This window comes from Perca fluviatilis, chromosome 2 (genome assembly GCF_010015445.1).
Source record: "Perca fluviatilis chromosome 2, GENO_Pfluv_1.0, whole genome shotgun sequence".
NCBI lineage: Eukaryota > Metazoa > Chordata > Actinopteri > Perciformes > Percidae > Perca > Perca fluviatilis.
The window spans coordinates 6,320,116-6,387,186 of NC_053113.1; the positions used below are offsets into that span (position 1 = coordinate 6,320,116).

Here is a 67,071-nt window from a genome sequence, read left to right on the forward strand (position 1 = left end):
CTCGGTTCGAAGAAAAACACTGAAGGAATGGCAGCTCAGTGTGCTTCAACCCTTTGTTGAACAAAGAGCGCCATCTAGTGGGCTCAGAAATAAAGACAATACTAATAATATACCAATAATCAGTCAGGGGGGGCCCAGTGGATTTCGTCACAATACAGCACAGAAAGTCTGCTTGGAAATTTCGGAAATATTGGATATGATAGAACAACACAATGTCATTTTGCTAAATAAAACACATCACATTCATTATTAATTTCAATTGTTTTTATTGTTAACAAAATGTGTGTCCAAATACAATACATATTTTCTATGGGCTCTCATTGCAAACATTTGGATAGTTGTCATGGAAACAATAATAGGTCATGTGACAAGGACTGGGAAGATTTTTTTACAGAATTGTATAAGAATAAAGTGCAAAACAGTCACAATAAACTTTCCTTCCTCAAACTTCAACAAAGAAAACCTTGCTGTCCACAGTTTTCAGATAACAGGAAACAGAACTGAAATAAAGTGCATTAGACAGTTTATTTCTTACAGCAACAAGTGCTCTCCAGAGAGTTCAATACTTTTAAATTGGCCTTAAAATTTTAACAAAGTACACAGTTGCCATTAAATGTGTGTTTAAAGTAGATTCCATTAACCAAATGGAAAGGCAGCGATTGGCAGGACAGGCAGCAAAGTGACAGTACTCTGATCCAATGGAAATCACATTTGTCAGATTGACAGCACTCTATCCTCATGGATTGGGGGGGTGGGGGGCAACAGGGGGAGCCAATCATATTTCAGGTAGGGCGGCCCCGTCAGACACCACCTACCAAGAGTCTGGGTCTGCCGAGGTTTCTTCCTAAAAGGGAGTTTTTCCTTGCCACTGTCGCAATAGCCACTGCTAATGCTTGCTCTTGTGGGAATTACTGGAATTGTTGGGACTTTGTAAATTATAGAGTGTGGTCTAGACCTACTCTATCTGTAAAGTGTCTCGAGATAACGCTTGTTAAGATTTGATACTATAAATAAAATTTAATTTAATTAAAAATAGCCTTTTCTTTATCCATTTCTGGTCAAGCAGCTTTGTTTCTGCTAGTCATCCACAATGACACTGCTGCATGGCTTCCTAAAACCCCAAACTGCAGAGTGCCCCGAGGCCCAAATCACAGATTGTGCGTCCGTGAATCACACATGAAAAAAATTACACTCAGTTCATAGGGGAAACACTGGATGTTCATAGACCACACCTGTTGACTGACACAATTACACAATTTTCTGTTAAACAGAGTTTTTGTTTATTCAAAATATGTCTAACAACAGAGTGTAAAGTGTTGTACAGATTGTAGTCAGCCTTAGACGCTTAGACACCAATGCAGCATCATCGTCATATAGCATCATCGTCTGCTGCTCTGCTGTCTAAATATCGGCATCAGCCGTTAAAAAACGGTTGATTGCTAACAGTCGTTGACAGCTTGTGAGCTGATTTCTTGCCTTAATATTATGCAAATAAACTATACAAATATGAATATGAATGTGTGACGTGTTCATCAGGAGGGGCAAGGCCTCAGCTTTGTCGCTGTGTACCTGTCTGTGTGCAGTTTTTAGGCGTATAAGAGCTGCTGCTCGCTGACTCTGTTCTCCAGCAGCTCGGCAGAGTTTCAGCTGCTCGTTTGTCTCTGGTGTTGATGTGTCTGATCGCTTACTGTTTCTTAACTTGTCCTGTTGATGATGTTACATTTATTCAGGGGTCCAAAGTGGAAGACGACTCCAATCTGCAATAGGTAATATCTTTAATCTCCTTTTGTCTTGTATCATGTCAACATCACTGTGACTCAGTTTTTATGCTTCTGATTGGTTCACAGAGTGAAATGTTGAAGCGTATTTGATGTCTTTCCTTGTGGTTTGTTCAGCTGAACTGTTTAATTGTTTAATTTAATGAAAACTGAGTCCGAGTGTTTAGTCTGTTTCTCTAAAGCTTTGATCAAACTGATGACTCATGTTTCCTGATCAGTAGGTTTTCATGTTAACCCCACTGATGTTTTAAACAGTCTGTTTTCTTTACAGATGTGGAGAGACTCCGATTTAATGAACTATTGAACATGTTACAATAGTTTCCTTCCTTTGTTTAAATGAGCAGAAATCTTCTGTGTTTTGTTCTGCTGAGCTGATTCTTGTTTGATGAGTTTTCATCTGTTGATTTGATGCTTTTCTGTTTCTCATTCATATATCCAGCTGAAAGTTGTTATAATAAGAAATGTGCAGATTGAGTCACTTTAAGGTTTGAAATCAACTGGAACTGATCCTCACAAGAGTCTGAATTCATTTATATTTGAGTTTATCTGATGAAGAAAAAGCTCAAAGATCATGTTTGTGTTTGCCAGCTGATTTTAAATGAACATTTTTAAACAATCAGCATCAGAAAGAATTAATAACTGAGATTACATTGTTGTCTACTAAATGTCTGTTTTTCATTTTGAACCCCACTGATGTTTTAAACAGTCTGTTTTTTTACAGATGTGGAGAGACTCAGATTTAATGAACTATTGAACATGTTACAATAGTTTCCTTTGTTTAAATGAGCAGAAATCTTCTGTTTAGTTCTGCTGAGCTGACTCTAGTTTGATGAGTTTTCATCTGTTGACTTGATGGTTTTCTGTTTCTCACCAGAGAAACAATTTCATTTTAAATGAACATTTTTAAACAAACAGCATCAGAAAGAATTAATAACGCAGATTACATTGTTGTCTACTGAACCACTGTGTTGCAGTGCTGATGTTCTACTTGTTCAGTCATTTCTGATTCCAGCTCTACACTTTGAGGATTTGCTGCTCTTCTGTTTCATGTCGATACAAACTGAACCTGTTTGTGTCTCTGAACTGTTTAAAGAATCACTATGAACTAAAGATGGACATTTTTGGTGCTGCTTCAGACATTGTATTTGGTTTTGGATCCTAAAATGTGTTTGAAATTTGAAGGTGTACATTTATAGCAGGGCTGGCTTATATTAATCAATTAAAAAGTCCATCTTTGTTTAAGTGATCTGATATCTATTACTAACATCTTGGAATAAATCATTTAATATTTGCCTTTTTCCCATTAAAAAGTACTTTAACCTTTTTTTTTTGGGGGGGGGGGGGCAGTTCTTAATGTAGATATTAATCTGGTGCATTATCCAAATATCTGAGGGTTGCTTCTTGCTTAAACAATTGACAGTTCTGTGAGAATCTATTTTATGTCCAAGATATACTGGTATTGTAACTGAAATTCCCCTATTTAAATTTATACTGAAACAGAAATGTAATCAGGACCTTGTGAATAGGAATTGAAACAATTCGGGAAATCATTAATGCCCAATTTTGTTTGTTTTGTGATCAGCAGTTGTGATGCAGAATAACTCTGAGGTGGTGTTTGTGCTTCAGGGTCTGAATGACTCTCTGACAAACCGTCAGATGTACTTTGCCGTCGCCCTGATGTCATACCTCTTCACCATCTTCGTCAACTTGACGCTCATCATCACCGTCTGCCTGGAGAGAACGCTCCATGAGCCGATCTACATCTTCCTGTGCAACCTGTGTTTTAACGGTATCTGCGGAGCGTCGAGTTTCTACCCGAAGCTGCTTCACGGCCTTTTGGCCGACTCTAACGTCATCACGTATGCCGGCTGTTTGACTCAGATATTTGTGGTTTACTGTTACGTTTTCTGTGAGTTCACCGGTCTGACCGTCATGGCGTATGACCGCTACTTGGCCATCTGTAAGCCGCTGCAGTACCCAATGCTGATGCCGGTGCAGAGGGTGGCGCTGCTGCTGCTGCTCACCTGGTGCTTCTCGCTGTTGGAGGCGATTATTGGTATCACACTGACCGCCAGATTGCCACTGTGTAGGCGCCACATCAACAAGATCTTCTGCACCAACTGGGAGGTGGTGAAGCTGTCGTGCGCCAACACAAACGTCAGCAGTATATACAGCTTGGTGCTAATTTTTTCGCACTCTTCACAGACCGGACTCATCCTGGTGTCCTACATCTACTTGGTTCAAGCCTCGCTCAGGTTGGCGTCCAGCCGGAAGAAGTTTGTACAGACGTGTGTGCCACACCTGGCCACGCTGCTCATCTTTGCAAGCTCACTGATGTTCGATTCCATCTACGCTCGATATGGTGGCGGCACGCTACAGTTGCTGCAGAACCTGCTGGCCGCAGAGTTCCTGGTGGTCCCGCCCCTCATCAACCCCATCATCTACGGCATCAACCTGCATCAGATCAGGTCCAGGATCATCCACAACTTCTCCCACAAACGAGAGATCCATAAATAACATTAATGAAAAACTAAATTACATTGACCAATAGTCCACTTAATAAGAGAAACCTTAATATCAATGTTTAACCAGATACTATAATGTTGATTTAAAGGGGAACAAATGTATAGCATTTTCAGGTTAATACTTGGATTTTGTGCTTATACTAAAACACGTTTACATGCTTTAATGTTCAAAAAACACTTTCTTTCTCATACTGCCCATGGCTGCTCTACCTGGATTCCCCCTCTGAATGAGACGCTATTTAGGAGCGCCTGTCTCTTTAGCCCCCCCTCTCAAAAAAGCCCAGTCTGCTCTGATCAGCCAGTGTTTTTCTGCAACTCTTAGTCTCAGCAGCCTCCGCTGTTGTTGCATTCCTGAGCCTGACTGCAACGGAGCATATAGCAGAACTTTGTACCATGAAAAAACCCCAATAAAGGCTTCTTTCTTTCTTCCTGCACACAATTACAATCTACAATTTGAGGTCGGGAACTTCGTTCTGGAATTTATCCATTGTGGAGCAACTATGCTCGAACCAGAGCTGTTTGGACCAATCAAATTGTCAGGGTGGGCTTTATACGATGATGGACAGATGATCAACAGTAACGGAATCAACCACGTCACCAAAGAGCGCTTGGGTTGAATTTATTTAAAACAAAGACGGCTGCCGCTGGAGAATTGAGATGTGTAGATTTCTCCATTGTGTCTGTTATAGAAGATTTCGACAGCGCATTCATTTTAAAAGAGGAACAGAGAACCGCGATCAAGGCATTTGTCAATCAGAAAGATGTTTTTGCCATCCTTCCTAAGGGATTCGGCAAAAGTTTAATTTATCAGCTGGCACTGTATGGGGTGCAGTTTGTAAAGCGGCTCACGCTGAAAATAACAGCAACATTTTGTCACATTTAGCTTCAAACAATGTTTAAAAAACTGGTATGAATTTTTGAGGGTCACTTTTTTGCACATTAACAACAATATTTGTCAACTTAGAGATATTTTAAATAGTTAAATCCAAATATTAAATGTTACACCTAACTGTTAAATGTTAAATGTTAAATCCAAATGCTAAATCTAAATCTAAATGTTAAATTGAAATCTAAATCTAAATCTAATTGTTAAATCTAAATATTAATTCTAAATTTAAATGTTAAATCTAAATGTTTCGGGTGAAACTAAATATTTAACTAATAAGCAAAATCAAAATGCATATCGAAACATTTAGATTTAACATTTAAATTTAGATTCAACATTTAAATTTAGATTTACATATAACATTTAGATGTAACATTTAAATTTAGATTTAACATTTAGATTTAACAATTAGATTTAGATTTAGATTTAGATTTAGCATTTAGCTTTAGATTTAATATTTAGATTTGACATTTAGATTTAGATTTAACATTTAGGTGGAACATTTAATATTTGGATTTAACTATTTAAATTATCTCTAAGTTGACAAATATTGTTGTAAATGTGCAAAAAAAGTGACCCTCAAAAATTCATACCAGTTTTTTAAACACTGTTTGAAGCTAAATGTGACAAAATGCTGCTGTTATTTTCAGCGTAAGCCTCTTTACAAACGGCACCTCATAGCACCGATGGTCGCTAAGAAGATGGGGCACATCACACGTCACATACTCCGTTGCTCTGATTAGTTGTAGGTCTATAAGTTGCTCTGATTGGTTATAGGTATATCCAATGAGTGCAGACACATGTTCTTTCCTGGTTCAGTTGAAACTCGCCCCATAACCACAGCCCAATGGAGCAGTATCAGACTCATATTCTGACTAGAGTCTGAGTATGACGACGTCAGGCTATGATCCAGCAGTAAAGTGACCCGAAATTGGGGAGAAATTACCAACATTGGCCTCTAACATTACAGCGATCTCAGTTAGTATGCAGATACTTAATTTTTAGCAGTATGCTAACGTTAGATGGTAGTGGAACGAAGCAGCACTTTCTACCGTCAAAAATCACGGATGAAGGCTTCTGAACCGAACACTAACAATCGGTCGTTCAGCAGGAATACGAGACCCGAAATTGGGGAGAATTTAACAACATTGGCAGCCCAGCTGAGATTGTTTACTGCCAATGGCATGTAGCTACTTTAGTTAGCAGTGGACACTGATTGAATATAGCAGCACTTTCCAGAGTAAAACATCACTGATAAAGGCTTTTAAACCAAATACTACATAACCGGTAATGTTTCAGGAGTAATGTGACCCATAACTGGGGAGAATTTAACAACACTAACAGCCAAGATTACATATTATACTGCTGTTAGCATGTAGCAGTAGCTTAAAAAAAAAAAAAAACACTCCAGTCCTGCCTACCTGGAGCAGATGACCAATCATAGAAGACCAGCTTAGAGTTGCGCAACACTTAGCCGAGAGTAGAAAATCCTGTTGAAACAGCGTTCAGAGAAGTTGGTTATCTGAACATTTTAGCTCACGAACTTACCTGTTAACAGACGATACAAAATAAAAGAAATAGAGACAAAACAGGAAGTAATTTGTGGACATCTGTGTAAATAAAATAAAACAGTTTTAAACTTTTGTTTGTCTTCAGGAAGTCAATATATCTCATGTATACTGTATATCACTTATTTACTCTATACAATATTAGGTTTTATGCTTCATAACAACATGGAAAAACTTTTTTCATGACTCACTATATCAGATGAAAAAGTGCATACAATTACAAAATTGATTAAAACATCTGCTCAGTTGTAGTCAGCACATATGTAAATACTGTGGCTGTCAATCCATTAAAATATATAATTGTGATTAATAGCTAGTGATGGCCAAATGAATACCCCCATGACCAATAATCAGTCATGGGGGTCCAGGGGATTTCGTCAGAATACAGCACAGAAAATCTGCTTGGAAATATTGGATATGATAGAACAACACAATGTCATTTTGCTAAATAAAACACATCACATTTATTATTAATTTCAATTGTTTTTATTTTCAACAAAATGCGTGTCCAAATACAATACATATTTTCTATGGGCTTTTATGGCAAATATTTGGATAGTCGTCATGGAAACAATAATAGGTCATGTGACAAGGATTGGGAAGATTTTTTTACAGAACTGTATAAAAATAAATTGCAATACAGTCACAATAAACTTCAAAGAAAACCTTGCTGTCTACAGTTTTCAGATAACAGGAAACAGAACAGAAATAAAGTGCATTAGACCATATCTCCAGAGAGTTCAATACTTTTAAATCGGCCTTAAAATTTTAACAAAGTACACAGTTGCCATTAAATGTGTCTTTAAAGTAGATATCCATTAACCAAATGGAAAGGCAGCGATTGGCAGGACAGGCAGCAAAGTTACAGTACTCTGATCCAATGGAAATCACATTTGTCAGATTGACAGCACTCTATCCTCATGGATTGGGGGGTGGGGAGGGGCAACAGGGGGAGCCAATCATATTTCAGGTAGGGCGGTTGCCACCCACGTCCCCCCCTCTAGACTCACCCCTGGTATTGGGTAAGGGCCTCTGTTAATTTTACAGCCAAAAATCTCCGAAAAGCTGGCAATGATTGCTCATCTTCCTCCGCCTATACCTGATACACATTTACAAGTAAATGTCACATTGCTATAAGGTGGTATCGGGTGTGGTAGTGTCGGAGTAATTTTATGATTACAGCATGATATCATGCGCACGGCATCAGACCGATACCGGATACTGGCATTGGTATCGGTGTATCCCTAATTCAAACTCAACTTGCCATTAAAAATAAAAAATCAACACCAGACACCAAGCCATCCTGGAATAAGGTGGTTTGCGGCCAAAAGATTGCACCTAGCAGGGCTCCATTGCCTCCTGCCCTAAGCCTCTACAACCGTTTCAATGCTATGTCGGAGTCAGAACCGGTAGCGGCCAAGGTGGTTCGCCGGGCCCGCCCCGCTTCAAAGCCGACTGACTAGCCGTCGCCACAGAAGAGGACTTCTGCCTCGCAGCGTAAGCTTGTGAGGGATGCGGTAGCCAGACGGTCCGGTGGCCTACACTGCCCGGATCCGCCAAATGAAAACGTTCCTCAAAAACAACCTCCCCAACCGAACAAGCCACTTCTAATGTCATGTGACGGATCACCGTCGTCTGTGACAACAGGGCTGTGTGATACACCTTCTGAGAAGCCAACTCTGGTTATTGGGAGCTCTATACTGCGATATGTGAAGCCGGCGGCCCCAGCGGCTACGGTCATATGTGTCCCCGGGGCCAGAGCGGCCGATATAGAATCCAATCTAAAGCTGCTGGCTAAAAAGAACCGTAAATACAGTAAGATCATACTTCACGTAGGTGGTAATGATACCCGATTATGTAAAATGGAGATCACTAAAATTAATCTTGAGTCACTTTGTGCATATGCAAAGGCAATGTTGGACTCAGTAATTTTCTCTGGACCTCTGCCAAACCTGATCAGTGATCAAATGTACAGCCGCATGTCATCCTTCCACCGCTGGTTGTCGGGGTGGTGCCCAGCTAATGATGTGGGCTATGTGAATAACTGGGGGGCGTTCTGGCGAAAGCCTGGTCTGATTGAGAGAGACGGGATTCATCCCACCTGGGACGGAGCCGCTCTCGTATCAAAAAATCTGACCGAATATATTATCAGTCATAAATCATAACAACCCAAATTTGATATTAGCAATCAGAGGTGCAGTGATACGCGCCCCTCTGTGCTTCCGTTAGAGCAGTCGCCCACTCACAGTCTAATAACCCTTCTTTCCCCCGACTCAGATCGGTTAAATCAAAAGTAAACAAAAGAGGGGCTATACTTAACAACCTAATTTGAATTAAAACAATCTCTGCAACAACAGAACAAAATAGGAAAATTAGATGTGGACTATTAAATATTAGATCTCTGTCTTCTAAAGCAGTACTGGTAAACGATTTGATATCAGATAATCAAATTGATTTATTCTGTCTTACTGAAACATGGCTGGGCCATGAAGAATATGTTAGTCTAAATGAAGCCACTCCTCCCAGTCATATTAATACTCAAATTCCTCGGAGGGGGAGTTGCAGCCATCTTTGATTCAAGCCTGTTAATTAATCCTTAACCTACATTAAATTATAACTCGTTTGAAAGTCTTATTCTTAATCTTCAACATCCAAAATGGAAAACATTACAGCCAATTATATTCGTTGTTATTTACCGAGCTCCAGGTCCGTATTCTGAATTTTTATCGGAATTCTCAGAGTTTTTATCATGTGTAGTACTAAAATCAGACAAAGTACTTATTGTAGGTGATTTTAATATAGATGTGGACGTTGACAATGATAGCCTTAGTACTGCCTTCAACTCATTACTGGATTCAATCGGGTTCAGTCAGAGTGTGCATAGGGCGACGCACGGTTTTGGCCACACCCTCAACCTTGTGCTGGCATATGGTATTGAAATTCAGGATTTAATAATATTTCCGCAGAATCCGGTATTATAGCTAAATTTAAGGAAGATATTCCAACAGCATTTAACTCAATGTTGTGCCTTAATATAACAGAGGACCTTTATGTTAAATTTAGTCCATCCCAAATTGATATATTTGTAGACTGTGTTACGACCTGCCTACAGACGACTTTAGACTCTGTTGCTCCCCTCAAAAAGAAGATGATGAAGCAAAGGAAACTAGCACCTTGGTATAACTCCCAAACTCGCAAATTGAAACAAATCTCGCGAAACCTTGAAAATAAATGGCGTTCCACCAAACTGGAAGAATCTCATTTGGATTGGCAAGAAAGTCTCAAAACCTATAGGAAGGCCCTCAGAAATGCCAGATCAGACTACTACTCATCATTAATAGAAGAAAACAAGAACAACCCAAGGTTTCTTTTCAGCACTGTAGCCAGACTGACAGATATTCACAGCTCTAGTGAGTCATCTATTCCTAAAGCTCTGAGTAGTGACGACTTTATGAGCTTCTTTAATGATAAAATTATAACAATTAGAGATAAAATGCATCACCTTTTGCCCTCAACTTCTAACGGTTCAACTTTAAATGCAGGACCGCTAGAAAGAATGACAAGACCTGACATATGCTTAGACTGCTTTTATCCTATAGACCTTCAACAATTAATGTTAAAGGTATTCTCAGCTAAGCCCTCTACCTGTCTCTTAGACCCCATCCCAACGAGGCTACTCAAAGAAGCGTTACCCGTGGTTAACACTTCATTACTTGAAATGATCAATATGTCTCTATTAACAGGTTATTTGCCACCTTCCCCTCTTTCCCCCATCCCCATGTTGGAGTTCACTGACCAGATGAAGCAGCTGGTAAATGCTGGAACCAAGTATGCCCCCCTTCCTTCTCCCATCGTAAAACGCCAGGCACCTCTGCCCCCTCAAGGACGGCAGTTAACTCCTTCTCCCCAAACTGATAAGGATGCTTGTGTGCAAAATGCAGCAAGCGTTAACTGATATGGGCCGGGTCCAAGTACGCAATTATCTTATGGAAATTTTGCTTCTTTTGAATATGTGGCTCTTCAGCTAAGATCCTCCCCTCAAGCTATACTTCTAAATATCTACAGGCCACCTAAATACTGTGCATCCTTCTTTGACGATTTTACTGAACTGCTGTCTATAATCTGTATTAACTTTGACCGTGTAATTATTGCTGGTGATTTTAACATTCATGTTGACAACCCCCAGGACCGAGGGACCAAAGAACTGTGTTGTGTTTTTGAGAGCTATGGACTGACTCAGCATGTGACACAGCCCACGCACAATAAGGGGCACACTCTGGACTTGATTATCTCCAAGGGTCTGAACATTTCCAAGGTTGTGGTGACTGATGCTGCTCTCTCAGATAATTCCTGTGTTTTCTTTAACGGCACTATCTCTGTGCCCAAAGTGTTCAAACAAAGTTAATCAGAAAATGGTATATCACTGAAAACACCAGTGAATCATTCATTCAGCTTTTCTCCTCTATACCCACCCTCTCAGGGGCCTCAGTCACTGAGCTTGTAGATAATTTCAACTGTAAAATTACGAATGTTATTGATGCTATTGCTCCCACTAAGGTCAAAGCTGTCTCTGGTAAGAAAAGATCTCCATGGAGAAATTTTATAGTTGTGAGAACAGAAAAAGAGAGTGTCGAAAGCTGAACGCAGTTGGCGAAAATCGAATCTCCAGATCCATTATAACACTTATAAAGAGAGACTTCGCATTTATAATCTGGAACTAAGAAATGCAAAGGCGGTCCTTTTTCTCTGTAATTATTGCCAGAAACAATAATAATTCACGTGCTTTGTTTGCTACTGTTGATAGATTAACTAACCCTCCAGTACCAGTAGCATCTTAACTATTGTCTACCCAGGCTTGCAATGACTTTGCCTCCTTCTTCACAGACAAAATTCAGAAAATTAGACAAACCGTCAGTGCTTCCATATCAAGTACAGGATATGTGTTGTCACAGTGTGCACGCAAAAACAAATTCCAACATGACACAATTTCATACAATCAAACTTAAAACCCTGGAGGACATTATACAACATCTGAAAACCTCCTCCTGTTGCCTTGATATTCTACCAACGGGTGTTTTCAAAAATGTTTCTAATTGTTTGGCTTCAGATCTTCTACAGATTGTAAACACCCTGCTCTCAGGTATCTTCCCACAGGCCCTGAAAACTGCAGTCATCAAGCCACTCCTAAAAAAGAACAATCTAGACACGACACTAATGAGCAACTATAGGCCAATATCAAACCTTCCATTTTTAAGTAAAAATCATAGAAAAAGTGGTTTTTCAACAACTCAAACTTTTCTAATCGCTAAACAACAGTTTTGATGCCTTCCAGTCAGGTTTTCGACTACACCACAGCACTGAGACGGCTCTTGTTAAAGTCTTTAATGACATCCACTTAAACACAAATTTACATAACCTTATCGCCAGGGAACTATAGCCCAATACAACAATTAAATATGTGCATTGAACAGATTAATGATTGGATGTGCCAGAACTTTCTTAAATTAAATTAAATGAAGAAAAAACAGAGGTGGTTGTTTTTGGAGCACTCAGCTTCAAACGACAATGTTAAAAACAACAGACAAAGCCAGAAATCTTGGTGTAGTCATGGACTCAGACCTGAATTTTAAAAGCCACATTAACATAATTAAAAAATCAGCCTATTATCACCTTAAAAATATATCAAGAGTTAAAGGACTTATGTCTCAGCAGGATCTCGAAAAATGCTTTTATCTTCAGTAAACTTGACTACTGTAACGGTGTCTTTACAGGTCTCCCTAAAAAAGTCAATCAGACAGCTGCAGCTGATTCAGAACGCTGCTGCTCGAGTCCTCACTAAAACCAAGAAAGTGGATCACATCAATCCAGTACTGAAGTCTCTACACTGGCTTCCAGTGCCTCAAAGAATTGATTTCAAAATACTTTTACTGGTTTATAAATCACTAAACGGTTTAGGGCCAAAATACATTTCTGATCTGCTACTACGTAGACCCACCCAGACCTCTCAGGTCGTCTAGGACAGGTCTACTTGTTGTCCCCAGAGTCAGAACTAAACAGGGGGAAGCAGCGTTCAGTTTTTATGCTCCACATATTTGGAACAAACTCCCAGAAACCTGTAGGTCCGCTGCAACTCTCAGTTCTTTTAAATTTAAGCTAAAGACCTATCTTTTTGATGTTGCTTTTCTTTAAATAATCTATTTTATTAACTTATTTTTTTTCTTATACTGCACTATCAATTTTATTCTTGTCTTAATGTTTTTAATTTGTTTATTAATGTCTTTAAATTGTTTTTAATTGTCTTCTAACTGCTCTTTAATGTTTTATGTAAAGCACTTTGAATTGCCCTGTTGCTGAAATGTGCTATAGTTTATTTGAGGACTTTCAATCAGGATTTAGAAAACATCATAGCACAGAGACGGCACTGGTGAAAATTACTAACGACCTTCTAACTGCTGCAGACAAAGGACTTGTCTCCATACTTGTTTAACTAGATCTTAGTGCTGCATTTGACACAATTGACCATACAATCCTGTTTCAGAGATTGGAACACTTGGCATTAAAGGAATCGCACTAAGCTGGTTTAAGTCCTATTCCTCTGATGGATCTCAATTTGTTAATGTTAATGATAAATCCTCCAAGTACGCTAAAGTTAACCATGGCGTTCCACAAGGCTCAGTGCTTGGACCAATTCTATTCTCCTTATATATGCTCCTCTTGGTAATATTATTAGGAAACACTCAATTAACTTTCACTGTTATGCGGATGACACCCAATTATACTTGTCAATCAAACCAGATGAAACCAGTCAGTTAGCTAAACTTCAAGCATGCATTAAAGATATAAAATCCTGGATGACCTACAATTTTCTGATGTTAAACTCTAACAAAACTGAAGTTATTGTGCTGGGCCCTAAACACCACTGAACTTCATTATCTAAAGACATAGCTACTCTGGATGGTATTGCCCTGGCCTCCAGCACTACTGTCAGAAATCTAGGAGTTATTTTTTATCAGGATATATCCTTTAACGCCCATCTAAAACAAACATCAAGAACAGCCTTTTTTCATCTTCGTAACATTGCCAAAATTAGGAATATCCTGTCTCAAAACGATGCTGAAAAACTAGTCCATGCATTTGTTACTTCCAGGCTGGACTACTGTAATTCCCTACAGTCAGGTTGCTCAAATAAGTCCCTTAAGACTCTCCAGCTGATCCAGAATGCTGCAGTGCATATTCTGACGAGAACTAAGAAAAGAGATCATATTTCTCCTGTATTAGCCTCTCTGCATTGGCTTCCTGTAAAATCCAGGATTGAATTTAAAATCCTTCTCCTGACCTACAAAGCTCTAAATGGTCAAGCACCATCATTTCTAGAAGAGCTCCTAGTACCTTATTGTCCCACTAGAGCACTGCGCTCCCAGAATACAGAGATACTTGTGGTACCTAGAGTCTCTAAAAGTAGAATGGGAGCCAGAGCTTTCAGCTACCAGGCACCTCTCCTGTGGAACCAGCTCCCAGTTTGGGTTTGAGTGGCAGAAACCGTCACCACATTTAAAGTGCCCATATTATGAAAAAAACACTTTTTCTGGGATTTGGGGTGTTCTTTTGTGTCTCTGGTGCTTCCACACACATACAAACTTTGAAAATAATCCATCCATAATGCTAGCGTTAGCGGTAACATGAAAAATGAAAAACACTTTCTGGGATTTGGGGTATTCTTTTGTGTCTCTGGTGCTTCCACACACATACAAACTTTGAAAATAATCCATCCATAATGCTAGCGTTAGCCGGCTAACACTAACGCGTAGCATGCTATGTCGTTCTCAATAGCAAAGCACTGCTACAACACACACAAGTTCACCATAATCTACAAAAGAACTACTTACATGTGCGCCCTCATTTAGAAGTCTCCCAGCTAATCCTGCCTTGTAACTGACCAAAGTTGAAGAAACGGCTTTCTTTTACTGTCTCTAGAGCTAGCTAGCTGACATGCTCTACATCTGAGCTACTGCGCATGTGCGAGTGCAATCAAAGATAGTACAGAAGAAGAAGATGAAAAGAGGTCTCACTCTGTAGCTAAAACAGAAACCAGGTGAAAAGAGGATCTGCAGCAGTGAGAGAGAGCTGTGCAGTACAACAACAATATGGTGTTTTTTGAAAATTAAACCATGTAAACCTATTCTGGTACAACCTTAAAATACAGTTACTAAAAAGAACCTGAAAATGAGCATAATATGGGCGCTTTAAGAATGATCTTAAAACACTCCTCTTTGATAAAGCTTATAGCTAGGGAGTGAGGAGTTGCAGCGTCCGCCTAGCCTAGCCACCTGCTTCTCTTCATAGTCGTCAGATTAATAATGTAACAACAGTAGAGGGAGGCAGGCCAGTACAGCCCGATCCGGCAGGGGAGAGTTCCAAGCCCGAACAGGCTCCTCTCCTTAAACTGCCTGTCTCTCTTAGTTATGCTGTTATACTTCCAGACTGCCGGGGGACTTCCTTCCTTCCTTCCTTCCTTCCTTTCTTCCTTCCTTCCTTCCTTCCTTCCTTCCCTCCCTCCTTTGACTGCTCTCCTCTCCTCTTCTTCCTTTGACTGCTCTCTCCTCTCCCTTTCCATTTGTGTGCATCCCGTCCCTGAAATGCTTGTTACTAACCTAGCTCTGAGGAGTTTACTCCCCAGAGTCCTTGTGTTTTTATTTTTTCTCACCCAGTATATTTCCTTGGAGTACGTTGGCACCGAGATCTTGGTTGCAGCTGTCGCCGTGGTCCTGCTGCACTCCCTGCCAAGCTCTGCGGTGCCCTGCAGTGTCATGCTGCATCCGGCTGAACCCTGCTACTTCCTGCTATGTCCATGCATGCTCTGCTGTGCCACGCTACATCCTGCAACACCCTGCAGCGCCCTGATATGACATGAACTACTACTACTATTATTTGAGGTCAATGATCTTAAGCTACACTCTGCGATTCCCTGCAGTGCCCAGCCGCGTCCTGCTGCGACCGCCGCATCCACCCATGCTCTGCAGCGCCACGTTACATCCCTAACGCCCTGCTGTGTGTTCATACGCACAGAATACTCAGGATCCGGTATTGGAGACTGCACTACTCAGAATGACATGATGTGCCCAGCTATGACGCACACAAACGACTACCTTTGAAGTCACTGTTCCATTATCTTTATTATGACTATTATTGCCACTGTTCATCACACCCCAACCGGCCCCGTCAGACACCACCTACCAAGAGTCTGAGTGTGTCTGAGGTTTCTTCCTAAAAGGGAGTTTTTCCTCGCCACTGTCACAATAGCCACTGCTAATGCTTGCTCTTGGGGGAATTACTGGAATTGTTGGGGCTTTGTAAATTATAGAGTGTGGTCTAGACCTACTCTATCTGTAAAGTGTCTCAAGATAACGCTTGTTAAGATTTGATACTATAAATTTAATTTAATTTAATTAAAAGTAGCCTTTTCTTTATCCATTTCTGCTCAAGCAGCTTTGTTTCTGCTAGCCATCCACAATAACATTGCTGCATGGCTTCCTAAAACCCCAAACTACAGAGTGCCCCGAGGCCCAAATCACAGATTGTGTGTCCGTGAATCACACATAAAAAATTACACTCAGCTCCATCAGGGGACCCCAAACTCCTTTGCATTTATAAGATCATAATATTTTCTGGCCTTTACACTTATAGGGGAAACACTGGATGTTCATAGACCACACCTGTTGACATTTCTTACACAATTTTCTGTTAAACCGAGTTTTTTGTTTATTCAAAATATGTTTAACAACAGAGTGTAAAGTGTTGTACAGATTGTAGTCAGCCTTAGACGCTTGGACACCAGTGCATGGAATAATCGAAAAAGTACCAAAATGACACGTTTGGCATTTTTGTGTCAAAATTTTTATCATTCATCTGTTGCAAAAACAACAATATAGCATCATCATCATGGGCTGCTCTGCTGTCTAAATATCTGCATCAGCCATTAAAAACCCATAACGGTTGATTACTAACAGTTGTTGACAGCTTGTGAGCTGATTTCTTGCTTTAATATTATTCAATTAAACATCAATTGTTGAAAATATGAATGTGTACGTGTTCATCAGGAGGGCGAGGCCTCAGCTTTGTCGCTGTGTACCTGTCTGTGTGCAGTTTTAGGCGTATAAGAGCTGCTGCTTGCTGACCGTCCTGCGCCGCAGCTTCGGCAGAGTTTCAGCTGCTTGTTTGTCTCTGGTGTTGATGTGTCTGATCGCTTACTGTTTCTTAACAGGTTAACACTTAACCTGTTGATGATGGTACATTTATTCAGGTGGCCAATCTGCAGTAGGTAAAACCTTTAATCTCGTTTTGTCTTGTATCATGTCAACATCACTGTGACTAAGTTTTTATGCTTCTGATTAGTTCACAGAGTGAAATGTTGAAGCATATTTGATGTTTTTCCTTGTGTTTTGTTCAGCTGAACTGTTTAATTGTTTAATTTAATGAAAACTGTGTCCGAGGGTTTAGTCTGTTTCTCTAAAGCTTTGATCAAACTGATGACTCATGTTTCCTGATCAGTAGTTTTTCATGTTAACCCCACTGATGTTTTAAACAGTCTGTTTTCTTTACAGACTTGGAGAGTCAGATTTAATGAACTATTGAACATGTTACAATAGTTTCCTTCCTTTGTTTAAATGTGCAGAAACACAAAGAAATGTGTTTTGTTCTGCTGAGCTGATTCTAGTTTGATGAGTTTTCATCTGTTGATTTGATGCTTTTCCGTTTCTCACTCATACATCCAGCTGAAAGTTGTTATACTAAGAAATGTGCAGATTGAGTCACTTTAAGGTTTGAAATGAACTGGAACTGATCCTCATAAGAGTCTGAATTCATTTATATCTGAGTTTATCTGATGAAGAAAAAGCTCAAAGATCGTGTTTGTGTTTGTCAGCTGATTTTAAATGAACATTTTTAAACAAACAGCATCAGAATGAATTAATAACTGAGATTACATTGTTGTCTACTAAATGTCTGTTTTTCATTTTGAACCCCACTGATGTTTTAAACAGTCAGTTTTTCTTTACAGATGTGGAGAGACTCAGATTTAATGAATTATTGGACATGTTACAATAGTTTCCTTCCTTTGTTTAAATGAGCAGAACTCTTCTGTTTTGTGCTGCTGAGCTGATTCTTGTTTGATGAGTTTTCATCTGTTGACTTGATGCTTTTCTGTTTCCCACCAGAGAACCAATTGATCTTTAAATGAACATTTTTAAACAAACAGCATCAGAAAGAATTAATAACTCAGATTACATTGTTGTCTACTGAAAGTCTGTGTTGCAGTGCTGATGTTCTACTTGTTCAGTCATTTCTGATTCCAGCTCTACACTGTGAGGATTTGCTGCTCTTCTGTTTCATGTCAATACAAACTGAACCTGTTTGTGTCTCTGAACTGTTTAAAGAATCACTATGAACTAAAGATGGACATTTTTGGTGCTGCTTCAGACATTGTATTTGGTTTTGGATCCTAAAATATGTTTGAAATTTGAAGTTGTACAGTTTTAGTAGGGCTGGCTTATAATTCTCAGACTAAAGTCCATCTTTGTTTAAGTGATCTGATATCTATTACTAACATCTTGGAATAGATCTTTTAATATTTGCCTTTTCCCAGTAAAAAGTACTTTAAACTTTTGGGTGGGGGGGTCAGTTCTCAAAGTAAACATTAACCTGGTGCATTATCCAAATATCTGAGGGTTTCGTCTTGCTTAAACAATTTACAGTTCTGTGAGAATCTCTTATGTCCAAGATAAACTGGTATTGTAACTGAAATTCTCCTATCCTAATTTATATTGAAACAGAAATTTAACCATGTGAATAGGAATTGAAACAATTTGAGAACTCACTGGTGCTATCCAGCCCAATTTTGTGTTGTTCTGTGATCAGCAGTTGTGATGGAGAATAACTCTGAGGTGGTGTTTGTGCTTCAGGGTCTGAATGACTCTCTGATAAACCGTCAGATGTACTTTGCCGTCGCCCTGATGTCATATCTCTTCACCATCTTCCGTCCAACCTGACGCTCACCGTCACCGTCTGCCTGGAGAGAACGCTCCATGAGCCGATCTACATCTTCCTGTGCAGCCTATGTTTTAACGGTATCTGCGAGCGTCGAAGTTTCTACCCGGAAGCTGCTTCACAGCCTTTTGGCCGACTCTAACGTCATCACGTATGCCGGCTGTTTGACTCAGGTGTTTGTGGTTTACTGTTACGTTTTCTGTGATTTCACCAGTCTGCCCGTCATGGCGTATGACCGCTACTTGGCCATCTGTAAGCCGCTGCAGTACCCGGTGCTGATGTCGGTGCAGAGGGTGGCGCTGCTGCTGCTGCTCACCTGGTGCTTCTCACTGCTGGAGACGATTATCGGCATCATACTCACCGCCAGATTGCCGCTGTGTAGGCGCCACATCCACCAGATCTTCTGCACCAACTGGGAGGTGGTGAAGCTGTCGTGCTCTGACACAACCGGCATCAGTATCTACGGCTTGTTGATCATTGTTTCGCACTCTTTGCAGACTGGACTCATCCTGGTGTCCTACACCCACCTGGTCCGAGCCTCGCTCAGGTTGCGGCCAACCGCAAGAGTTCGTACAGACGTGTGTACCCGCACCCGGCCACGCTGCTCATCTTTGCAAGCTCACTGTTATCGATTCCATCTACTCCCGCTATGGCGGTGGCACGCTACAGGTGCTGCAGAACCTGCTGGCCGCAGAGTTCCTGGTTGTCCCGCCCCTCATCAACCCAATCATCTACGGCCATCAACCTGCATCAGATCAGGTCCAGGATCATCCTCCACTTCTCCTACAAACCAAGGATCTAACACCCTCATTACAGTTTTTCTCCATTGGTTTGGCTCATTTCTTGAAACAGAAATTACATTCTCAAAACTCTAAGAACAGTCTTACAGTTCAGCACAACCCTATAGCTCACTTGCAAATCTCATATCTCTCCCAAAACTGTTCACTCATGCTTCAAAACTAAATTCCTTTCCCATATAAAGAGTCAGTGCCATCAAAATGGCAAAGATCCTTCTCAATTGCTTTGGCTCATTTCTTGAAGCAGACCGGACGTTCTCAACACTCTTGGTGTTTTTGCCAAAATAACCTGGATGGTTCAGCACAACACCATGGTTCACCTGCAAAGCTCATATCTCTACCAAAACAGTTCATTCATGTGTCAAAACTAAATTTCTCTCTCATTTAAATAGTCAGTGCCCCAAAATGCTTCTTCCTTTTGGCATTGTGTAAGCACTGCAAGTCAAAATGTTTAGGATTAGGATAGATAATAGGATTTTAGGGTAAGAGTAGCCTCCAAGGTTTGACATCACACATTGCACTCATACTGCCAAGGAAATTGTAACCATTTTATTCACACACAAAGTAACTTCCATACATCAGAGTAAAAAGAAAATATATACAGCATAATATACTGTAATATAAACACAAAAATAAACAAGGGAAAATTATATGTAGCCTACAGTTCTGTAAATAAAGCTGGAGTTTCACAACTAACAGTTCTGCACTGGTCGCTGTCCTCACCCCTCCCTCTCCTGGCCACTGTCCTCACCCTCCTGGCCATCCACACGCTGCTGTCTGTCTGGCCACAGATTCTCGTCCACAATCACAGTGTATATTCTCCCTTGCCATGCAACGAGGGAAGAAACTGCGTGCATGTCGCAACCATCCTCTACACTGATCTCCTGTAATATCGTCCCACCGCGTCCATTGCATGGAGCAGGGACCTCTGATCTTGAGCCCAATGCTCATACACTCTCCACCTCCAAGCAGAGAAAAACTCATCAATAGGATTGAGGGAAAAGGAGAGTAAGGTAGTAGGAACACCATGACCATCCTTGGATGAGTGGTGAACCAGGCCCCTGATGAGCGGGCCACAGTGGAAATTCACATTGTCCCATACAATGACATATTGTGGTAATTGAGGCCCTACGAGACCTCTTATTTTCAGGGATCAAATCAAAATGAAGGCAGTCCAAGAAGATGAGGAGCTTCTGTGTATTGTATGGGCCAAGACTGGGGATGTGAGTGGCCACACCATTCTCAGAAATGGCAGCACACATAGTTATATTGATCCTTCGCTGTCCTGGGACATCCACCATGGCTGGTGGCCAATAATTACGGCCACGTCTTCGGCCCTTGGCCAGGTTGAAGCCAGCTTCATCCACAAACACGAGGATGTGAGGGGTCTCGTTTCCTTCCAATGCCGTTATTCTCTACAATAGAGTAAAAATGTACCCGTGCAAGGTCGTCGTCCAATCCTAGACACTGAATTAAAGGACAACACTCCATTCGTAATGTAATGTATACTTATGTATTCCTTACAGAATGAGTTACCAATATAGTTGTATTGTTGTTTTACTTACAGTAACTTTACCACAATTCTAATGCATCACTGCACAGTGACTGGAATACTACTGTAAACTGTATCATCAATACTGTAGTATAACTGTAATACTGTAGACAATATTTTTCTTGTCATGTTTAGTATCATAACATCCCATTGAGGTAAGATAGTACTGTAGGACACACACAATTAATAGGTAAATGAGTAAATAAATATATTTCTTGCTCTATGCAGAGTGTCCTGTCCTATACAACATATAATTCCATAATTGACTGACTACATACCCGTTTTCCCTGCGAAGGTTTGGATGATGGAGACTGTAGAGCGAGGCACATTAGGCTGCACTTTCGGCGACCTGCCTCCACCATTGTGAGGCCATGGTTGATGACATGATCTATAACTGTGGCCCGAATTTCATCTGGGACAGCATGGTGTCTTCGTGCTCCTCGGCCTCTTCCCCTATTCCACCACCATGCACCCTTACTTCTTCTTCTTCTTCTTCTTCTTCTCTTCTAGCAGGCAGTTGCCCTTGTTCGTTTACCGCCACGGGTGCCTCCATGTTCAGAAATTGTACTGGTCCTGCATGGTCAAGCTATATATATATATATATATATATATATAAAAACCAATGGAGAAAAAACTGTAATGAAAATCTAAATTACATTGACCAAAAGCCCACTTAATGAGAGAAACCTTAATATTAATGATTAACCAGATACTATAATGTTGATTTAAAAGGGGGAACTATAGCATTTTCAGGTTAATACTTGGATTTTGTGCTGTACTAAAACACGTTTTACATGCTTTTAATGTTCAGAAAACACTTTCTTTCTCATACTGCCCATGGCTGCTCTACCTGGATTCACCCTCTGAATGAGACGCTCTTTAGGAACGGCTGTCTTTTGAAGCCCCCTCTCAAAAAGCCCAGTTTGCTCTGATCGGCCAGCATGTTTCCGTAACTCTAAGTCTCAGCAGCTTCGCTGTTGTTGCATTACAGAGCCTGACTGCAGCGGAGCATATAGCAGGACTTTGTACCATGAAAAAATCACCAATATAGGCTTCTTAACCAAATACTACACAACCGGACATGTTCCAGCAGTAAAGTGACCCAAAATTGGGGAGAAATGACCAACATTGGCCGCTAAGATTAAAGCGATATCCAGTTAGTATGCAGCTACTTAATGTTTAGCAGTATGCTAACCTTAGATTGTAGTGGAACGAAGCGCACTTTCTACCCTCAAAAACACATATAAAGGCTCCTGAACCAAAACACTACACAATCGGACATGCTTCAGCAGGAATGCGACACCAAATTGGGTAAGAATTTAACAACATTGGCGGCCAGATGACATTGGGCCCCATTCACCAAACGTTCTTAAGAACAAATGTGTTCTTAAACCCCACATATGCAGTTTTCACGAAGATTCTGGCATTCACCAATGTTTTCTTATTTGGGATTTGTTCTTAGGTAAGAATTGATTCTCACGCACTCAAGAGTCCTCTTACACACAATTTAGAGCTAACATGTTTGCGAAACAAGTAGCTATACCGTTTTTGTCAGTTCTAATTTAAAATGCAACATTTCTCATCATTTTGTAACTAATTCGTTTCATTATTTTATACATAATTTTGTTTGTTTGTTTAAATAAATACCCACTACTGCTCATTTGTAAAGCACTTTGAATTGCCATTGAATTGTGCTAAGCCTATATAAATGCACTCACCTCAAGGATTATTAGGAACACCATACTAATACAGTGTATAACCCCTTTCGCCTTCAGAACTGCCTTAATTCTTCGTGGCATTGATTCAACAAGGAGCTGGAAACATTCTTTAGAAATGTTGGCCCATATTGATAGGATAGCATCCCCCACACCATTACACCACCACCAGCCTGCACAGTGGTAACAAGGCTTGACGGATCCATGTTCTCATTCAGTTTACGCAAAATTCTGACTCTACCATCTGAATGTCTCAACAGAAATCGAGACTCATCAGACCGGGCAACATCTTCAACTGTCAAATTTTGGTGAGCTGTGCAAATTGTAGCCTCATTTTTCCGCGCGCATACCTTGGTTGTAACAATGGTTATTTGAGTCAAAGTTGATCTTCTATCAGCTTGAATCAGTTGGCCCATTCTCCTCTGACCTCTAGCATCAACAAGGCATTTTTGCCCACAGGACTGTTGCATATGGAGGAAATATTTATTCATAATTCAAATTGAAAGTCCAAAGAGAAATTGAAAGTCCAAAGGGAAAACAAAGCAAGATCAAATTAAAAATATTTATTATTTTTAAATTTTCCATTTGGCTTTGGAATTTAATATTTGGCTTTTGAATTTCAATTTATCATTGGCTTTTGATTTTCATTTAATATTTGGCTTTTGAATTTCAATTTAACATTGGATTTTAATTTTCATTTAATATTTGGCTTTTGAATTTCAATTTAACATTGGATTTTAATTTTTTAAGAAAAAGGAGAGGTCACAGTCGGACGATGACTATCCAGTTGAGAAACACACGTAAGCAGAGCTACCCACACCCATGTTTCTACTGTTGCTTAATTAAATATAACATCAAAAGAGAGAGAAGTTGTCTGACTCGTGTTTTAAACAGACACACCTGGGGCGAAGTTGGGAACCAGAATCAGCTTTAAATCCAGTCCTAATCTAGTCCTCACTAACACGGGCCCAATTATAGTAACTACATGAAAACTTCATGGTTGTTGCATGAAATGTCGTTTGTGTTTAGCTTACATCATCATTTTCTATCATGTGAAACAAGACCCAGCCTAGTGGTGAATCTGCAGACAGATGCTTAACAGTGTGCTCCTCAGTAGTAAGCTCCCCCTGCTGCTCATAAGGTGCCTCTGCACCCCTTTCGTTTCAGACCCTCCCACCAGCCTTTGGGCCACGCCTCCTCATTTACATTGACATGTGTCAAGTCCAAATGAAAAGGCAATGTTAAATGAAAATTAAAATCCAATGTTAAATTGAAATTCAAAAGCCAAATATTAAATGAAAATTAAAATCCAATGTTAAATTGAAATTCAAAAGCCAAATATTAAATGAAAATTAAAAGCCAATGATAAATTGAAATTCAAAAGCCAAATATTAAATTCAAAAGCCAAAGCCAAATGGAAAATTTAAAAAATTAATAATATTTTTAATTTGATCTCGCTTTGTTTTCCCTTTGGACTTTCAATTTCTCTTTGGACTTTCAATTTGAATTATGAATAAATATTTCCTCCATAGCTGCATACTGGGTGTTTTTACTTTTTCAGACCATTCTTTGTAAACCCTAGAAATGGTTGTGTGTGTGAATCCCAGTAACTGAGCAGATTGTGAAATACTCAGACCAGCCCGTCTGGCACCAACAACCATGCCACGCTCAAAGTTGCTTAGATCACCTTTCTTTCCCATTCTGACATTCAGTTTGGAGTTCAGGAGATTGTCTTGACCAGGACCACGCCCCTAAATGCATTGAAGCAACTGCCATGTGATTGGTTGATTAGATAATTACATTAACGAGACATTTAACAGGTTGTCCTAATAATCCTTTAGGTTAGTGTAAACTTGCCTTGCATTGGCTTCAATTCACATCAATTATGTTAAAGAGGAACCCTGCCATCCAATAATAAGTGATTGATCATGATATTTATATGGTAAGAGTATCTTCTGTGTTTTGAAATAAAAAACATTTGCCTCAGATTTCAGATCAAACCATTTCTTTTTCTACTTTATCGCGTTCACGCCATCGGTTTTATTTGCTGCTTAGTATGCACTGCTGACGCTACTAAATATGTCTCGTTTTTCGTTAACTTCTTGCAGCAGTACCTCCACTTCAGAATTACTAAAGTTTTTTTTTCTTTTGGAGTCGAGCCCTCCACCGTCTTTACCACGTACCATTTTTTCTAAGTGTGCACATGACACGGCCCTGCCATCTCATGCCCTTTTATGGGAATTAACGGGCTGTTTACCTATGCTAAATAGGTGCAACGGGCACAAGCTTTCAATTTATGAAGACATTGGGATTCATCATTCTAAGAACACACCTGCGACCAATTCCACTGTTTAAGACGATGTCATGAATCAGACGTAGACTTTTCTTAGGAACTTTCTTAAGAACATATTTAAGAGAAAACTTAAGATATTGGTGAATGAGGCCCATTGTTTACTGCCGATAGCATGTAGCTATCTATAATTAGCAGTGGACACCGATAGAATATAGCTGTTATGGATGGTTGGAGAATTGCAGACCCGAAATGCAGAGGCAGAAAACTGAGGATAGTTTGATGTGAAGATTTATTACAAACACAAAAAAAAATCCAGGGTACAAATCAGCAGGAATCCAAAATAGCAAAAATGCAAGAAACAACACAAGGGGTAAAAACTGAGGTAGTCCAAAAATGCAAAAAGGGAAAACGAGCTGGATAACAAAACCAGAGCACAGAGACCACAGGGAGAACTAACACAAAACTCAGAGACCGGAGACGAAAAACCAGGACCACTAAGACCAACACACAGGACTACAAACTGGCGACAAGACACACAATGATCTGACACTGGACAAGGGGAACACCAAGACTAAATACAGAGGGTAACGAGGAAACACAACACAGGTGACACAAGGCTGGGAAACACAGGAAGTAAAACAAGACAAGACAAGACAAGACAGAAAACCAGACCGTCAAAATAAAACAGGAAACAGAGCAAAAACACAAAACAGAAAAAACAGATTACCAAAATAAGACAAAACACACCAAACCCATAACAATAGCAGCACTTTCCAGAGTAAAACATCACAGATAAAGGCTTTTAAACCAAATACTACATAACCGGTAATGTTTCAGGAGTAATGTGACCCAGAATTGGGTAGAATTTAACAACACTGTCATCCAAGATGACATATTTTACTGCTGTTAGCATGCAGCTACATGCAACAATGTTAACACTGCAGTAGCTTAAAAAAAAACAACACCCCAGTGGAGGAGACAACCAATCATAGAAGACCAGCTTAGAGTTGCGTAAGACTTTGCTGAGAGTAGAAAATCCTGTTGAAACAGCATTCAGAGCAGTTGGTTATCTGAACGTTTTAGCTCATGGGTATTTCTCTAAAATACATTAACTCATTATTTGAAGGAGGGACAAACAAAAGTCAACCGTGGAAGGGCGAAGCGAGTACAAAGAAACAGGAGCGCCGGAACAGACGACAGCGGGAATCGGGAACTGAGGAAAGTGGGACTTGGGGACAGGAGTGTTGCAGGCAGCTAGTCTTCCGGTCCACGGCAACGAGGTCTCCAGTCCACTGCACGTCAGCTGGGGTTCTGGAAGGCTGGTCCGCTGAGGCTTGGGGCGCCGGACAACGGCAAAATACAACAGAAGACAGGCCGGAGCATTACACAAAAGACTGATGAATGAAAATAACCCAAGAACAGACACAGAAAGAGACAGAGACTAAATACAGAAGTACATGAGGGTTAACAAGGGGCAGGTGACACAAGGGCTGGTGAACAGGTGAAAGACATCAGGGCGGAGCAGACAATCACCAAGGCGGGACAACCAAAAGACAGGAAATAAAACAAGACAGATGCCCTGTCCCAATACCCGCACTACGCCCTAAGGTCTTCCTCGAAGTGGACATTTGTTGAAAGTGCACTTAGGGGAGTAAGTGCGCAAGGGCTCGAAGCTGTGAAGAGCAAAAATGGGACAGTTTTGCACACGTCACTATATACGTCACTTCTACGTCACTTCTGTTTACAGGAGAGAAAACATGGCGCTGGCCGCAGTTGCGGTATTCGCAGTACTCCTGCTAAAATTGATTAGAACTCACCACCAGCTTCACATGCTGCTTCCTGTCAGACAGGAAGTCAGTGATCCACCTACAGGTGGAGTCAGGCACACCAAGCTGGGAGAGCTTCTCCTGAAGCAGAGCCGGGATGATGGTGTTGAAGGCAGAGCTGAAGTCCACAAACAGGATCCTGGCATAGGTTCCTGCAGAGTCCAGGTGCTGGAGGATGTAGTGGAGGGCCAAATTGACTGCATCGTCTACAGACCTATTGGCTCTATAGGCAAATTGCAGGGGGTCCAGGAGGGGTCGGTGATGGCTTTGAGGTGAGAAAGCACAAGGCGCTCAAAGGACTTCATAACCACAGAGGCCAGGGCGACGGGTATGAAGTCCTGTGGTCCTTGGCTTCTTGGGAACAGGAATGATGGTTGAAACAATAATAGGTCATGTGACAAGGACTGGGAAGATATTGTTTTACAGAACTGCATAAAAATGAAGTGCAATACAGTCACAATAAACTTTCCTCAAACTTCAACAAAGAAAACCTTACTGCCCACAGATTTCAGATAACAGGAAACAGAACAGAAATAAATGAGCATAAAAATGCATTAGACAGTTTATTTCTTACAGCAACAAGTGCTTACAGAGAGTTCAATATATTTTAAAGTGACAGTATCTCCAATGTAAATCATTTTTGTCAGATTGACAGCACTCTAGCACCATGTATTTTGGGGAACCAGGGAGAAGCCAATATATTTCAGGTGGGGCGGTGGCACCCAGGTCCCCCCTCTAGACTCACCCCGCTGGTATTGGGTAAGGGCCTCTGTTAATTTTACAGCCAAAAATATCCAAAAGGCTGGCAATGATTGCTCCTCTGCCGCTTATACCTGATACATGGAGAAGTAAATATAGTTGATATAAGGTGGTATCGGGTGTGGTAGTGTCGGGTGAATTTTATGATTACAGCATGATATCATGCGCGACGGCATTGAACCGATACCCGATACTGGCATTGGTATGCGTTGTTGAAACTCAACTTGCCATTCAACAGAGCCTTTTCTTTGTCCATTTCCATATCCGTTTCTGTTAGCCATCCACAATGACACGCTGCATGGCTTCCTAAAATCCCAAACTACAGAGTGCCCCGAGGACCCAAATCACAGATTGTGCGTCCATGAATCACATATGAAAAAAATTACACTCAGCTCCATCAAGGAAACCCAAACCCAAATTTTAAAAGATCAAAACATGTTCTGGCCTTTACACTTATAGGGGAAACACTGCATGTTCATAGACCACACCTGTTGACCGACATTTCTCACACAATTTTCTGTTAAACACTGAATTCTGTGTCCAAATTTTTATTATTATTAAATTGTTGAATTTCATCTGTTGCAAAAAACAACATAGCATCATCATCGGCTGCTCTGCTGTCTAAATATCGGCATCAATGGTTGATTACTAACAGTCGTTGACAGCTTGTGAGCTGATTTCTTGCTTTAAAGGGGTGATAGAATGCAAAACTGATTTTACCCTGTCATAGTTGAATAACGACAGTTTGGTGGGTAAATAGGACATACATAGAAGCTCAAAATCCCATTGACACCTCTTTACTATGAAAATCTCATATTTTGAAACTGCCGCTGAAAACGGGCGAATCTCAACAAAGCTGGAAGTTGACGTCAACCCTCCCAAAACCGGATCCTTTGTCAGCCCATGGGTGTATTACCCTTGTGTTGTCCCTTGGGTCCCAGTGACCGAAGGACAACACAAGGGTTAAGGAGAACGGTCACGCTCAACATTTACATAGGCTACACAACTGACCTGATTCAGAAGAATCTAGCTAGGTCACACAGATCTCTGCTATTTCATTACAAAATTCACTTCTGAAACTTTTTTATGCGAGAAATCAACTATGTAAGGCTGAAATATGGGCCACTTTACGAAAATGGATGGCTAATTGCAAATTTTGTCCGACCTGTGTTGTTGCCTCGCCGCCCGGCCTGCCTTCCTTCACAGACCCCGGCCTGCTACTTAGGGTACTTGGAGCTCCGTCGCGACTGGCAGCCCACAGCACTCCATACCCGCAAAGTCACCATCTCTTGGGCTAATGACAACCAAATGGCCCTGCCCTGACAGAGCTCCAGGGCCGCCAACTCCCCCTCTTCCTGCTAGCTAAATGCCCGGTGTATGTGAGTGAGAGTGCGGTCAGCGAGCTTGTTACACCAGCAATCTCTTACCACAGGTTTCAGTTAATCTTTTAATGTGTGTAATTATAATGTGTTGAGTTATTTAAACAAACGATTGGGGAAATAAACGCGCTCTGCGAGTCTCATTGATAGAGCCTGTGGCTGGATGTAGCTCTATCAATGAGAGCTAGCTAGCTCCTCTTAGAATTCCTCTGAAATTCAGAAATATTCATTAACTTGAAATCAGACACCGTTGTTAGCTTTATGAGATATTTAGCTAGATGTCGTATACGTGGCGTGACGAAATTCAAACTGTAAATATACTCGAAATTATGCCGAAAATGAAGCTAACTATCCGTGATTTGTAGCTACAAACGGGTTACATCCAGCTGCAGGCTCTATCAAAGGGACTCGCGGACAAGCGCGTTTATTTCCCAATCGTTTGTTTAAATAACTCAACACATAATAATTACACACATTAAAAGATTAACTGGAACTGTGGTAAGAGATTGCTGGTGTAACAAGCTCGCTGACCGCCTCACTCACTAACACGGGCCATTTAGCTAGCAAGAAGGGGAGTTGCAGGCGAAAAAACTGTGACTTTGCGCGGATATGGAGTGCTGTGGGCTGCATATTTGAGCTTTATATAGTTGTTTTCTCGACAAAAAGTCTCAAAATAGCTCGATAAACAATGTATAACTTTGCAGTGTCTAAAAACCTGCTGTCGAGTCTCCCATGTGTTTCTATGTAGTTTGCTCTAACCAATCAGCACGTAGCTCATTCTGAATATTCATGAGCATACCATATTTGGAAGAAAAGCTCTTATTCCAAATAGAGCCAAATTCACAGGGTAGTTAAGGGCCTAATAAAATAGCATTTGGGCAATTTTCAGCCTAACCAATGTTACATACCCCATTAGGAGACCTTAAGGAACAGTGTAAAATACCCTATATAATCATTCTATCACCCCTTTAATATTATTCAATTAAACATCCATTGTTGAAAATATTACTGTGTGACGTGTTCATCAGGAGGGGCGAGGCCTCAGCTTTGTCGCTGTGTACCTGTCTGTGTGCAGTTTTTAGGCGTATAAGAGCTGCTGCTCGCTGACTCTGTTCTCCAGCAGCTCGGCAGAGTTTCAGCTGCTCGTTTGTCTCTGGTGTTGATGTGTCTGATCGCTTACTGTTTCTTAACTTGTCCTGTTGATGATGTTACATTTATTCAGGGGTCCAAAGTGAAAGACGAGTCCAATCTGCAGTAGGTAATATCTTTTATCTTCTTTTGTCTTGTATCATGTCAACATCACTGTGACTCAGTTTTTATGCTTCTGATTGGTTCACAGAGTGAAATGTTGAAGCATATTTGATGTCTTTCCTTGTGGTTTGTTCAGCTGAACTGTTTAATTGTTTAATTTAATGAAAACTGTGTCCGAGTGTTAAGTCTGTTTCTCTAAAGCTTTGATCAAACTGATGACTCATTTCTGATCAGTAGTTTTTCATGTTAACCCCACTGAACTACTGAACAACTATTGAACATGTTACAATAGTTTCCTTCTTTTGTTTAAATGAGCAGAAATCTTCTGTTTTGTTCTGCTGAGCTGATTCTTGTTTGATGAGTTTTCATCTGTTGACTTGATGCTTTTCTGTTTCTCATTCATACATCCAGCTGAAAGTTGTTATACTAAGAAATGTGCAGAGAATGAGTCACTTTAAGGTTTGAAATCAACTGGAACTGATCCTCACAAGAGTCTGAATTCATTTATATTTGAGTTTATCTGATGAAGAAAAAGTTCAATCATGTTTGTGTTTGTCAGCTGATTTTAAATGAACATTTTTAAACAATCAGCATCAGAAAGTATTAATAACTGAGATTACATTGTTGTCTACTAAATGTCTGTTTTTCATTTTGAACCCCACTGATGTTTTAAACAGTCTGTTTTCTTTACAGATGTGGAGAGACTCAGATTTTGAACTATTGAACATGTTACAATAGTTTCCTTCCTTGTTTAAATAAGCAGAAATCTTCTGTTTAGTTCTGCTGAGCTGATTCTTGTTTGATGAGTTTTCATCTGTTGACTTGATGCTTTTCTGTTTCCCTTTTAAATGAACATTTTTAAACAAACAGCATCAGAAAGAATTAATAACTCAGATTACATTGTTGTCTACTGGACCACTGTGTTGCAGTGCTGATGTTCTACTTGTTCAGTCATTTCTGATTCCAGCTCTACACTGTGAGGATTTGCTGCTCTTCTGTTTTCATGTCGATACAAACTGAACCTGTTTGTGTCTATGAACTGTTTAAAGAATCACTATGAACTAAAGATGGACATTTTATGGTGATGCGTCAGACATTGTATTCGGTTTTGGAACCTAAAATGTGTTTGAAATTTGAATGTGTAAATTTTTAGTAGGGCTGGCTTATAATTCTTCAACTAAAGTCCATCTTTGTTTAAGTGATCTGATGTCTATTACTAACATCTTTGAATAGATCTTTTAATATTTGTCTTTTTCCCAGTAAAAAGTACTTTGAACTTTTGGGGGTCAGTTCTCAAATTAAACATTAATCTGGTGCATTATACAAATATCTGAGGGTTGCTTCTTGCTTAAACAATTTACAGTTCTGTGAGAATCTCTTTTATGTCCAAGATAAACTGGTATTGTAACTGAAATTCCCCTATTATAATTTAAACTGAAACAGAAATGTAATCAGGACCTTGTGAATAGGAATTGAAACAATTTGAGAACTCATTGGTGCTATCCAGCCCAATTTTCTGTTGTTTTGTGATCAGCAGTTGTGATGCAGAATAACTCTGAGGTGGTGTTTGTGCTTCAGGGTCTGAATGACTCTCTGACAAACCGTCAGATGTACTTTGCCGTCGCCCTGATGTCATACCTCTTCACCATCTTCGTCAACCTGACGCTCATCGTCACCGTCTGCCTGGATAAAACGCTCCATGAGCCGATCTACATCTTCCTGTGCAGCCTGTGTTTTAACGGTATCTGCGGAGCGTCGAGTTTCTACCCGAAGCTGCTTCACGGCCTTTTGGCCGACTCTAACGTCATCACGTATGCCGGCTGTTTGACTCAGATGTTTGTGATTTACTGTTATGTTTTCTGTGAGTTCACCAGTCTGACCGTCATGGCGTACGACCGCTACTTGGCCATCTGTAAGCCGCTGCAGTACCCAATGCTGATGTCGGTGCAGAGGGTGGCGCTGCTGCTGCTGCTCACCTGGTGCTTCTCGCTGTTGGAGGCAATTATCGGCAACATACTGACCACCAGATTGCCGCTGTGTAGGCGCCACATCAACCAGTTCTTCTGCACCAACTGGGAGGTGGTGAAGCTGTCGTGCTCAGACACAACCGGTAACAACATCTACGGCTTTGTGCTAATTTTTATGCACACTTCGCAGACCGGACTCATCTTGGTGTCCTACACCCACCTGGTTCGAGCCTCGCTCAGGTTGGCGTCCAACCGCAAGAAGTTCGTACAGACGTGCGTGCCGCATCTGGCCACGCTACTCATCTTTGCAAGCTCACTGATGTTCAATTCCATCTACTCTCGCTATGGCGCCGGCACGCTACAGGCGCTGCAGAACCTGCTGGCCGCAGAGTTCCTGGTGGTCCCGCCCCTCATCAACCCCATCATCTACGGCATCAACCTGCATCAGATCAGGTCCAGGATCATCCACAACTTCTCCCACAAACCATCAAACCTGATCAATACATGTTTACATGGAGCCCTTTCACTGCCTGTCTGTCTGTAACTGAGAGGTCAACTTCCAAGTTAACCAGTGTGTACAGGTGTTTCTGTTCTAATAACATGTTCAGAATAAATAAAAATGGAATTTGACATTTAAGTTGCTTCATTGCATGGCTTAAAATCCTGAGAATTAAAACAAATAGAATCTGGTGAGCAGAAGAATAATATAGAATAGAATAATTATATAGCCTGTCAGTGTCAAAAACCGCACTTTTCATGGACTGAAGTTAAAGGCTTTGAAATGAAAGTAGTTCCACCTCACGGCGTTTCTGTCGCCACTGTGTTCCTGGCCTTAGTCACTTAGACACCAGTGCATGGGGAAATAGGGTCCAGGTTGAAAGATACCAAAATAAACCTTTAAATAAATGTTTATACAGAACCCTACCCTTACACTACGCGTGCTACGCTGGTCGACGTAATGACGGCGCCGTTGATTACGGGAAGGTGTTTACGTAGGTGGAGCGTTCAATGCAGTAGGCTGTGAGAAAGTGAAAATGGAACTGGTGAGCAGAAAAAGTGTTGTTTGGCAGTACTTTCAGTCAAAAGAAGGCCATTCAAGCCCAGCTACATGTTTAATTTGTTCAATGCCGATTTGTCTTGTGGTGGCGAGGACCCTAAACTATACACAACATGGCCGCTGTTACAACATTTGGTATGAAACATCCGAAAGAATACGAGTTGTGCATGAAGGAATCTCCAGACAGCAGCCAGAATGCAGCAACTTCAGGTATGGCAAAGGAATGATAGTCACCGCTAAAAACTTGTGTTAACTAGACAACCATTACCAGCTTTGCTAGCCCTACACCGAACAAACCCACGAGCCAAAGCCATTCATGCAGCAATTGGGAAAATGATAGATAGGATTCGGTATTCGGTTTCGGATTCGTCAGAATCTTAACCAGTGGATTCGGTATTCGGCCAAACCCCAGAAATCTGGATTCGGTGCATGCCTAGTGGCAAACCCCTCTCCATCCCATGGGCCCACCACCTCAGAATCAGAATTAGTTTTATTGTCACTACCATAATACACACTCAGCACACATGGAAGCGAGATATCGTTCTCCATATCATGGTATGTTACAGGTAAAAAAAGAAAAGACACATAATAGACAGAGACTAATATAAAATACACATATATTTAACCTGTTGGAGGAACTGCTGGGGTTGGTTGCATTGCCACACCGGTGCGTGAGGTGGAGCTCCACCAGTTAGATCTGGTGGGCCTTACATCTATGCACAGATTTGGTTCGGAACCGTTCTCCTGGATAGGGGTTGGACTCCATTATTCTCTGGAGTTGTACAGGGTGTGAGGCCCCGGGCAGGTATGGGGATACTCACAGGCCCCTGGCTGAGCGCAGCTACATTGGAGTTTAGATGAGAGGGTTGCCTCCCTACCCTTGTGGGTTGTTGGAGGGAATATTCTGACTGTTGCACCACACCACAGCTAGGAGTAATTAGCCTTCTTGAAGAACCTGAATGGAGTCCTGCATGGGGATCCAGTAGGAACTCCATAGTTCTGCTTCAACTCGCATGTGCGGTCGCTCGTTGTCACACTTCTGTGCTGGTCATTGATAGCCTATAACAAACACTATGTTCTTTATTTTTATTTCATTTTTTATTTCTTTCAAATCTCTTTATTGAGTTTTTCCAGGATAAGCATAATATACATTACAGCAGTACCCCATGGACTACGAGGTGGCAATACAAGAAATGTTCAGATAAGCAAGCAAACCCTTACAGAACCAGTAATGAAACAGGCAGCAACCGAAACCAAAAAGGAGTAGTTAAATTCTAACGGGAAGACCCCCTCCACTTTAGATGTACCCATATGTGAATTCATAGCCACATACTTGCATACTGTGACGGGGCACATAGCTGCCGTCACGGTAGCGATGCGCTACCTATTTTATTTTACAAAGACTGAGTGCAAAGGTTGCCTGCATATGTTTGTTTAGCGTGTCAATATGTTCTGTTAATTATCACACTGTTGTCACACTGTATATCCAAAGATATAATTACTCTGGATGGTATTGCCCTGGCCTCCAGCACTACTGTCAGAAATCTAGGAGTTATTTTTGATCAGGATATATCCTTTTTCCTTGTCCATCTGAAACCGATACTGACTGTTTTGTTCATGTCACCGGCCATCCACACCCCCCCATTCCTCATCCGCTCTTCCCCCCAACCACAATAATTATTGGTGACTCCATCACACGGGATATACATTTTTTTAATGCTGTCACACACTGCTTTCCTGGAGCCAAAGTTGCAGACATCCTGGCTAAAGTTGTGGACCTGGTACCCTCACTCCCGACCTCTATTAAACGCATCGTGGTCCACTGTGGACACAATGACATGTCCTATCAGGAGTGTGAGCGCACAAAGCAAGACTTTAACACTCTCATTGAGGCTTTAAAAAGTTTTTATTTCGGGCCCACTTCCATCTCGAGGTCGCAGAGCATGCCTTTTTAGCAGACTCCTCTCCCTTAATACCTGGCTCCAGTTTACATGCAGCATTCACAAGATAGGTTTTATTGACAATTTTAATCTGTATCCCAATACACGCGGAAGCCAGATGCTACGTGGAAATTTGCGGCACGCTCTGCTGACTCAGAGCTATGATTGACTGTTTGCATTCCGTAAACACACGCACAAGCACACTTCCCAGTCACACTCTCCCATAAGCTCTCACTCCTTTACACTTCTTTAATGATAACATTATAACAATTAGAGATAAAATTCATCACCTTTTGCCCTCAACTTCTAACGGTTCACCTTTAAACGCAGGAGTGCTAGAAAGAACGACAAGACCTGACATATACTTAGACTGCTTTTATCCTATAGACCTTCAACAATTAATGTTAAAGGTCTCTTCAGCTAAGCCATCTACCTGTCTCTTAGAGCCCATCCCAACAAGGCTACTTAAAGAAGCGTTACCCATGGTTAACACTTCATTACTAAATATGATCAATATGTCCCATTAACAGGTTATGTACCACAGTTATTTAAAGTAGCTGTGATAAAACCTCTTCTGAAAAAACCCACCCTCGATCCTGAGGTCTTAGCCAACTATAGACCTATATCTAACCTTCCCTTTCTATCCAAGATCCTTGAAAAGGTAGTCGCTAATCGGTTATGTGACTTTCTACATAGGAATAGTCTATTTGAGGACTTTCAGTCAGGATTTAGAAATGTATCATAGCACAGAGACGGCACTGGTGAAAATTACTATCGACCTTCTAACTGCTGCTGACAAAGGACTTGTCCATACTTGTCTTACTAGAGCTTAGTGCTGCATTTAGCACTATTGATCATACAATCCTGTTACAGTGACTGGAACATTTAGTTGGCATTAAAGGAATCACACTAAGCTGGTTTAAGTCCTATTTCTCTGAGCGATCTCAATTTCTTAATATTAACGATAAATCCTCCAAGTACGCTAAAGTTAGCCATGGTGTTCCTCAAGGCTCAGTGCTTGGACCAATTATATTCTCCTTATATATGCTTCCTCTAGGTAATATTATTAGGAAACACTCAATTAACTTTCACTCTTACGCAGATGACACCCAATTATACTTGTCAATCAAGCCAGTCTAAATATCGTGCATTAAAGATATAAAATCCTGGATGACCTACAATTTTCTGATGTTAAACTCAGTTAAGTTATTGTGCTGGGCCTCAAACACCTCGGAATTTCATTATCTAAAGATATAGCTACCCTGGATGGTATTGCTCTGGCCTCCAGCACTACTGTCAGAAATCTAGGAGTTATTTTTGATCAGGGTATATCCTTTAACGCCCACTTAAAAACAAACCTCAACCTTTTTTCATCTTCATAACATTGCCAAAATTAGGAACATCCTGTCTCAAAACAATGCTGAAAAACTAGTCCATGCATTCGTTACTTCCAGGCTGGACTACTGTAATTCCTTATTATCATGATGCTCAAATAAGTCCCTTAAGACTCTCCAGCTGATCCAGAATGCTGCAGTGAGTGTTCTGACAAAAACTAAGAAAAGAGATCATATTTCTCCTGTGTTAGCTTCTCTGCACTGGCTGAAAAAAAAAAAATTAAATTTAAAATTTTTTTTTTTTTTATAAAAAAAAAAAAAAAAAAAAAACATTTTTTTTAAAAAAAAAAATAATAAATTTTTTTTCCCCCAAAAAAAAATTCTCCCCCAAAATACAGAGTTACTTGTGGTACCTAGAGTCTCTAAAAGTAGAATGGGAGCCAGAGCCTTCAGCTATCAGGCTCCTCTACTGTGGAACCAGCTCCCAGTCTGGGTTTGGGGGGCAGACACCGTCATCACATTTAAGAGTAAACTGAAAACCATCCTCTTTGATAAAGCTTATATTTAGGGAGTGAGGAGTTGCAGCATCCGCCTAACCCGGCCCACCTGTTTCTCTTCGTAGTCGTCAGATTCATCTACCATATAATCAATAATAAAATAAAAGTAGTGTTTGTGCTTCAGGGTCTGAATGACTCTCTGACAAACCGTCAGATGTTCTTTGCTTTCGCCCTGATGTCGTACATCTTCACCATCTTCGTCAACCTGACGCTCATCGTCACCGTCTGCCTGGAGAGAACGCTCCATGAACCGATCTACATCTTCCTGTGCAGCCTGTGTTTTAACGGTATCTGTGGAGCGTCGAGTTTCTACCCGAAGCTGCTTCACGGCCTTTTGGCCGACTCTAACGTCATCACGTATGCCGGCTGTTTGACTCAGGTGTTTGTGGTTTACTGTTACGTTTTCTGTGAGTTCACCAGTCTGACCTGTGGTGGAAGTTTTCCTAAGAAGCAGCAGCGTTTAGAAATATCAATGATCAAATGAAAACGAATAATGACCGTTTCAGAATTAAACCAAAGTTTAATTCTTTGAGTATTTATTTACATTTGCAAATGGAGAAAACACAGTTTCAAAGGTACACGCAGCACAACTGAAAATGTCTTTCCTAACTAGAAACCTAAAAATCAAAACATCTTATAGTGAAGAAACTCCATTAAGCCACCCCTCTTCAAATATCTTTAGCATGCTGCCACTTTTCTAAAAAATACCATAGACAGTCAGATGATTTTACCTTCCATTCTGCTCCAGTGTCTCCTACATTAGACTAAACACCTGCTTATCTCAGGAGACAGAAGGAGATACGGTTTGTGGCCTTCTCGACTTCATCTGCTAAAAAGACAACAATGTGAGAAGGTTCAAACTAGTAGAACTAAATAATTCTACTGGGCTATAGTTCACGGTTGCCAACTATTTCACTTGGAGCTTTTTGAATCTACACATGAAGAAGCTAAATCTTGTGACATTATAAAACAATCATTAAACCAATGGTTAATATCATTAAACAAATGGTTAAAATAAAATTTGCCACCACAGACCGTCATGGCGTACGACCGCTACTTGGCCATCTGTAAGCCGCTGCAGTACCCGATGCTGATGCCGGTGCAGAGGGTGGTGCTGCTGCTGCTGCTCACCTGGTGCTTCTCGCTGCTAGAGGCGATTATCGGCGTCATACTGACCACCAGGTTGCCGCTGTGTAGGCGCCACATTAACCAGATCTTCTGCACCAACTGGGAGGTGGTGAAGCTGTCGTGCTCCAACACAGTAGCAACATCTACGGCGTCGTTCTAATTTTTACGCACACTTCGCAGGCCGGACTCATCCTTGTGTCCTACACCCACTTGGTCGGAGCCTCGCTCAGGTTGGCGTCCAACCGCAGGAAGTTCATACAGACGTGTGTGCCCCACCTGGCCACGCTGCTCATCTTCGTCAGCTCACAGGTGTTTGATTTCATCTACTCCGCTATGGCGGCGGCACGCTACAGGTGCTGCAGAACCTGCTGGCTGCAGAGTTGCTGGTGGTACCGCTCCTCATCAACCCCATCATTTACGGCATCAACCTGCATCAGATCAGGTCCAGGATCATCCTCAACTTCTCCTACAAACCAAGGAGCTAAGACCAACATTCATGAAAAACTAAACCACGTTAACAAAAAGTACACTTAATAAAACAAAAACCACAGAGTAATAAAGTAGTGAGTTTCCACACAAAGTGGAAGGTGAGGGACATCCGGTGCATGAGCCATTGTTTAAAGGTAAAATGACTTAACTAAAGTTTAACTACCAACTTACCATTCATAGAAAAACAAGCCAAATAAAGTTGGACTTTTATAGTTTAATACTTTGTTCTTTATGTTTAAAAGGTCTTCCTGTTGACTGGAAGTGAAGTAGCACAAAGAAACACGTTACAGTTTTATTATGTTTTATTGGTGGATCGCCAGAGAACCACATTAACTTAAAGCTGCGACAATCTAAACACAAGCAGAGGTCTCACTCTGTCCAAACTACAAAACCAGATCATACAACACAACATGAACTGTCACATAAATATATTTTATCTCTGAGTAAAAAAATAGGTAACATCGCAGAGTTCGAAGGAGAAACTTTAACATTCAGATTAACAAAAAAAAACTACAAAGACAGAAAAAGATAAGCAGCTGATTTTCTGCTCTCTTAAGGAGACATACCCCCCCCCTTTTTATATGTATTTACGGAAGTTTATTAATGACAAAACTATTGACTAACCGTTCTCAGAGTCCAAAGTGATGTCTTTGAATGTCACGTTTTGTCCAATTTACCAAAAGAGATTTAGTTTACTGTGGGGACATTAGAGAAACGGGCACGTTCAATCTCAAAACTGTGTGCATCGTTTTGCGTCAGTTTCCGGGTTGAATGACGTTTCCTCAGAACAGTGTGAAACGGTGCACAACAAGCTTTGACGTACGTTTCCTCTGATTTCATGGGTGTGTCAGATATTTTAACCAATCAGCAGCGACGTGTATGTAAACTCGTGGTAATAACTTTATCACACGTTCATTTTGTGTAATGAGAGTTTCATGATGTGCCAAAATAACGTGATAGGTTGTAACAAAAGTTTATTTTTGGTTTGTGATAAACATAGTTAATTATATAGTTTCAACGAATTTGTTTTGTCGTTATTAAACTTCCATATGTATATATTTATTTCAAGTCTTTACAGTTCAGACAGCAATATTTGGTTTCACAAACTCAAATCAAAATAAAACTGGACACTGCAGTTTACCCATCATGCTCTCTGCTTTATGAAGGACCAAAGTTCAACTAAATATTTATTATTTTTTAATGAATCAGTTTATATTTTAGTCTCAACTGAACTTTATGGATACCACAGAGAGAAGCAGTGGCGGGGGGGCGACCAGGTGTGGGAGGGGGCGGAGCTAGACGCGGCGGCGAATCAGGTTGTTCCTCTCAGGCTCCAGGAACTCGTCCAGCAGGGCGGTGGTGATCTTCCCTAACTCCTCCTCCAGGCGGGACGCCTCGCTGCGACACAGAGACAGAACAATGACATCATGTCTTCTAAACAAGTTTATTCCCTGGATAAAAAGTAACGTCCGATTTGAACCCAAACCAACATCTTTTTCTAAACTTAACTAAGTAGTAGTTTTGGGGCCTTGACCCAAAAAGCAACAAAACAAACAATGCTTAGTACAAAAAGTGACAAACGTTGAAAAAAAAAATTGTAAATTGACGTTGAATAAAAGGAATAAAATGTCTAAAAAGAAAGTGACAAAAACATCAAAAGGCCCCTAAAAAATTAATTTATAAAAAGAATGAATACATCATTTTTTTCTTATAATAAAAGGTGAAATAATCTGTAAAACTTCATTTGGTAAAATTACTTGAAATAAGATTTGATCTTCAAACAAGATGATTCATCTTTTACAAATAACAGCAGCTTAAAAACCTTACGAGATGTTTAAAAATAGTTGTGTTTTCTTCTCTTCTCTTTCACTTTACAAGATATTTAAGATGCATCATCTAAAAACAAGTCCCCATTCCTCTCATTACTTGTAAGGTGATTGTGTCTTATGTTAGGCTAAGTGTTATTAGATATTTTGACTTCATTGGACAAATATAGTTTAAGATTTTGATCACTAGCCAAGCATCTTTTTTACCAGCCAAAATATTAAACTGCGTTTTATTTGTAACATACAACAACTTTCTGGTTTATCTTCTTATCTTCTTGCTTTCTTTTTCTGGCTGGCTCGCCAACATTCTTCACGCACTGGCTAATTAATTAGCCTGAGGCGATTGTGTCATATACTTGGAATTGTGAATATACTTGGTAAGATAATGCTTTTTTGCAGTAAATGCATACATAAACGTTTTAGTGCTGACATGTGTTTTAGCTGCTGAGTAAATAGTTATGTGTTTAATTGTCCGATTATTGGTCTGGGATTGAATACTGTTGATGTTAAAGTGAAAAGATCTGTACAGTATCAGGGTTTCTGCAGGTTTTTACAAGTCAGATTTAGGACTTTTTAAGACCTTTTATGAAGGAAATGTAAGACCTATATCACAACCTAAAAGTACAATGAAATGCAGAGTCACAAAGGTACTTGCAAAGTAAATATATATGTATTCAGATATAATAAAACATTTCAATGAGCATTAAAGGTATCTTTTACATGGGCATACAAAAAGGAAGACCTAGAACACAATACTTCAGCGAATTCAAGACTTTAAGGCCTAAAATTATGATTTTTAATAGCCTGCGGAAACCCTGAGTATTCAGTACACAGTGTACTTCAGCTGACCTGTTCCCCGGAGCGGCGCAGTACTCAGTGTAGTATTTGATTTTGGGTTCTGTGCCGCTGGTTCTCAGCGTTGCCACGATGCCGTTCTGGAGAGTGAAGTGAAGATGAACAGTTACGTTACTACACAGTAATTTACACAGCAAATTGACCTGAACACCAATACATTTCGGAGCGTTTATTTGCTCCTGTCACATAGAGCTAAACTGTCACATAGAGCTAAACAGTATCCATAAAATCCTCCATAAAGATTTAGATTATCAGCCATAAAGTCTAATCCACACGTCAAGCTTAAACGGGACTCATGGACTGATCTTTTGCACACTAAGACACAGCAAAGAATGTACTTTTTAAAGAAACTTCTTGTTGTTAATGTCAATAACAAAATGCTCCAAATGTTTTATACTGCTTTAATTGAAAGTGTTTTAACTTGATGTATTATCTGCTGGTTTGGAAATGCCACTGAGTCACAGAAAAACACAACTGCCAGCAAGTTACTTGTGATAACAGTACCGGGCATTGAACACATTTAGAAAGACAGACTGGTGAGAAAGGGCAATAACATTGTATGTGACTTGGGGTTGGGTACCGAAACGCAGTGCCAATAGGGCACTGGTGCCGACGTAAATGGTAGTAACGAAACCGAATAAGAACGAAAATTTCGGTGCCTCATTTCAGTGCCTGACTTTACACTACACCTGACAGCATGTAACATTAACCTACCTTTAGCTAGCAGCTGGATTAAACAGGGTTAAAATGCTGACAGCTAACGTTAAACAGTGTAAAGTGTGACTGTATTTCACTGTAGAGGGTTCCAACACTGGGACGTAACAGTCTGCAGGTGCGTTCACTTGAAACAGGTAGCCTTGTGGTGCATTCAAAGTTATTGTAAAATACCCTGTCCCATCTGGTGGTTGTTTTGTCATTTACCAGCAATTTAATAATGAAATAAGTTATTGTTATAAGTTATAGTTATTACATTATTATTAAATCTTTAATTTTGACCATATGGCCTTAGCAATAAACAAGCCCTTCAACAACAAGAAGTTTATTAAAACGTATCGGTTCAGGCACCGGCACCGTTTTAAAAGTATCGCTTTAGCACCGATATCGGAAAAAACCCAAACGATACCCAACCCTAATGTGACGACACACACCCCCTGGCATCTCATTTTAAACTATTGCCATCAAGGCATCGTTGCTGCGCACCCCTCCCCTTCTGATCAAGAACAGATCCAAATTCTCTTTTGTACCACAAGCCTTAAATCAGTCAGAATAAGCTCGATGTCCAGCTGGCCTGGTGTAACCCTAACCCATTTTATTTTAACCTTATTGTCAATGATTGTTTTAATATTCTACAAGATTATTAATTTTGTTCATGCGTAGATTCAAAAGGCTCCAAGTGAAACAGTTGGCAACCGTGAACTTTCAGCTGAGTTTTTTTTTTTTTTTTTTTTTTTTTGGAACTCCAGCTCCTCATTTGTTTTAACTATTAGCAGATAAAGTGAAGAAGGCCATAAACTGTCTGAACCGTGTCTCCTTCTGTCTCCTGAGATAAACTGTTGTTTAGGCTAATGTTAGGAACAGAGAGCAGAGGGGAAGGTGATACAGTGATGTGATATTTGTTATATATGTGGTATTTATAATCTTTTTTCTAACTGTGGCTATGCTAAAGATAATGGAGAGGGGTGGCTTAATGGAGTTTTTCACTATATGATGTTTAGACTTTAGGTTAGAAGACTTTTTCAGACGTGCTGATTGTAAATGGGAAATTTTGTTTCTCTATATTTGCAAATATAATAAATACTCAAAGACCAAACTTTTGTTTAATTCTCAAAACGTCTTTATTCGTTTCATCCTGTATTCACTGATACACAAACCCTAATGTTGACAAGAAAACTTCCACTACACTGGTCATACCCAAGGGTGTATAGTGTATTGTAGTGTGTGATTTATGTTCCTCATGTTATGTCTGTCGGTGTCTGATGTAGGGACTATTTGTTTGTATCATATGTCTGATGTCCTGTCACGAAGTCCTGCGACTGTGCCGCAAACCCACGGGGACAATAAAGTTATCTACTACTTAAACGTAAGGCCCAAGGGCTGAATTCGGCCCCTCGCAAATTGTCATCCGGACTGCATAACAATTTAGGTTCACAATACTTCTTGGGCCGCCTAGTTTTTGATCTTTCAGCTTCTTTCTGGGTTCAGTAGTTTCTTTTGGCAATCTTTTAAACAAAACATGCTTTTTTGTCTGTCTTTTTTTATAGGTTTATAAAAACAGAACAATCGATGAATCAAACGGTTTTCTTACCGATCTGCAGTCGGGCTGGCTGCTGTCGTATCCCGTGGTAACGTCTCTGATGTGGACGATCCGGACGCCGCCGCACGTCTTCGGGTACGAAGCATCGCCGTCAAAGTTTCGGATCCGGCTGAAGATCTTCTGGATGGTGGGCGGGTCGTTACAGATGACGTACGACGTTTTGGACACGTGATGACCATACCTGTAGACAGGAAGTCACGACACAAGCAAACTGTCAAAATAAGATAGAGGAAGAAACTCTTTCATTTCACCATCAAGAAAACTTCAGAACACAGAACAGTAAATCTGTGGACGTGAAAATCTAAATAGGAATAGAGCAAAATGGGGATTGAAAAAACATCCCCGGTGTGAAAAGACCTTAAAGCATTCCAGATTATTTCTCTTCAGACACCTGCAGAGCTTGATTATAAACAATATTTCTGCTTTACTTTTGGATCACTGTAGAGAGGTTGAACAGGGAGCGTGCCAATGTTCCCAAAGCCCTATGTTCCCACATTTCTAAGAATTTTCTTAAAATTAGGCCCTATGTTCCAACATTTACTTTTTCATAAATTTGTATCAGATTTTATGGGGGGGGGGCGCTTTTTTCGTTTCTTTCTCCTTTCTTTTTTTTTTTTTCTTTTTTTTTTTTTTGTTTTTTTTTTATTAATACTTTTTTTTTTTTGTTTTTTTTTTTTTTTTTTTTTGTTTTTTGTGGGTTTGGGGGGGGGGGGGGGGGGGGGGGGGGGGGGGGGGGGGGGGGGGGGGGGGGGGGGGGGGGGGGGGGGGGGGGGGGGGGGGGGGGGGGGGGGGGGGGGGGGGGGGGGGGGGGGGGGGGGGGGGGGGGGGGGGGGGGGGGGGGGGGGGGGGGGGGGGGGGGGGGGGGGGGGGGGGGGGGGGGGGGGGGGGGGGGGGGGGGGGGGGGGGGGGGGGGGGGGGGGGGGGGGGGGGGGGGGGGGGGGGGGGGGGGGGGGGGGGGGGGGGGGGGGGGGGGGGGGGGGGGGGGGGGGGGGGGGGGGGGGGGGGGGGGCGTGGGGCTGTGGGAACATTGAACATTAGCTGCTTATTTTCTGACTCCTGTAGGAACTTGAGCGGCGGAGATGTTTCTAACATGAGATGATGAAGTTAACGTACGTCTGGTAGATGTTGTGCAGCTGTTGCTTCAGACTCAGCTTCTTGTTGTGGAGGTAAGCAGCCATCTCAGCCACAACCACCGCCGAACTCACGCCATCTTTCTCCGGAACCATGCTGCCACACAGGAAACCTGAAGACAAAAACAACAACGACAATGCTTTCTGTCTCATATGAAATAAAACAACTATAACAATTGTACTTTATATGTCTTACTGTGATCATTTCATGTCAGGTCTCAACCATTACCTTCGAAATATTTGAATACTTTGTACTTTTGTAGCTTTTTCTTTATTTCTCGTGTGCATTTATCATTGTTTGAATGTCTACATACAAATCTTGTTAACACTTTGCACTCACCTTTATGAAAGGTGCTGAATCAGGTTTGATTGATAACTACGTGAAAAAAGTGTCTCTTAGGCTGCGTTCACATATCCTCAGGCACTTTGGCGATTCGCAGTGTGAGCTTCATTAAACAGCCCATTTTTCTGATGTCCTGTTGTGTTCTTAAACCCCCCCCAAAGTAGCACAAGTACACTTTATATTTCATAGTTCCTGTTTTCCGTCAGATGGTTTATAGATCTTTATGTTTCTGACTGCACTTGAAGGCAGCCAGAGAAAGAGAGAAAGAAAAGAGACGGAGGGACTGAGGAAAACTGTCAGCTGTTCCACAAACTCCCGGGCAGTTCAGAGCTTGTGTTTTGGCGTTTTAAAACTGTCTTGTGGCAGAGATAGAGGCAGTGATGTTTCCTGTACGGGACTCTCACACCGCCTCAAAAACGCACCCACAAGTCTGATACACGCTTGCATTGCTGGCCAACGCAGTGTGACACATGGTGGAGTTTCTATAAAAGTTGAGTCGACCTCAAAAAATTTTTGGCTCACCGAATCCAGATTTTTGGGGTTCGGCCGAATACCGAATCCACTGGTTAAGATTCTGCCAAATCCGAAACCGAATGCTCCTCCCATCCTCGGTCCATTAACACAGTAAACAGATTAATGAAGTAAACAACGTCCACAGCCTCTGAAATAGTTAAATGTAACAACTTCATGTTGAATTGACACGCTCTTTACACATCGTAGGAAAGCACATCGCTATCGCCAGCTGAGTGACAATTTTGTTTGGCAAATTTTCGCTAACCAGTGTATGAGGACGGCATGTTGGGTGGGTGAAATTAGAAAGCTAACGTTAACGAGCAGCAGCCGGCTGTTGGGTCGCTCTTCTCCCACTGTAGGGAGAACAGCTGACAGCCCGGGAGAGGCACTGTCTGGTTAACACCAGTTTTTAGCCGGGACTGTCCTTCCTTTGCCGTACCTGAAGTTGCTGCATTCTGGCTGCTGTCTGGAGATTCCTTCATGTACAACTCGTATTCTTTCAGATATTTCATACCAAATGTTGTAACAGCGGCCATGTTGTGTATTGTTTAGGGTCCTCGCCACCACCAGACAAATCGGCATTGAATTAAGGTTTGGCAGAAACCGAACCCCATCAAAAAAGCCCAATATTCGGCCGAAACCGAACCCGAATCTTGGATTCGTTAGGTCCCTAATTAGGACAGGTGTCATGTCTGAGCTGAGAGTCCAACCCTTTTCTTTTACATAAACAGCAGTACAAAAATAAACTTGGTTACCAATCGACTCCTCGAAGGCAAAGATGACGCTGTTTCCTGTTTTGGAGAGTTCGTGTATTCTGTTCCCGATCCACTTAAACCCAGGAAGAGTTTCCTGTTGAACGCAGACAGACAGACAGGAGACCATCACCGTCAACGCTTTATCACAATTGGAGGAATATTTGCTTTTATTGTAGGGATGTCACGATACCAAAAATCTAGTATTCGGTAACGAGATCAACAAAAGTACACAATACTCGATACTAAAGTCGATATCACGGTGTGTGTAAAACAAAAAAGGAAGAAAAATAATAATAATACTTAAACATGAATTCCTTTATTTAAACATTTGGGGGGAGGGGCAGCTTCATGTCACTCTTCTTTCAGTTTCAAGTTTCTGTTATGGTGTGGAGTGGAGGGGGCAAGGAAAGCGTGATTTACCATAACAAAAACCTCTTCTGGACCCCACGGGCCGTTTCTTTGAAGCCTGGCACCACCACCACACAGCCAGCGTACGGTACTGGAACTCCCAGACAGCAAGCATGTTTAGTTACGTTTGTTTCTCTCTGCCATTGTTGTTTTTCACAAAGAACCGGGCTGGTTAAAGTTAACTGATATTATAGAGGTCCGTTAAAACAAGCGCTATCAGAGCACACGTTAGGTTGTGATAGACAACGGCAGAGAGAAATAGACTTAGGTGCCGTTTGGGAGTTCCAGGTGAAGTGGTGAAAGCCACCGCTGTAGATCTACGGTAAAGCCAGAAGCTGAGTGCGGTCAAGCCGTACAGGGAGACGAGGGGCTATTCGCTGTTTTGCGGTGCTGGTCCGTGTTCTTCTTCAGCATTTAGCGGCAGTCTAGAACATTTTTAACGTTAGGCGTATATACTGCCCTCGACAGGTTGGTGCCGAAGTACCGGTTCTTGTGACATCCCTAATCAACACTTTAACACAATTGGGAGGAATATTTGCTTTGATTTGAACCCCCTGACCTCGTAGTGGAAGCCCTCGATGCGAGCGAAGGCCTGCAGGATCTTGGAGGAAACCGTGGTGGCCAACATGTAAACCTTCTGAGTGTCGGCAGGAACGGGATGAGCCTCCTTCCAATTAAAGAACATCCACCAACCCAACAGGGCGGCCAGCTCGTTACCCGTGAACACCTTCCAACCGCACCTGGAGGACAGGCAGACGCACACGTAAACTTTGGGCTTTAAGTCCAAACAGCCTCTGAGCAAACGTCACAGTTTCTAGAGCTGGGTATCGCCAATGATTTCTCACATCGATTCCGATTCACAAGGTCCCGATGCGACTACATTTTCAATTTGATATCAATTAGGTTAGGGACAACATACTCCTAATACCTGTAGTGTGCCATCTGTACTATACGGTGTTGAGATAAACAACTGCTGTATGTATTTCGTGTAAGCATACACCTATAGATGTACAGATTCATGACTGTGGGTACTACAGCTACTACATTTGATCCTTGGTCTCCTTTCTGTTTTATGTCATGTGCCTTGTTGTACTGTGTTTGTCTGTCAAATGTACAAAAACTCAATAAATACATATATATTTAGTAATAATTAGGTTATGGACGTTTCAGTTACAATACCAATAGAGAGAGTTGAAGTCCCACCCCTTCCTGTGGACCCCATGGGACCTTATTTCGATAAAAATATGTGAACATGGTAGTGAACAGGGAGAGACAAATAATGTTTTGACCCCTTTTTTAATTTAGCCATGAATTACACGTATGTTTGTCGATATAGATCACTCAAACAAAAGTTGATTTAAAAAAATGTCTGCAGAGGAGCGCTTCCAGGACTCAAAATGTTTGCTTGAGGTCCTCTTTGGATGGGACAATTTTATATATATATATATATATATATATATATATATATATATATAGCAAACCTCAGGAAACTCCAAGGCGCTCTCTTTAGAACAATCAAAAAGCCTTTATTGTTTTGGCTTGGTCATCTTAAACCTTTAAAACACTCCGACGCGTTTCGGCATACAACCAAACAAATTCTAAACTGCTGTGATCACCCACTCATTAATCTGCTCCCCTCGGGTCGCTGTTTTAGGCTGCCTCTGTTAAGAACTAGACGTGCCAGGGATTCTTTTATTACTGTGGCTATTAGGAACCTGAAATCACTTGATTGACATCTCCTGAACATTTTATACAGTATGTGATTATCTATTTATTTATTCCTGTCCATGTTCATTATGACAGATTACCTGTGTACTGTCCAATTGGATTCTGTCATTGGTTTTGGGGGAAGGAGTGTCTCCATTGATGTGAGTCCTGTGTTGTGTGTACAATGTTGTTGGCATCTGGTTGTGCTTTTCTGTCTATCCTGCTGCACACTCAATTTCCTTTTTCTAAGGATAAATAAAGTGGAACTTGAACAAGCCTTTGTCAGGGAGTCAACAGTTTGGAAACAGGAAAAGACTTAAGACATACGTTTTCAAACCACCAATCAGAGGCCTCTATTTGGCAGGAGTTTCAGGGTTGTAGTATTATACAAAGACCACTGGATGTCCTCCTTGGCACCTAACAGATTGCATTGTATGTAACCTTTGTGTGTAGTCATGAAACTTCTGTTATATTAAGTGCAAAGGAGGACATCTAGTGGTCTTTGTATAATACTACAACTCTGAAACTCCTTCCAAATGGAGGCCTCGGATTGGTGGTTTGAAAGATTATAAGAAAGTCTTTTCCTGTTTGAAAACTGTTGACTCCCTGAAAAATCTATTTTAATTGGAGAAGAAATTATTTTAGCCCCAACAGTTACCCGTCAGACTTCTCTGCGACAGCCAATCGATCGGCATCAGGATCTGTCGCCAGGACGATGCAAGCATTTTCCCGCTCAGCCAGAAGAAGAGAGAGCTCCTGAAGAAGACAATAATGGATTAATAATGTTAAACTTCAATAATAGTAAGGACAAAAGAGCCCGAGGAGATCGTTTTGTCACCTTTATGGACAAAAAAAACAATGCATTGTTGCATCTGTTGCATACATGAAATGCATAAGAAGTTTAAAAAGTGCAGATTTCTGGTTGAGTCCTCATTATTTCAAACCAATACTACAGGCACTGCCCTTTAAATCTCTCTGGTTACAAAATGCAGTCTGGGCAGGAATAATAAAAAACTGCATTGAAGAAGAAGTGGGATCTACGTCCTACCAGGACCGACTCTCCCTCCTCGGGGTTGGGGCAGCGGACGGACGAGAAGTTGGGGTCGGGGTCTTTCTGCTCGGGGACGGGGATGGGCGGAGCGAAGCCAAAGGCGTGGAAGGCCTGCTGGACGAAGGCGTGTCCGACGCCGTGGAACGATGAGTGGACAAACTTCAACGGACAGCTTCTGTTCTGATCCCTGAGAGACACGAGACACACGTGAGACAGACGGCCTTACCTGTGGAGCCCGTTGAGCTCTTCATCACGTTACTAGTAGAGGTGTGACGAGATCTCGTCCCACGAGATCAAAATGTGACGAGAGTTCTCGTCGAGGTAAAAAATGGTCTCACGATATCGGTCGCAAGTGCAGAGCACACTGTTAATTTCGGACCCTGGGTCCGAGGACCAGCTGCCAAGGTTGAAGGAGAGACTGTCTTCGTCCTCCTCTTACCTGTGGAAGCAGAGCGAGGTCAGCTCGTCCATGTAGCAGCTGTTGATCTGGGTCAGGGGGTCGGTCCTCAGGGAGCAGCGCTCCACCAGCTCCTCCTCCCAGCAGGAGGCGCTCCAGGGCTCCAGCTGCTCCTCGATACTCTGCAGGATCTCCTTGTCGTGAGGCGAGGAGATCTGAGCGCCGTTACACCAGTACACCTGCAGAGGGCGATACAGACAGGAGGGCTCTTATCCGCCGCCGGGAGGGATTGTTGTCCTGAGTTGTTTTTTTTATATTTTTTTCCGACCAGTTATTTTTGCGATATTTTTCCTTTCCAGTTTCTTTTTGCGATATATATATTTTTTGCCACATTTTTCCTGACCACAGTTTTTTTTGCAATATTTTTTTTTGCCATATTTTTCCTGACCACAGGTTTTTTGCCATATTTTTCCTGACCACAGGTTTTTTGCCATATTTTTCTTGTCCAGGTTTTTTTTCCTGACCAGAGGTTTTTTGCCATATTTTTCCTGACCAGAGGTTTTTTGCCATATTTTTCCTGACCAGAGGTTTTTTGCAACCAGTTATTTTTGCGATATTTTTCCTTTCCAGTTTCTTTTTGCGATATATATTTTTTTGCCACATTTTTCCTGACCAGTTTTTTTGCAATATTTTTTTTTTGCCATATTTTTCCTGACCACAGGTTTTTTGCCATATTTTTCCTGACCACAGGTTTTTTGCCATATTTTTCTTGTCCAGGTTTTTTTCCTGACCAGAGGTTTTTTGCCATATTTTTCCTGACCAGAGGTTTTTTGCCATATTTTTCCTGACCACAGGTTTTTTGCCATATTTTTCCTGACCACAGGTTGTTTTGCCATATTTTTCTTGTCCAGGTTTTTTTTCCTGACCACAGGTATTTTGCCATATTTTTCTTGTCCAGGTTTTTTTTCCTGACCAGAGGTTTTTTTTGCCATATTTTTCCTGACCAGAGGTTTTTTGCCATATTTTTCCTGACCAGAGGTTTTTTGCGACCAGTTATTTTTGTGATATTTCTCCTTTCCAGTTTCTTTTTGCGATATATATTTTTTTGCCACATTTTTCCTGACCACAGTTTTTTTTGCAATATTTTTTTTTGCCATATTTTTCCTGACCACAGGTTTTTTGCCATATTTTTCCTGACCACAGGTTTTTTGCCATATTTTTCTTGTCCAGGTTTTTTTTCCTGACCAGAGGTTTTTTGCCATATTTTTCCTGACCAGAGGTTTTTTGCCATATTTTTCCTGACCAGAGGTTTTTTGCCATATTTTTCCTGACCAGAGGTTTTTTGCCATATTTTTCCTGACCACAGGTTTTTTGCCATATTTTTCCTGACCACAGGTTTTTTGCCATATTTTTCCTGACCAGAGGTATTTTGCCATATTTTTCCTGACCACAGGTTTTTGCCATATACATCCTGCCCGCGTTTTTGCCTATATTTTTCCTGACCACATAGTTTTTACAATATTTTTTTGCCATATTTTCCTGACCACAGGTTTTTGCCATATTTTTCCACCACAGGTTTTGCCATATTTTCTTTGTCAGGTTTTTCCTGACCAGAGTTTTTGCCATATTTTTCCTGACCAGAGGTTTTTTGCCATATTTTTCCTGACCAGAGGTTTTTTGCCATATTTTTCCTGACCAGGTTTTGCATATTTTCTGATACCAGGTTTTATCATATTTTTCCTGACCACAGGTTTTGCCACATTTTTCCTGATCAGAGGTTATTTTGCCATATTTTCCTGACCACAGGTTTTTGCCATATTTTTCCTGACCACAGGTTTTTGCCATATTTTTCTTGTCCAGGTTTTTTCCTGACCACAGGTTTTTGCCATATTTTTCTGACCATAGGTTTTTGCCATATCCCTTTTATTTTTCCTGACACAGGTTTTTGCCATATTTTTCCTGACCACAGGTTTTTGCCATATTTTTCCTGACCACAGGTTTTTGCCATATTTTTCCTGACCACAGGTTTTTGCCATATTTTTCCTGACCACAGGTTTTTGCATATTTTTTTTGCCATATTTTCCTGACCACAGGTTTTGCATATTTTTCCTGACAAAGGTTTATTGCCATATTTTCCCTGCCACGAGGTTTTTGCCATATTTTTCTGACCACAGGTTTTTGCCATATTTTTCCTGACCAAAGGTTTTTTGCCATATTTTTCCTGACCACAGGTTGTTTTGCCATATTTTCTTGTCGGTTTTTTTCCTGACCACAGGTATTTTGCCATATTTTTCTTGTCCAGGTTTTTTTTTCCTGACCAGAGGTTTTTTTGCCATATTTTTCCTGACCAGAGGTTTTTGCCATATTTTTCCTGACCACAGGTTTTTGCCATATTTTCCTGACCACAGGTTTTTGCCACATTTTCTCCTGACCCAGTGTATTTTGCCATATTTTTCCTGACCACAGGTTTTGTATATTTTCCTGACTACAGGTTTTTGCCATATTTTTCTTGTCCAGGTTTTTTCCTGACCACAGGTTTTTGCCATATTTTTGCCCGGAGGTTTTTGCCATATTTTTCCCTGACCAGAGGTTCTTGCCATATTTTTCCTGACCACAGGTTTTTTGCCATATTTTTCCTGACCAGAGGTTTTTTGCCATATTTTTCCTGACCAGAGGTTTTTTGCCATATTTTTCCTGACCAGAGGTTTTTTGCCATATTTTTCCTGACCACAGGTTTTTTTGCCATATTTTTCCTGACCACAGGTTTTTTTTCCTGACCAGAGGTTTTTTGCCATATTTTTCCTGACCAGAGGTTTTTTGCCATATTTTTCCTGACCAGAGGTTTTTTGCCATATTTTTCCTGACCACAGTTTTTTTGCCATATTTTTCCTGACCACAGTTTTTTGCCATATTTTTCCTGACCACAGGTTTTTTGCCATATTTTTCCTGACCAAAGGTTTTTTGCCATATTTTTCCTGACCAGAGGTTTTTTGCCATATTTTTCCTGACCACAGGTTTTTTGCCATATTTTTCCTGACCAAAGGTTTATTGCCATATTTTTCCTGACCAGAGGTTTTTTTGCCATATTTTTCTTGTCCAGGTTTTTTTTCCTGACCACAGGTTTTTTGCCATATTTTTCCTGACCACAGGTTTTTTATTCAACATTTTTCCTGACCACAGGTTTTTTGCCATATTTTTCCTGACCACAGGTTTTTTTGCCATATTTTTCTTGTCCAGGTTATTTTTTTTTATCTCTTCTTAAGACCCACTTCTCTCCTTGGCCTTTGAATTTTATTGTTGTTAAAGTTAATTTGTTTTTATTTGTATTTTATGCCTGTCTGAGTGATGCAATGTATGGCTTTTATTTATTATATTTAATATTTGGTCTACTTTGGTTGTTTGAAAGTGCTCTATAAATAAAGTTTGACTGATTGAAGTTTGTCTGACCTTGTATCCGTTGTCTTCTTTAGGATTGTGCGAGGCTGTGATCATCACTCCGGCTGCAGCACCGAGCTTCTTCACAGCGTACGGCTGGAAACAAACACACACTCATTAAATAAACACAAGACTACAACACGCGGGACAGCTGACAGGAAGGGACGCGTTAGCGTTTCCTCACCACGTACGGCGTCGGGACAAACGTGGAGAAGAGATGAACAGGAACGTCTCTGCTGAGCATCACCGCAGCCGCCAACTTCGCCAACCTCAAAACACAAACAGTCATTTTAAAGGCTTTAAATCTGTGTGCGTGTCTCTCTGTGTGTCTGTGTCTGTGTGTGTGTGTGTGTGTGTGTGTGTGTGTGAGTGTGTTACCTCTGACTGCTGCAGCCGCTCTCCTCCTGTCCTCTGGTGTCAAAACCAAGAACCACTCCTCTGCTGCTGAAGTCTGGGAAATACCTGCTCAGGTAGGAGTATAACCCCTGCAGACACACAGACAACCGGCTTCAATCACAGCGTCTAGCACCATGAGATATATTAAAGTCTGCCAAGATACCATTTAGATTTTGTCTGTGTGCGTCTGTGTGTGCTTGTGTGTGTGTGTGTGTCTGCATGCGTGTGTGCGTCTGCATGCGTGTGTGCGCCTGTGTTTCTGTGTGTGTGTGTGTCTGCATGCGTGTGTGCGCCTGTGTGTGTATGTCTGTGTGCGCGCCTGTGTGTGTGTGTGTGTCTGTCTGCATGTGTGTATTTGTGTGTCTGTGTGCGCGTGTGTGTCTGTGTGCGTGTCTGTGTCTGTCTGCATGTGTATGTTTGTGTGTGTGTTTGTGTGTGGCTGTGTCTGTGTGCGCGCCTGTGTGTGTCTGTCTGCATGTGTGTATTTGTGTGTTTGTGTGTGTCTGTGTGTGTTTGTGTGTCTGTGTGTCTGTGTTTGTGTGTCTGTGTGCGTGTGTGTGTCTGTGTCTGTCTGCATGTGTGTGTTTGTGTGTGTGTGTGTTTCTTTCTGCGTGTGTGCGTCTGAACTTCTGTCTCTGAAGTGGTTTTTAGCCGGTCTGAGGTCTGACCTGTGTTGATTGGATGACGGTGAGGTCGTTGATCCGGTTGAATCCGGCTCCCATAGGCGCCCTGAGTCCTGCCGTGCCGAAGCTCATCCTGCTGCAGAGTCTCGTCCTCAAGTCCTCCCGGCGTCCAGCCGCCACCAGAGCCTCCACCTGCGCCCGAGTCCGCCGGTTCTACACCACAGAAGAAGAACTCCATTAGGGCTCCAGACTAACTTTTTTCACTATGAGCCCAGTGGCCCCAACTGAACACAACCAGAAAATGTAGGGGCACACACCGTAAATCAACATGCTAACCAAATATTCACATTTCTACTAATTTCCACTGTATTACTAATAAACACTTTGATAATAGAAATTACAATGTGCTGTTTCAGATTCAGTGTCACTTTTGAAGATGCAACATAGAAGGTAAACTGACAGCCCTGTCGCTGTCATGACAGTAAACTAAATATTTTAAAAATATACCAGCTGTAGTCTACAATTATAATGAATTCAACTTCAAATTAAACATGCATTGTTTAGGCTACTACCCTTAGGGTTGGGAACCTTTCGCATCTGAACAAACATCATTACCAATACCTGAAATTCAGTCTTTTTTGCGATATTTTTCCTGTCCAGAGTTATTTTGCGATATTTTTCCTATTTTGGTAAAGCTCTGATAGTTTCAGAACAGTTCTTTACTGTGTGTGTGTGTGTGTGTGTGTGTGTGTGTGTGTGTGTGTGTGTGTGTGTGTGTGTGTGTGTGTGTGGTGAGGGCTCCAGACTAACTTTTTTCACTAGGAGCACAGTGGCCACCAACTGAAAATGTAGGGGCACACACCGTAAATCAACATGCTAACCAAATATTCACATTTATACTAATTTCCACTGTATTACTAATAAACACTTTGATAATAGAAATTACAATGTGCTGTTTCAGATTCAGTGTCACTTTTGAAGATGCAACATAGAAGGCACCATCGCTGTCATGACAGTTAACAAAATATTTTAAAAATATACCAGCTCTGGTCTATAATTATAATGAATTCAACTTCAAATTAAACATGTATTGTTTAGGCTACTACCCTTAGGGTTGGGAACCTTTCGCATCTGCACCAACATCGGTACCGATACCTGAAATTCTGTTCCAGTACTCAACGGTACCTTTTTTCCGGTACTTTCCCTCTGTAATTACAAAACAATTATTTCAGTTGTAAAAATAATTCCAAACCTATTTATCCTATGTTACACTCTAAAGAAATTAAACCAAAATAAAACTCCTCCCTCTCTCCTCCCAAACCTGTCACGACAACCTATTAAATTCAATAATTATTCATTTCTTACTCACTGTAACTGTTTTATTTCCATCAGGACCGTTTTTAACTGCTCTTTAATGTTCATGTAAAGCACTCTGAATTGCCTTGTTGCTGAAAGCTGCTGTAGAAATAAAGCTGCCTTGTTTTTTAAGTCAAAGCTACAGACCTATCTTTTTGAAGTTGCCTTTCTTTAAATAACTGTTCGTTTGCTATACTGAAGTTGCATTGATGACACTGTGTGACACTCGATAACTGCTCCTTAATGTTTCTGGTCAAAAAGAAAGTTAGCCGAAGAAACTACCAAAAGATAGGCCGAGAGTCTAAACAATTACAATTGAACAGACATAGTCTGCGGGACTATTAAATTAAAAACAAAATAAAAATAGTCTACGAAACTATTAGCACGTTTCCTGACTATTAGAGATGGTCTGCGAGTCAGTTCCGGGTTTTGACAGAAAATAACTTGTGGTGATGATCACATTGAAAAATAAATAACGGTAATTTCTTATACTGCACTGTAACTTTTATTCGCGTATTTTATCCCTCAGTTCTTTAAAATTCTTATACTGCACTGTCAATTTTATTCTTGTCTTTTAATGTTTTAATTTGTTTTTTAATAGTTTTTTAATTGCTCTTTAATGTTTATGTAAAGCACTTTGAATTGCCTTGTTGCTGAAAGCTGCTGTAGAAGTAAAGTTGCCTTGCCTTACAGCCTCAGCCTGTCAGTCAGTCACCAGGGCACAGAAACAACTGTTGTGCCTGCCATCTCAGAGGAAGTGTAACGTCAACAGCACCGCGACTGCTTTCGGGCTCGCCATTAATATCATATCGCAGCAAACGCTGTCTGGGTGAAGTTATGAAAAACTGTAACCACACCTGAAACCACTTTATCAGCATCACCGTGACTCACCGTGACTTCAACCAAACTGCAGAGCCCACGTAGTTTGCTCCGTCTGCAGCTCTGCGTGTGTGCGAGTGTGTGTGTGTGTTTGTGTCAGAGCTCTGCTCTGTCAGTTTTCAGAGAGGACAGATAAGTTAGCGCTTACGTGCTCTCAGGTACCGAAATGTCCACGTTTAAACGTGTAAAAAAAGGGGGGCAAATTTACTGGTCGCGACTGGATGTAAAATTCAGTCGCACACTCTCAAATTTAGGTCGCAAAATGCGACCATTTGTTGCAGTCTGGAGGCCTGTCCATCCCAGGTCTGACACACACACACACACACACATACACACACACACACACACACACACACACACACACCCCCCCCCCCCCCACACACCCCCCCCCACCCCCACACACACACACACACACACACACACACACACAATACAACTGGCACACACACACACACACACCAATTATTCACCGCCATTAAAAGGTTTAGGTGCAGCACTCGAGCCGTTTGAATGAAACTAAAAGACTTTTCTCAGATCTACTGAGTGTGTGTGTGTGTGTGTGTGTGTGTGATCAGGGATGCGGGGGTCTTAATCCCATAGATACCTCACTAGATTCTGTTGTTTGTGTTTGTGTGTGTGTGTGTTTTTTTTGTGTGTGTGTGTGTGTGTGTGTGTGTGTGTATGGCGGGGTGCGGGGGTCTTAATCCCATAGAAATACCTCCACTAGAATAGAGTGGCCTGTCGCTCTGTGTGTGTGTGTGTGTGTCTCTGTCTGTTTGTGGTCATGTGTGTGCGTCTCGGACTTTGTGTGTGTGTGTGTGTGTGTGTGTGTGTGTGTGTGTGTGTGTGTGTGTGTGTGTGTGTGTGTGTGTGTGTGTGATTGTAGCTGGACTTCTCCAGCTTTAAGTTTTGTCTTTAGGCTTTTTGAGTGTTATTTATTAGTTATCTGCTCGAGCTCGAGACACAGATATGGTGATAAGAGTCCAAAATGATGTGAAAAAGAGACGCCAAATGACCACAGAGACCCAAAACAACCCCAAGGGAAACTAAAGTGACTAATAAGAGACACAACACCACTACAAAGACACAAAAACGCTGCAAGGAGACGCAAAATGTTTCGGGAAATTGCTTAAATTTATTGAAAGGACGCCTAAACCCCTCGCCAAATATGTGCACTAAGTCTTCCACAAAGCTTTTTAACAGAAAACATTAATTAAAAGCATTAATTAAATAAAGTTGTACTTGAACAGTTAGTCATTTATGAATGAGTCAGTTAACTGAGAGAAGAATCAGCAGCTGCAGCCTCAATCACAGACTGGTGAATTTATATTAATAATCTCAGTCTGACAGGAGAACATGAGAGACAGCAAACTAAATAATAAATAAATCTGTCTGTCTGTCTGTCTGTCTGTCTGTCTGTCGCGTTAGACATTTCTGCAGCAGTCTATCGTAACAGTCACCAAAGTGGTTAGCTAGCACCTAGTGGCTAATATTCACGGGAAGATCCTCTCTTTAGGTCTGGGAACTTTATTTTTATTATTCCACGCATTCTCACAGTAGCATTCAAGTGCATGCAGGCACACACGTACAAATATGATGTCACTGCGTAGGCTATTTAATATGGCTTTGCTACTCATATCAAATATGCTCAACTCTGTCTGTCTCTCCCTCTCTCTGTATGTCTCTCTCTCTCTCTCTCTCTCTCTCTGTATGTCTCTCTCTCCCTCTCTCTGTATGTCTCTCTCTCTCTCTCTCTCTCTCTGTGTCTGTCTTCCCTCTCTCTGTATTTCTCCCTCTCTGTCTGTCTTTCCCTCTCTCTGTATGTCTCTCTCTCTCTCTCTCTCTCTCTGTGGATCTTTTCCAGGCTGTTGACATTTACAGAGGTCAGAAACATTCATGACCTTTAAAAACTACACAGCAGTGTGCGTGCCTCTTTTTTTTTTGAATGCAGAGTTTATATTACTTCCTTACTAGTCTCGCATTACCAGACCTCCCTCCACAGCGCTGTGGAGAAAGGTCTGGCTACACCACAGATGCATTCTGGGATAGGGGAAACAAACGCTCTGGGTTGTTTGCATTTCTTTAAACCAATCACAATGGTCTAAGCTCCAGACTACTACCTTATGAAGGGACATTCTGCATAATTGAAAACTTAAAATTTAGAATAACATGAATTAAGTGGTTTTATTATGAGAAACAAGCAGACGTTTAGCTCTTTTACATTCCACATACAAATTAATGTGTATTTCCATTTATACACAGTATGTGTATGAATATATAATCGTACTTAATACGGTATGTCTTTACTGTCCTTTCTTATCTTTATATTATAAAAGGTTATCTTTTAATGTGCAAATATTGTTCCACATTAGTCTGAAGTGTCCAGAGACAATGAAATCATCTGAAAGATGAATGGAGTCTGGGTGAGGATGGCATCCGTTTATACACAGGATTGAAACAGGAGTCCACTAACTGCTGCGGCCTGTTTTGGCTATTTGATACCTGTAAAAACAGCTGAGTCATGCTATCTGTAAAACATCTGAGTCATGCTGCAGTTTAATCGCCTGATAGCCCACAAAAATAATCTTCATCACGACCCAGACAGCCGCCGGTGATTCGCACTGCGGCCGACACACACAAACACACACACTTGGTGCTGTGTCGACTTTCAGAACTCCCATTTAAAAATCTGGCAATTTTAGATTTTCTTGTATAACATCAACATCAGTTAGCATAAGAAGCAGGATTTGTCAAGTTTTCTGATGTGGTTGGTTATAGTGAACAAATCGGCGTACCGAGTTTCAACCCAGAAGCTTGTATTTAAAATCTATTTGATCTTTTATAGCCGCTGCGCCAGCTATTCCTACACGCCATCAACGCAGCGGAACTCAGCGGAGAGCTTCGTACAACAGCCCACAAAGTTTCTGTTAAATGAAATAAAGTGCAAATTTACGAAAAAAATTGTAAGCCGATATTAGCAGACGATCGTAATTATCTATAAAATACAGTATGTTGAACCAGTATTATTACATTAGTTTGCCAACATGCAATGTCATTTTAAAATGCCCGTTTTTTTAGGGAAGTTTGGTGACGTTCCCTCCACACAGTATAAGGCAGTTTAGGCACGTACAGCAGCACAGACTTCAGTTCCCAGCTACCTCACGCTCCGACAGACACTCACCTTGTCCCAGGTCAACCATTGGTCCACCGCCTTGTCCAGCTGCGGGTCGCCGGTACTCTGGCACCTTAAGTTGGCGTTCAAATCCCCGTTCACTCCGTTATTGTCTCCCATGCTCACTGACAGAGGCAGACTAGCTAACATGCTAGCTAATTTTAGCAACACGCTAAAGTTACACCACGGGAGATGGAGACGGATTGCAGCTAAATGCTAACGGAGACTATTATATCCCTCGGTAAAGCTCGACATAACGGAAATATTAACTTCATAAACACCGCTGTCAAGTCCTAGGGCGAAACTGCGTTTCCTAGGACGGCGAAGGAATGTCCCGCCGTCCGCTGCCTCTGATTGGCTACCCCACGTATTCTAACTCTATGTCCCGCCCTCCGCTTCCTCTGATTGGCTACACCACGTATTTTGACTCTATGTCCCGCCCTCCGCTTCCTCTGATTGGCTACCCCACGTATTCTTACCCTATGTCCCGCCCTCCGCTGCCTCTGATTAGCTACCCCACGTATTCTGACTCTAACCCAGCCAATCACACTCATCATGCCATAACGTTGCCTTTAAAAATTCATAGATTCATTCAAATTTCATGTAAACCATCATAACAAAGATTTTAAAAAAGAATATAACACTTTATAAACTTTCTTAATTGATAAATAATATTGATGAATAAATTATAATACAGAAACAAAAGAAAGTACAATTATGTAAAGCAAGCAAGTCTTTTAAAAAAGGTGGGAAAAAAAGACTTGAGACTTAAAGTTTCAGGCCACAAAAAAGAATGAAACCTTCATTAATTTATGTTTTTGTCCACCAGTGTAATGTATAAACACAAGATCTGACATATATATGACACCATTAGTGTATTTAACCCTTTTAATGATGATGAAATTAGTTTTAATGGAAATATAATTAAAGGAAAATCAATGGATTATAATGTTAATAGTAATGGTCTGTGTCCAATGTCGAAAAAAGCTACATAAACTTAGAAAAACAAAAAAAAAGAAATTTGTGTGAAAGTGACAAAAAAATATGACAGAAAAAAGTTTTTTAAAAGCAACAAAAAGTCGGAAAAAAGTTAATGTTTCTTCAAAAGTAAAGTGACAAACACGTCGGAAAAACCGACAAGAAAGTAAAAAAAACGACAAATTAAAAGAAAAAAACCCCGACAAATTTAAAAAAAAGCATCGGAAAACGCAAGCAGGAAGTAAAAAAGAGAAAAACTTTGAAAAAAATGAAGTAACAACAAAAAAATCTAAAAAGAAATGACAAAAAATTAGAAAAATCTAATGTTTCTTCAAAAGCAAAGGGACTAACCCATCGGAAAAAAACGACAAGAAAGTAAAAAAACGCCAAATAATAATAAAAACAAAAAACGCCTGAAAAAGAGACAAGAAAGTAAAGAAAAAAAAGTAACAAAAACTTTTTAAAAAGACATAAATGTTGTTAAAAAGCGACAAAAAAAGCAAGAAAAACATCAAAATGAGCTGAAAAAGGAGTCAATTTCTGTTAGCATTTGGCTGCCAACTTCCCCATTTAATAAAAAGTTAAACCATGTTAGCAGAACATCTGACAACATTAATCACCCTTTAAGTTTGTTATAAAGTCAGTTTCTACGCTGATGATCCCCCGCTGTCCGGCTCAGTTTGTTATAAAGTCAGTTTCTACGCTGATGATCCCCCGCTGTCTGGCTCAGTTTGTTATAAAGTCAGTTTCTACGCTGATGATCCCCCGCTGTCTGGCTCAGTTTGTTATAAAGTCAGTTTCTACGCTGAACAGTTTAAGGCAGAGATCTTCAACAGGGGGTCCGGGACCCCTGGGGGGGTCCTCAGAGTTACTTCAGGGGGGCCCCAAGTTATTGTTTAACTCTATAAAAAACGTTTCAAAAGGTAATACGGTATGTCTGAAAATTTACATAAACACACATTATATATTATTAGCATAAATCAGCATATTTGTGATTTCTTTTTAACTCGTGTTGTCTCCCTGACGACCATGCAACTTTTAGTTTTTCTGGGTCCAAATTAAAAAGAAACATTTTGGTCATCTTTTTCTCACATTTTTGAAGCTTTTACGACTTTTTGTCGATTTGTTTTTCTGCACTTTATTTGAAGTTTTCCCCCACGCTTTTGAAGCTTTTTCCGACATTGTTGTCACTATTATCAACATTCTCTTGTCAATTTATTTTTCAAATTCTATAAAATTTACTAAAACACCCAAATTCAATGAAAGTAGGGAACTGATCATTTATTTTAGGGCTGTAGGGAACCATCCATGTTATTTTTTTGACAATTTGGTTGAAAGAAACTCAAATTCCTGATATAGAAACTTTTTGAAAATGGGTCAAATTTGACCCAAGGTCAACAGGAGGGTTTACATTTACACAACATTGTGGTAGCCACTAAGGTATAGGCCTAGTTGAGACTGTGGCAACAGTGTGGATTAGATAGTTGGGTTTTTATATAAACGGTGCCAACTAGCTTGTGGCAGTTTCGCGGAGAAAGGAGTCGAAATAGAGAGAACTGTCCTAGGAGACAGGACGTCAGAAAGTGGGGATAAGGTGTGAATCAGATAAGAGACTCATACAATGAAGAAATGCTTTGCACTGATACACTGTTTGTTTTTTTGCTATTAGGGACAATTGATAATGTGATTGATATGTTTCCCATATCAGGTAACAAATTGGATAAATTATGTCAAATTAGAAGTACTTAGGTTTGCTCTATAGGCCTAAAAAACTTTTATTCATAAGGATTTTTAGAACTACCAGACAGTGATTAGTATAGCTTTGGGTTGCAAACTAGAGATAAAAAGAAAATAAACAACATGTTTTTGTTTAATTCATCTTATTTTATTGGTTATATTGAAACCAATACAGGTTGATATGAGATTTCCACCTGAAAGCAGTTTTAATATCATACTCTAGTGAGTTCTTGGGTTGCTATATCACAAATTGCTTAAAACTAAATTATTAATTAAGTTGATGTTGAAAACATTTTATTTTGGTAATTTCCTTTTCTTTTAAAGAAAGGATTCATTGAAGTTTTTGTTGCTTCTATACAGGTTATAAAACCAATAAACAGATAATTTATATGTGCTGCGTTTCTGAGTCATGAGCTTGTCATGCCTCAAATAGAAGGGATATAGTAGCAATAATAAATAAGGTGTTCACATAATTTTTTTATTTAAAAAACTACTTTAAAGACAATTTAGTTTTGTTTTGATTGACTTTCACTATTTGCAGGAACATAACCCTTAAAAGTAATCTAAAAGAGAACAGTTACAAAACCAGTGTTTCCTTTTCAGCACAATTTGTATGGATTTTATAGAGTTAAACCGACATAAGGGAAAGAAATGCTGTTTTATAATATTTGATATTCACTAAAATAAGTAGACATTTTTCCAAGTGATAATATTGATAAAAGAACAAATAATGCCTTTTTGGAGTTCTGTTTTGTGCCACACAGCGCCTCATGTGTGTCAGTCGGGTCCATCTCACTCCCCCTCCAGCTGCAGGACCGGTGAACAACTGTACCAGGAGATTGACCATCACAGCACCTCAGACCACAACACAGCTAGACATGATAAAGGTTTGTGGTCTGGCTACAGTTCTCGGCCCAGAGGGAAAGGGATGGGGGACCAGTGCTAGGCATCTGGTTGTGACTTCAGCATCTGGAGAAACAAAAAAACAAAACAAAGAGCCAGCAGCAAACCACACGCCCTACCCAAAGCCTGGAGGAACATTAAGAAGGCTTCGGAGAGGTCAATCATATGACCCCGAGGCCTTCTTCACCAAAGAAAAAGACACTCAATCCTATCTGGAGGTACAGACCAGCAGACGGACTGAGTGAAGGAGGGGGGGGCGAGAGACCGTTCTGCTCTGACACATCTGATGCATTGTGAAGTTAAGTATACACAGACTCACATTCTGAAAATACACACACTATTAGGAGAAGATAATTAGAAGTACTTTTTTTTTTTTACTTTTTTTACTTCTAAGATAAGTATTCAGTTGGTGTGTCAGGAAATGTTTAAAGTACATTTCAGTGTTCAAATTTGAATTGCATTGATGAAAAGTTGATAAAAATGATCCATTCAAAGACTTCCTAGAAACCTTAAATTGTATTTTTCTAGTTTTTTTGCAGTTGCTGCATCTTTCCTGAGACCTGTTGAAGTTGTGTGAGTTTTAGTGAGAAGGGTTGAAACCATGATGATTAAAACCAGGTATCAACAACTTTAAGACAGAGATTATGATTAAAACTAACCTCTAAATGAAAATGTTTAATGTTGATGTGAATGCTTAATGATGTACATTATGAGTAATGTACTGAGACAATGGTATACACCTATTAATTTAATACTCTCATATTTATATGTTTACACGAAAAGTAAGATATAATATAAGTTAAAGATAAATCTTATAAACAGTTAAAGATAATGTCACTTGAATACACTAAATGTACTTTGGAATTGGGATAATGGGTTTCCTATTGATAGATTGTATAGGAGTTAAATTTAACAGTTACTTTCAATCACAATTCAATTATATTTGACCTACTGATTGCCTTTATCTGAGGGATATTTAAACGATAGTTTTCCTATTAATTAAGATCTGTTTTTTTCAAATGCCAAAAATTGATGAAAATTGTGACAATACAAAAGTATAGTGCTAAAAATCAATAAAAAATACAGTTGATTAGAAGTTTTTAAAATAAAGCTGACAAAGACTAAATACATTTTTAATATAATTTGTTTTCCGTCTCAGAACTCTAATCAATAGACTGATAGTAACGGCTTTATAAAAAGAGGGTGCTCCCTCGGCTTATCAGATGTTAGCTATGACTGAATCTATTCAACTATGGGGGCTATTTTGACGAGGCGACACTTCCTCCAGCAAGGAGGAGGAAGGAGTACAGTCACGCTAAGTCTAAATTACTCACAATCACCCCCCAGTGCCCCCCTCTCCCTGAGTCCCAGTTTCCTATCTCCAACTGTTTTTCTATCTTCTTATCTGCTGTCAGAGACTCCATTCTTTGTTTCACAGATATTGACTATGGGCTGAAAATCAGCCCATAGTCAATATAGCCTTAAGCAAGACATAGGTTTGAAGTATGATACATGAGGTATGTTTGAAGTTTGCATGATACATGATGTTTAGGGATTTCCACAAAAATAATTGTAACCATTGGTATAGTCATAGAAAGAGCAATGGATTATGCAGCTTACATTAGGAGTTAAAATCTACATATAAGACCCACGCACCACACCGCTCTGACACGATATCTACCATCACAGTTAACTTTTGATTGCTTGTTACTGATTGCTAAATTGCCAGTAAGTCGTACGTAGGTCTCGAAAGAGGGATCCCATTAATATTATTATCATTATAGGAATATATTGGGTTTAGAATAAGAATGTCCTGGAGCCTGGGACGGCCTCGCTGTCTCCTCCTGTCTGGCATGTGTAAGATAAGACGGGTTCAAATTTAGTGGAGCAGAAGTGCGCCTGATTTGTTTAATAAACATTTGGAACAGAGTGCTCCTGATGAAATCTCTTAAAGGAACAGACAATCTTTAGGCCGTGAGAGAAGAAGAGAATGAGAGCGATCCCAAGGCGAGCGCGCAACTTCTCTATCTTCTCGGAGACAGAAAGTCTGAGTGATATCCAACCGACTGGCGGCCCAAACGCAATAGTGGAAGGAGGAACCTGAAGATGAATAAAAGAATAGGGAAAAGGAAGGTCCGGTGTCAGACCCGGAGAGACTTTGTTGATGGTTAGGGAGAGAAAGTCTCAAAAGGAGCGGCTGATCCATATGCATATTAAATATCTGTTTGCAATATCATTTTACTAAAGATTGTTATAGTTTAACTGAACGAATCCTGAGTATTCATTTCCTGGTCTGCCTTTCAACGAACACAATATTTAAAGGGGAAACTTTGAGAAGTGACCGGTGGTTCTTAAAAGACTCTGGCCTGTTGAGCCAGAGTAGAATCGGTCGCATTTTTTCCTACACCATCCACAGATACCGTTAAGCTTTAAGGATTCACTGTGCCACATGTATGTTTAACATTAAAACATGATGTAGAAAGATACGAATATGTCAATTATTATTTTAATAGCTTAGTATTGTATGCAACATAAAACAGTATGTATAGAGGCTTTAGGCTGCCCACACGTTACTGTAGGCCCAGTTTAATATGCAACACAATTTCAACTCAATTTGGTGGGGGTCCCTGCTCCGTCTTTCTTTTAGCTAAGGGGTCCTTGGCCTGAAAAACGTTGAAGACCCTTGGTTTAAGGGGTTTTAAATACATAGAACCCCTTTAAAACTGGCGTTTAAATAACACAAAAGAGCCTTGATTTCACATTTCGTGTGAATATTTATCGATAGTTTACATCCAGCAGAAAACAGAAATGTAAACATGAGGCATTGTGGTTTTTGTTTTTAAAATCAGTTTCTACGCTGACGATCCCCCGCTGTCCGGCTCAGCTCAAGGGCCTCTGACTGCAGCACGCAGATCGGGCCTGGGCTAAATTCGTGGGCGGAGCTAAACGTTTGAGTTCGCGTGTTCTGTGTGTGATGAGGCAGCACATTTCAACGTTATGTGTGTGTATATATATATATATATATATATATATATATATATATATATATATACATACATACACACTACACACACCCTTGGACAAAACAAGGTTATGTACTTCTACTTCTAGAGCACATTTAAACACAGTTTAAGCTCCAAAAGTGTACAAACAAACTGTGTATTAGCTTGTTTTGACCCAGGAAACAAGGGATATATATATATATATATATATATATATATTACAACAAATATTGATATTTGAATTATAAAAAAGGAAAAGAAGAACTGGTTGGTTTTACAAAAACAACAACGGGGAAAAGCAAACATCACACCCGGGAAACTATCTCCGGTGGTTTTCCCTCAGACGCACATTCTTGACAAACATTCTTCCTCCTCCTGTTGCTATTGGGAAAGTGTGCGGAGTCAAACGTTTAGCTCCACCCACGCTGAGCCACTGCGTACTGCAGTC

At 40.6% G+C, this 67,071-nt stretch overlaps 3 protein-coding genes and 2 pseudogenes across 4 annotated transcripts; 4 read left to right on the top strand and 1 right to left on the bottom strand.

Moving 5' to 3' along the window:
* The first annotated feature begins 3,368 nt into the window (after positions 1-3,368).
* On the top strand, positions 3,369-4,295 carry LOC120545249 (putative gustatory receptor clone PTE03). Its single transcript, XM_039779437.1, has one exon. It carries the CDS (start codon positions 3,369-3,371, stop codon positions 4,293-4,295), a length of 927 nt encoding a protein of 308 aa, XP_039635371.1.
* A 14,383-nt stretch (positions 4,296-18,678) lies between these two features.
* On the top strand, positions 18,679-19,601 carry LOC120545264 (annotated as a pseudogene).
* A 10,758-nt stretch (positions 19,602-30,359) lies between these two features.
* On the top strand, positions 30,360-32,886 carry LOC120549609 (putative gustatory receptor clone PTE03). 2 transcript variants are annotated; one of them, XM_039786641.1, is made up of 2 exons: positions 30,360-30,378; positions 31,950-32,886. In XM_039786641.1, exon 2 carries the CDS (start codon positions 31,980-31,982, stop codon positions 32,880-32,882), a length of 903 nt encoding a protein of 300 aa, XP_039642575.1. In that variant the 5' UTR covers positions 30,360-30,378; positions 31,950-31,979; the 3' UTR covers positions 32,883-32,886. The 2 variants fall into 2 exon arrangements, with proteins under 2 accessions (XP_039642575.1, XP_039642565.1); XM_039786631.1 differs by lacking the exon at positions 30,360-30,378 and having other exon boundaries at positions 31,914-32,886.
* Positions 32,887-33,919: 1,033 nt separating this feature from the next.
* On the top strand, positions 33,920-38,839 carry LOC120545289 (annotated as a pseudogene).
* A 288-nt stretch (positions 38,840-39,127) lies between these two features.
* pgm2l1 (phosphoglucomutase 2-like 1) lies at positions 39,128-60,341 on the bottom strand. The gene is made up of 14 exons (XM_039788155.1): positions 60,013-60,341; positions 54,642-54,809; positions 53,956-54,062; positions 53,762-53,846; positions 53,590-53,673; positions 50,185-50,381; positions 49,743-49,932; positions 49,353-49,450; positions 47,547-47,727; positions 46,580-46,673; positions 44,952-45,081; positions 43,798-44,019; positions 41,519-41,638; positions 39,128-40,241 (listed from the first exon to the last, which is right to left on the bottom strand). Exons 1-14 carry the CDS (start codon positions 60,151-60,153, stop codon positions 40,139-40,141), a joined length of 1,920 nt encoding a protein of 639 aa, XP_039644089.1. The 5' UTR covers positions 60,154-60,341; the 3' UTR covers positions 39,128-40,138.
* Positions 60,342-67,071: the final 6,730 nt, after the last annotated feature.

Coding starts and splice junctions, on each gene's coding strand:
- LOC120545249 (XM_039779437.1), top strand. CDS start 3,369: ATGCAGAATAACTCTGAGGTGGTGTTTGTGCTTCAGGGTCTGAATGAC.
- LOC120549609 (XM_039786631.1), top strand. CDS start 31,914: ATGCAGAATAACTCTGAGGTGGTGTTTGTGCTTCAGGGTCTGAATGAC.
- pgm2l1 (XM_039788155.1), bottom strand. CDS start 60,153: ATGTTAGCTAGTCTGCCTCTGTCAGTGAGCATGGGAGACAATAACGGA. Junction 49,933..50,184: donor ACCTCGCTCTGCTTCCACAG/GTAAGAGGAGGA, acceptor CGTGTCTCTCAG/GGATCAGAACAGAAGCTGTC. Junction 45,082..46,579: donor TGCCTTCGAGGAGTCGATTG/GTAACCAAGTTT, acceptor TTTTGTCTTCAG/GTTTCCTGTGTGGCAGCATG.